Source organism: Nuphar pumila, chromosome 3 (assembly GCF_984573655.1).
Source record: "Nuphar pumila chromosome 3, dmNupPumi1.hap1.1, whole genome shotgun sequence".
Classification (NCBI taxonomy): Eukaryota; Viridiplantae; Streptophyta; class Magnoliopsida; order Nymphaeales; family Nymphaeaceae; genus Nuphar; species Nuphar pumila.
In genome coordinates this window covers 129,594,051-129,666,139 of record NC_143251.1, presented here as the reverse complement: position 1 = coordinate 129,666,139, position 72,089 = coordinate 129,594,051, and the positions used below count along the sequence as shown (strand labels likewise).

The window sequence follows — 72,089 nt, the reverse complement described above, 5'->3', positions numbered from 1 at the left end:
ATCCGTTAAGAACTTTTGGATCGGATTGTTGTTCAAACCCAGATTTGATGACCCATACTGACCCATGATGATAATCTGGGTTCGATCCGGATATAAATCTTCGGGTCTCAGGTCCCGAATCCAAATAATGTTCTCTGGATCAGATCTGGTTCTTTCATTAGCAGATCCAGAATTCGGTTAAAATTGGATTATACAGTTCTGGATCAGCTTGACAGAATCGATCCAAACGGCCTGTAATAGAGACCGAACCGGTTCAACCGGTTTGGCCTGTTTCTGAACCGATTCAGATTTCTCTGGAACCAGTTCTCAGACAACTAAGACTGGTTCACTATTACAGAGACCAGTTCAGAGTGTTACAGACCCGGTTTGGTATATTTTGAACCAATTTAGAGCTTTATATGACCGGTTCATCCAGTTTTTAGATTGGTTCGTGGGTCATATGACCGGTTCATCCAATTTTCAGACCGGTTTATGGGTCATATGACCGGTTTATTTAGTTTTCAGACCGGTTTGTGGGTCATATGACCAGTTCATTCAGTTTTCAGACCGGTTCATGGGTTATATAACCGGTTCATTCAGTTTTTAGACTGGTTCATGGGTCATATGATCGGTTCATCCAGTTTTGGACCATTTCAAGGCGTTGTTTCATATTGGCATTAAGGATAGTTAGATGACTTAGTGTATTCATGTCACCAAAGTGACTGAATACACGTATGTCATCAAAGAATTTCAATACTATCATTCAGTTTAAGTCGATATCAACATTGTACTAAGATTCGTGAAACGATTAACGACCCAAAGATAGTTTTATCGTATTTAGAATTTAAGTAGGGTGGAATAAGGTAAATGTGTCAAGATACATCACACATGTGTATCCAAAGGTACCTTGTGTCGATGGTCTAACTTTACAAAAACCTTAGTTTTACCGAATATGGTCGGTAGGCGAAGTGGTTACCAAAGTAGGACTCCGATGACCCCCTTCACTCGCCTGAAAATAAGCATATTAATGGTCTTTATTCTTTTATTTTTTTCATTAAAGTTTTAGTCTCGTATGAATGCTTCTTGATACATGTCTTTTGTCGTGCAGTTTCTAGTCCTGTGATTTTAGATGACTCTAGTTGTATACCTTTTCTAGATGGATCAAATTTTAGTGATTGAAAAGATACTGTACTTTTTACATTAGGGTATATGGATCTGGATCTGGATCTGGCCCTTAAAATAGAAGAACCTGCTGCTCTAACTGACCAAAGCACTATTGATCAAAAGACTGTTTTTGAGAAGTGAGAGTGCTCAAATAGACTTAATATGTTGCTTTTGCAATCTAATGTGGCTAAGAATATTCGTAGTGTTATACCACAATGCAGGACAATTAGAGAGTTTTTAAGTGCTATTGAAGCACAATTTGTGAGTTCAAACAAGGCTAGAGCAAAAACCCTAATGTCTAAACTCATATCTATGAAATATACTGGAGGGAGAAACATTCGTCAGCATATTTTAAAAATGAGGAACATAACATCTTAGCTAAATGACACGAAGCTCACCATCTCTGATTCTTTCCTAGTTCATTTAGTTCTAGCGTCCTTACCCTTGGAGTACGGACCTTTCAAAATCTCTTATAACACACATAATGATGAATGGATGTTCAATGAACTTATGTCCAAGTGTGTTGAAGAAGAAGAGAGGTTGGTGCAGAGTGCACATATAGTTTCTCATGCATCCAAGGTAGGACCAAAGAATAATGTATTTAAGAGAAATGTTTGGAAGAAGCCAACAGGAGATTAGACATCTCAAGGCAAGCAATCTGACTCTGATCCCATAAAGTGCTTCTTTTGTAAGAAGAAGGGACACAGGAAGATAGATTGCATAAAGTATAAAAAATGATTGAAAAAAAGAGATAATTTATCATTTGTTTCTCATGAATGTAATTTATTATAAATTCTTGAAAATAGCTAGTGGATTGATTCTGGTGCTACTGTTCATATTTTCAACTGTCTACAGTTGTTCCTGAGCATAAGGGAACCAATAATACATGAGAAGAGCATCTATTCGAAAAACAAGATGCATTCACATGTGAAGGGTATTGGAACCTGCAGGATTACTCTAGATACAAGCATAGTTTTGGATCTTTATGATGTCTTTTATATTCCATCATATAGTAGAAACTTAATTTCAATTTTGAAATTGGATAAATTTGGATATTGCTTTAAGTTTGAAAAGTCTAAATTGTTCATTTTATAGAAATTCAATTGAAATTGGTTCTGCATCAGTTTATGATAGTTTATATAGATTTAACGTGAATATTCAAACTCAGGAGTCCTTGACTTCTGAATACGCATTGGTTGAAAATAAACGTAGCTTGATAAATGATAAATCTTACATGCTTTGGCATCAAAGGTTGGGTCATATCTCTAAAAAGAGAATAAAGAGACTCGTAAATGAAGAAATCTTGAAATATCTAGATTTTACCGACAATGACCTATGTGTTGATTGCATAAAGGCTAAGCATACAAATACATATAAAGAGGGTGCCAAACGCAATAGTGAGATATTAGAGATAGTTTACATAAATGTATGTGGACCTTTTTCTTCCTGTTATATAGGCAAAAAATATTTTGTCACATTTATTGATGACTATTCTCGGTATATGTATCTCTACTTGATCTTTGAAAAATCTGATATTTTTCAGATGTTTAAAGAATTTAAGAAAGAAGTAGAGAAACAAACTGATAAAGTTATTAAAATAGTCAGGTCTGATAGAGGTGACGAATATTATGGTAGGTTTACTGAGATGGGGCAAAGAGAATGACCATTAGCATGATTTCTCAAAGAGGAAGGCATTGTGCATTAATATACCATGGCTGATAGTGCCTATCAGAATTGTGTAGTTGAAAGAAGAAATCGAACACTTAAAAAAATGGTCAGAGCTATGTTGAATTATTCAACACTTCCCATTAAGTTGTGGGGTGAAGTCTTAAGGACAACTGTGCATATTTTAAATAAGATACCTACAAAATCTGTACCTAAAACTCCTTACGAGTTCTGGATAGGTAGAAAACCATCTTTGTCTTATATGCACATATAGGGATATCCTTCAGAGGCTAAGTTGTATAACCCCCACATTAATGCCTTTGATCCAAGAACAACCAATGGATATTTCATTGGTTATCCAGAAAGATCAAAAGGGTACAGGTTTTATTACCCATCTCACTCACCATAGATTGTTGAAACGGATAAGGCAAAATTCCTAGAAGATGGTTCAGTAGGATTAAGTGCACTTCAAAACCTTGGTTTTGATGTAGTACATGATCCAATTTCGTCACCTATTAAGGAAAACACAAAAAGATATTGCAATATTATTCCTGATGATGATGTGGTTGATGATTCGATTGTTGATGCATAAATCCAAAGTGAACTTATTATGGACAATGCAGAAGAGCACGAACAAGATGATCAGGTTCAATCTGATTCTGAAAAGTGACCTGTTTGAAGATACACAAGAGTTAGAAAATTTGTCATACATCTTGATTATGTGGTATACCTTCAAGAGCCTGATGATTTTATAGATATAGACGATAACCGTCGATTTTTATGGAAGTTGTTGAAAGCAAACAATCTTCGCACTGGATAAAAGTCATGAAAGAAGAGTTAGACTCTATGACTAAGAATCAAGTGTGAAATCTTGTCAAGTTACCTAAGGGAGTAAAACCTGTAGGGTGTAAATAGGTATTTAAGACAAAAAAAGACTCCAAAGGTAGCATAGAGAGACATAAGGCAAGATTGGTTGCTAAAGGATTCACCCAGATGGAGGGCATTGACTATAATGAGACATTTTTTTCAGTCTCAACTAAGGAGTCAATGAGGATAGTTTTGGCCCTTGTAGCTCATTATGACTTAGAGCTACATCAGATGGATGTGAAAACAACATTCCTCAACAGGGATCTGAATAAAGAGGTATACATGAAACAACCTCTTGGTTTCTCTAAAGATGATTGTTTGGTTTACAAGCTTAACAAATCAATATATGGATTTAAACAGACCTCCCGACAGTGGTATATTAAAAATTTTCAAGTCATTGTGACTTTCGAGTTTACAAAAAATATTATTGATCAATGTATATACCTTAAGGAAAGTAGGAATAAGTTCATTATATTGATGTTGTATGTGGATGACATTTTGTTAACGACCAATGATATAAAGTTACTTACAAAGACAAAACTGTTTCTTGCATCACATTTTGATATGAAAGATATAGGTGAGGCTGCTTATGTACTTGGTATAGAGATCCGTCGAGACAGAGCAAAAGGCTTTCTTGGCTTCTCCCAAAGATTATACATAAATAAGGTATTAAAGCGATATGGGATAGAGAATTGTTCTCCTGGTACAATACCCATATCAAAAGGTGACAAGCTGAGCCTAAAGGATTGTCCACAGGACGATATTGACAAAGCACAGATGAATGTTTATCCATATACATCAGTTATTGGCAGCTTGCAGTACGTGCAGCTATGTCACACGGACTCGGCTCCAAGGTCGCCGCACCCGCGTCAACACGCACCGACACGGGTGCGGACAAGGGTGCGGCTCGGACTCGGTCAACCCGACCCTGGGTGTGGTCAACGCACCCAGGGTCATTTTGGTCCATTTTTTAGAAAAAAAATTTTTGAATTTTTTTTTTAAAATTTTCTGGGCTACAGCTGTAAGGAAAAAAACCCATCACAACTAAAAAACCTATACACTTTCAAGTTTTAAGTACAGAATGGGCACAACTCAAGTTTTTGTGGTTTTTTCCTGTACGAAGAAAGTGAATTATTACAGTGTATGAAGAAAGTGCCCAAAAGTGAATTATTCCTGTATGAAGAAAGTGTACAGAATGCCTTCACAACTCATCACCTGTCCCCTAATGGGCACAACTTTGACTGAGTCCTATATATATATATATATATATATATATATATATATATATATATATATATATATATATATATATATATATATATAGCCGAGTCCCCGTGTCCAAAATTTTTGAAATTGCGCCGCACCCGTGTCGCACCCGCACCCGCACCCGCACCCGCACCCATGTGACATAGACGTGCAAACATGTTCTCGACCAAATATTTCTTTTGCAGTAGGGGTGCTTGGCATATTTCAGTCTAACCCAGGTATACTTCATTGAAAGGCTGCCAAGAAAGTCTTGTGGTACTTGCAAGGGACAAAAGACTATATGTTGACATATCATAAAGTTGATCACCTCGAGGTCATTGGCTACTCAGATGCAAACTTAGGAGGATGCCTTTATAGTAGAAATTCTACTACTGGGTACATCTTCTTACTTGCTGGGGGCGCGATCTCTTGGAGGGGTGAAAAGCAGACGACCACTGCTGCTCATACTATGGAGGCAAAATTCATAGCATTGTACGAGACTACTTCGTAGGCTATATGGTTAAAGAACTTCATAACAAAATTAAAGGTGATTGATTTCATTGGGAAGTCACTGAAGGTCTACTGTGATAATGAAGTTGCTGTGTTATTTTCGAACAACAACAAAAGTACCACATCATGTAAGCATATGTAATTAAAGTATTTTGTTGTTAAAGAAAGGACGAAGAATCATTTAGTGCATATTGTTAATATTGGTTCCAAAGAGATAATCGTTGATCCTCTTATTAAAGGGCTAACACCAAGATTATATTATGAACATGTAATGAGGATGAACTTGTTAAACTCTTTTTGACATATGCATATAAATAAAGTGATCACTTTCAGTTTATGATTCTCATTATTTTTGTTGTTAATCTCATAATGATTCGAGATTCAACTAAGGACCTATAGAATAGAATAAAAATGTCATTCTATTCATCAAGTTATTCCCATAAGGTTTTCTGGTTAAAGGGTTTATCATCGAATCAAGTGGGAGAATATTGGATTAACCACCACGATTTACATGGTGGTTATCCACGATGTGGATTCATCCTCACATCTGGAATGATCGTTTCCGATAGACCAGCATAGGATAAAGGGAGAACGGTTATGCAAACCGTTTTCACCCTGTGCCCTATAAATCAAAGGGTATCATGAGCAACCCTCATCAAGTAAAAGTGTGAATAACCTGTTAAGAGAGGGAGGAGGTCTACTCATCGGCTGCATTCGGAAGCCTACGTTCGTGGTGGCTGCAGCCTGGCGGAGCAGATAAATTCTCCTTGTTGCCTGATCGATCACCACCGGACTGGCAGTGTTTCTCTTCTACTCCAGTCAACTCCACCATCTGCAGCAACAGCCTGTCAATGGCTGCCTCAGGTACACCACATCTCCCTACTGAACTGTGTTTTACATAACAGCCATTGTGCTTTTCTGTCACAGTGCAGGGTCACCGCTACAGGGAAGCTGACCTCCCACTTTGGAACCCAGCAAAATGTAGCTTGACATCTCGACCAACCTAGACATCCGTCCCAACCCACTTCAACCAGGATCCAAGCTCAGCATGATTAGATACTCAAAACTATTGATTGTTCACGTATCAGCTAGCTTGTGTACGTGTGCTTGTAATATCCATAGTTTGCAAAAAGCAGTAAAAGCCCCATTAGCTCAGCTCTTAGTTATCATGAACCTGAACACATGATGGTTGGGGTGTTGGGCCCAACGAACACCTACCGTTTTGTTCTGGTAATGTATCTCTGCACATGGCATGTGTTGATTAGTTCGTTCTGTGCATTTTTTTTATAGCGAATGTCTCATTACAGGCTGAGGTGCCACTCGATCAATATTGTAGAATAATTTTTTACAAATTATAATATTTAATACTTTTGAAAACATAATGTCTTTATAAAATGAAATTGTTGTTTTTATGAAAAAATGCTAAAAGAAACCAACTTGATACTCATTTCTGTTGTAATAAAAGCATGTTTTGTGTAAGATGGTGTGTTTCTCAAGTTTTTTAAACATTTGGTACTTTGGTTTATAGTTGTGGAGACGAGTCATCAGAATTTGGTATAATTACCAAATCAGAATTTGGTTTTAGCTTTCCAAAGCAGACTAAACTAAGTTGAATTTAGTCAGATATTAGATAAAATTCGTTCCAATGGCATCCCTATACAGCATGAAAACATGTGCGTTCTTGCATTTCTCATTATCTCTAGGAAATTGGGTTTATTACACCTTTCCTCATAAGAAAGGTGATTTTAAGCCAGCATGGGAAGATTTTGTAGAAAATCTTCCCCTTTCATGGAAATAAATATAGCAAATGAGCCCCTAACCAGTGTCGGAGCCAGAAGTTTTTCGTTGGGTGGGCAGACTTCGGGTCTCGGGGACAATGCTATGGTCTTGAAGGACGATCCATTTATTCGGACCAGTGGCGGAGCCAAAAAAATTTCACCCACCCATCGTTAGAAGAAATTTTGGTTGTGCGTGGTAGATCTGACATGCTCTTTTAGAAGCAACCTCCCTGGCCGGAGAAGGCGGTGGCCATCAAATTGATGGTACCATTTGGTTTCATCATTCTGAGGGCCTTCGTGGCATCGGCCTAACCGTGGCCAGGCTATAACAACACATTTTCAATCCCTCTTTTCCTCCATTTAGTGAAGCAAGCATAGTGTTTTGTATGGCACCCATAACCACATTTAGGTTCCATTCATCCATATTGTCATTCCTGTCATTAGGACCTCACCGATGCAAGTTGTTTTCATCAAATTGGACCCTGTGTATGTGATCTACATCATCCATTTAGTGAAGATCAGCATTTGAATAGACAGAATCTGACTTATGTGCAGGACTTTTTGCTGATTCAAAAATCAATAACCATTAATAAAAACATGTTTTTTTTTGTTAAAGAACACTGTCAAAATAAATTAAAAAACATGTTTTTTTTTTTGTTAAAGAACACTATCAAAAGATTGATTTCTATTAAATCAACTGTGTCGAACCCATCGATAGGGCTAGATTGATCAAAACAACTTAGTACCAATGAGATCCTAGAGGGAGTTATGACCACAGAGGATGATATAGGGATGAGTGAAGTCGGGTTCCTCATAATCGTAGGTTACACGGTTTCACAAAGAACAAATGACAAAAGATCTTCGTTGAATGTTCACAAGAGAGAACTCCAACTCCCACAAACTAATAACCCATCTCTTTTGCGGTTTTTACACAATTCAATAAGGTGAAAAAAATTAAGGGAAAAGATTAGCACTACCATCGTCAGAAGAAAATACACATGGACGCATATTCTTTCTTTAACATCGTCCGAAGAAAAAAAAATCCAGTTTTTAATTCTGGCGTGGGCGACTGCCCACCCCTGGCCGCCAGTGCCCCTAACGTGTTCCACATGGTGCTTGTTCTTTTGGGATCCCTAAAACTCGTCCTGGCTCCATCCTATTCTTAAGCAACATTTGCCTCGCTTTGATCACCTTCGGGCTCGCTCCAAAGTGGAGAAGAGTCATCACTCTACGGTCGTAGGCCTGGCTTGAGTCTCCTGTAAGGCAGTCAAAGAACGAAGAAGGAAGTCTCTGTTGTGAGTCACTAGTACTGCAACGATTAGTATGATAGTACTGCAACGCTTCGAAGAAGGAACTTTGATAGCTGTTATTAGTATGATAGTACTGCAACGATTAGTACGGAGCTATGTAACACGGACTCTTTTAACAGAGCACTGCACCCGCGTCACATTAAATTTGGATACAGCTTCCTTTGGATACAGCTTCCTTTGCATTAGGTGAAGTTTCTATCCAAAATTAGATTCATCTAATTTTAATCAAGTTTAATTTTATCTCTCTCTATATATATATACACATATAAAACTGTTAAAAATTATATATATATATATATATATATATATATATATATATATACCCTCCCCACACCCTCGTAAGTACCCACGTATGTGACATAGGTACCAAGTCATCCTTCAAATGATGAAAGTGATGTCAGGCAAGTGGAAGGAAGTGATTATCCCAAGAGAGGCACGAGTGGAATGACTCTAGTTTCAGTCACCACCTATAGTCGGATTAGCCTTCCAAGCCTTCACTAGATTAAGCTCCCAAGGCAGCTACTAAAGAGGTATTCGGTAGGCTAGCCTCCCTTTCTATTGAACGAATTTATTTCTCAAGAAAAAAAAAAGTTTGGCTGGATAGTGAGTGGGCCTGCATGTACTTAACTCAGAAAACAAGTTCAAGGTTGAGCCCAGACAACATAAGCCTATTTTAGAGCGGTCAATTCATTTGGTTGTAGCAAGTCTAACCTAATAAGACATGGTCGAAGAGACAAGCTAACAATAATATCAAACTCAACATTTCTTCAAAATAAATTCATAAAAAAAATCATAGAAATTTCAAATCTTACCCAAACATTCAAGTTCCTGATTCATATGCCTTCTAAATACATGTTTTACCAAACCCCTCCTTCAATCAACCAAAAAGTCCCAAAATGTGACTCAAGAGCAATACCAGCATGCTTTCGGGTAAAAAACAATCTTATTACAACTGATTTTGGGAATAAAAAACTAACAATAAGATCAAACTCAGGATTTCTTCAAAATCAAGTCACAAAAAAATTCATAGAAATTTCAAATCTTACTCAAACATGCGCCTGTAGGTCTAGTGGAGCAGGGGCTTCGGTGAGAGTTGCAGCAGAGAGAGAGAACATGAGGTGGAGAGAGGAGTGGGAGATGGTAGGTTCAATGAGGGTTCCAGCAGAGAGATAACGGGAACGGGATTAGCGTGCGGCTATGGGTGGGTTCGATTGAGGGCTTCAGCAGAGAGAGAACGAGAGGGGGATAGACGAGTGGGGTGGCCGTTCTCCGGCGTGTCACATGCGGCAGTCGAGAGAGCGTCCGGCTCCTGGCAGAGAAGAGAGAGAGCACGAATGGAGGTTAGGGTTGCGAGGAAAAGCGGGAAGAGAGGCTGAGAAGTTTCTTTTTGCGCAAGGGAAAGATAGGGAATAAAAAGGAAATAGAGAGAATCTTTTTTTTTTGTGCAAAACAAAAAAAAAATCTTTTAGTTGGCGCAACCTAAAAAGGGCTTAGCGAACGCATTTTTTACTGGCGCAGTTTTATACTGCGCCAGCAAAACGTGTCTTTCCTGAACTGCGCCGAGGAGGCCATCAGTCAAAGGCATCCGGGAGTGTTAACGGGTCGGGTTTGGTTCGGATCCAAATAAAATCAAACCCAAACCTAATTTGAGATGATGGTATATTGGTACCAGGTCTAGATGAAGGTTTAATCGGATCCATCATAAAAAAAACCATACCCGGAACCTATAAAGATTACATCAATCAGACCTCATAAAATAATAAAAAAAATTATCATTTTTACATTTAAAAATTACAGATCTTAATCAGAACTCAGGTCAGGCCTGAGTCTGGTACGAAGTTTCACAAACCGTACTCCTTATATTAATCGGATCCTTCAGGTGTGACCTGCATTCTAATCAAGCCTTCTTATTTATCACCTGACCTATAGGATTTGGCACGTGGTAGGTTGGGTCAACCCATTGATACGTATACAAAATGATTTATTGCTTGATGTACCATTTTTACTTATTAATCAAATATATAATTGCTGACCGTTTCTTAAACGCAACCACACATTGTAATAAACCAAGAAAATAATCATATTTTTATTTGTGGTTTAATATATCGTTATCGTTAGCTTGCATTTTTATTATCATTAAATTTGTGGTTTATTTGTGGTATCAATGTCCTTTATTATCATTAAATTTGCCAAGGTAATGCTGCCTGCCACACATGCAGCAGATACCCATCAAGCTGCAGTAAATGCTGATAAGGAAGGTACACAGTATTCAATGCTTTTCATGCTGTGGCATTTTGAAAAAAAATTTGAGCAATGATGATAATATAAAAAGACAATGATAAGTTTTATTCCTTGCGTTTTTTTTACTTAAATAAGTAATACAATCATGAAATATTAAATTTAAATGATATATTGAATATCTCATATTTTTATTATTAATATTTTGTTTTATGATTCTCTTATATCACAGGGATTTGTGACTATGGTTCTAAGTAAAGTTTTGCTGACCATGTTATAGAGACAGAACTTACTATTTACACTTTGAACTCAGCATCGGGTCAAACTTGAGTGTCGGTGAAAGGGTGGATCAAGTCATATTGTATATAGCTGATTTAACCGTTTTATTCAGTCCCCACTACACGTTTCACTTCATAAAGATGTACGTGATGTATGTGAGCTCTACTCTGTCAAGGTGAACAATTCTCAAGTGAGGTATGAGACAGTTTGAATATAACCGCATGCAAACAGTTATTGTACAATATGATCTGATCCATACTTGCATTTAGGGGTGGCAAACGGGTCTGGTTGGCGGGTCAGCACATACCTCAACATGAACCCGACCCGTTTATTAAACGGGTTGGCTGTGGCAAACACGAACCCGACCCATTTATTAAACGAGTAACCCGACACGACACGGTTAACCCGTTTAATAAACGGGTTGACGGGTTGGCGGGTTAGCGGGTCGGGTTCGGGTAAACAGGTAAGCAGGTTGGCGGACATGTTGGCGGGTCGGGTTTGAGTAAACGGGTCGGGTAAACGGGTTGACCCGTCCGCCTAACCCATTTATTAAACGGGTCAGCCGGGCTGGCGGGTTGGCATACCCCTAACACGAACCCGGCCCGTTTAATAAACGGGTTAGGTGGGTCAACCTGTTTATGACACAAACCTGTTTAAGCCAAACCCGAACCCGGCTAAGAAGCGGGTTGGCAGGTCATGTCAGATTTTGCCACCCCTACTTGCATTGTTATTCGATACACTTTAGTGTATAACATATCAGCATTAGATACTGGTATGAAACTCGTCTTCGAAACTACTTACAGAAGTATCAAATGTTTTAGAAACTTGTCTTAATTGTTTGGGGGGAATGCATCCCATCTTAGATCCAAACACATTTTTTATTACAGCATAAATGATTATCATGTTTATTTCCACACGTCACCTTGTGTTGGGACGTTGCAGGTTCAAAACCCAATGGCATAGGTGTATAACCGGTAAGGGTCTGCCTAACCCCAACTTGCCTTAAAAAAAATGTTATTTCCATTAGCATTTTTGCATATAAACAATAAATTTATTTTATAAATATACTATTTTTATTAAAAGTTTTTAAAATTATGATCTCAAAAAAATTATTATGCAATAATAATTGATTTACATATTATGTTTAAAGTTTTAATTTATAGCTAATTTTTTATAAAATTTATATACTTCGTATCATATTTTTAAAAACTAGTATCAATTCAATTTATTTAGAAACCATGTCAATGTTCATAAAATCCTAGTACCCATATTTTTCAAACCTTACTAATATAGTAAGATACCTCATTTCTCACCGTGCACGTCGGTGGATGAAGACGATGTGTTTGGACTGCACGTGTGGCTTGGTGCAAATGTGTGTGGGGCCCAACTCTCGCAGTTTGTTTCTCATGTGACCGGCAGGGTCCCTAGTACAGCTAAAGGCCCATAATGGAGGGTCATCAAGTATTTAATGCACAAATATTTGTGCAATCATATTGCACCTCACGCAAGGGAAGGTCCGCTGTGAGGTCGCTCACCCGTTTTTATTATTAGGCACACATCCGGAGCGTGCAAATAATTAAATAAAAGAAAAAGTCCTGGGAGTCATCGGAGAGCGGATCAGGTGATCTTCACCGTCCAGCTTCATCCCACAAGGAGACCATCGTCCTTGTGTATATTGTGGACGGTGAGGATGCCAAATCACCTTTCTAAAAGTGATTTGGCATATCACTGTATCTTCTCTCTAGCCATCGTCCGTTCGAAGTGGACGGCGATCGTCCGCTTTTGTCTTGTTCCAGAACGACCAAAGAGAGAAAAATGCAGATAAGCTACGTGTCGCTCGCCTTCTTGCGCAAGGGAGTGCGTGAGCGATGAGACGGTGGGTGGGGCCACGAGAGTCCTGCATCACGCTGCTCTCTTATTTACCGATTCGCCCAGATCGGAGACGGTGGTGCAGTAGAGCCATGGCGTGGTATTGTTCGTTTTTTATGGTTTGACCTTCGGAATCTGTACGCGAAAGTTAGGGCGATGAACGCAGGTGAGCAAGCATGTGAAGGAACGAGAGAGTCTGTTGAAGCGGTTTTTCTCTGCTTTCGTATATATATATATATATATATATATATATATATATATATATATATATATATATATATATATATATATATATATATATATATATATATATATATATATATCCGCTTTTGCTGCGAGTTTTCGTTGCTTTTAGGTGTGTTTATGAAGTTGAAGTAATGAGGACTCGTTCGTGATGGAAGATGAGAACCGGAAGAGCTGTGTTGAAGTTTTTTAGTGGTTTAGCGACAAAACCTTGTTTTTCTACGATATTTTTTTTTTTTTGCATTTCTTTGCAAGTTTTTCTCTTCGGTTGTGCATAGTTTTCGAAAATCGGGTCCATGTTTGAGTTCTCGGGGATGAACGGTTCTGGATTTGCTCAAGTGCGCTAGTTCTGGATTCTACTTCTCTTTTATTTTTATTTTTATTTTTTTTTATTTTTCTGCGAGTTCTGGTTTCCTTTTTCGCGTTCTTCTTTACTTATTTAAGTATTTTCTGGCGTTTTGCTTTTGATTTTACCAGTTTAACTTCTTTTTTTCGTCTTTTTTGGATGAGCTTTTTCATCTGTAGAGAAGGAAGTATTTCTCGTTGTTTTCAAGTTTGAACGTGAGATTTTTTTTTTCGTTAAAGATTTTCAAGTTTTCTTTTTATTTATTTTTTCTGGTATTGTTTACGAGTCCCGTCCTCGTTTGTTGATTCCTTCTGTACTCATTATTTGAGCAAATGAAGCTTAGTTTTTGGATAAAATCGCGAAACTTGTCATGATTTTGTGTTCTGCTCTAACGTGTTTACAGAAATTCAGCTTCTATTTTTCTTTGTCTCCAATTTCAAAGGAAAATCAGGATTTTTTGTGGATTTCTGCGTCTTTATTTTCATGTTTTCTCATGGTTCTATGGATGTGTTTGTGTTTAACAGGAAGTCAAACAGACACAAAGGCACACCAACTTTTGAGTGAAGGTAAAGATATCGCGACAATCTTCTCAACTCTTATGCATCTTTTTTGTTTTTCACTTTGATTTATGTCGCTCTTTTTTAGGACGCTTTATTCAATACTTATTTATTTGTTAGCCAGTTTCTCCGTGTTTTTGAAGTTGATTTATTATGGAGATTTCGGAATATCGTGCAATGTGCTTTCAACTTTTTAGTTTATCATTAGTTCGCCAAATTTGTTTTAATCGTGTAAGGCTGATTTGTATGCTCCTCAAAAGTCTACCTAGAAGATCTGTGTATAAATAAATAACCATATATAACTATTTAATTGTATATATGTGTGTTACCTCAAATGCTATTGAGGTGGAAATCGTGTTTGATCCGATAGATGCCCTCATATATAATTAACCAAAACAAATGTTAGGCAATAGATAGACAATAAAAAATTAAGTAAATTAAAAAGTACAACTTCACATGAGTGATACATTACTAGTTTAAGTGTCGTGGGACCCAGGTGCTTGTATATTTCTTTGACCAGAAGCCATCTGTTGTATATAACATAATCATAAATAATCGCAACTAACATAAAATAAATACTCATAATCAAACTGATACATGAAAATTGAATACATGATGACGTGGGATATAACGTGAAAATAATGTAGTATCTTACATTGTGTAAAACAATTAAAAAATAATGATGAAGATTTAAGTTATGACTAAATTAGACAAAATTAAGACCTCTATTATCTTTTTTTATTTATGACAACGACTAGATTAGTGCAATGGTTGCATCATGAGTAGATATTCCTTGTACATCTATCCTAACCCATAGTATATCAATATTAATAGTTTCTAAATTTTGAATGTTGTATGGCACATTTTCAATATAATTGTTACTAGTATCACCATGTAAGTTGTCATCTTCATCATCTTGTTGTCTGCCCATCTCAAAAAAATCTCTAGGCCTTGTCCTAATAACAATTTGTTAGCATGTGTTTATGTAATCTTAGACATAAAAAACATTATTTTTTAAGAGATACAAATATGAATGGTTCATCTTGAATGCATCTATATTTAGATTCTCAAGTGTGAAACCAAAATCATCATGTTTAATGCCCTTGGCACATCGACTAACAACGTCAAACCATTCACATTTGAATAAAACAAACTTTATGTCTACATGATATTCTATTTTGATGATGTTTATAATGGTTTCATAGTAAGCATCATCACCAACTACATGCCTTTTATTATCACTACAAGAAAAATGCTAATTAGCGACGAAAATTTGTGATGGATTTTTTTCGTCGCAAATTATCAACGGATTAGCTAGAGAAAATTATCCGTTGCTAACATTCAAATTATTTGCAGAATTAGCGATGAAAAAAAATTCATCGTGAATCCGTCACTAATTAGCGACAGATTCACGATGAATTTTTTTTTGTCTCAAACGCCATCACAACTTAGCGACGAAAAGAATTTTTCTGTCGCTAATTCCCAATACAAGAGAAACGTTAATTAGCGACATAAATTTGTGATGAAAAACTTCTGTCGCAACTTCGCGATGGATGAGCGACAAAAATTTTTTGTCGTGAATCCGTTGCTAATTAGGGATGGATTAGCGACAGAATTTTTCCGTCACTACTTTTTTATTTAAACTGACCCCCTCTCTCCCCCTTTCCCCCGTAAAAGCTAGAGTACATGTAAACCTCACCATCCTCTGATCCTCACCATCCATGGCATACCAGATTCTCCCTCCCTCTTCTTCGCAAACCATCATCTTTGCAAACCCAATTTTCTCCTCTCCTCCTCTCCTCTCTCACTTTCTGGTAACAACACAAACACAAGCTCAAATCCTTAAGTTAAAAGCTTAAATAATGAAGCTCGTATCTTCTTTCCCTTTTCTTTTTCTTCTTTTGTTCTCTTTCTCGTTTCTGTGGTTTTTTGGTTGGGTTTTGCTTTGTGGGTGCCTCTTAAAACCTCTTTCTAGCAAAAATGCAGGGTCGTACGGGTCACGACTTGCCTGGGATGGGGTGTACGGACGGGTGGAAAACCAGTTTCTGGCAGGATGGTCGAAGCATCAGAGGGGATGACTTCTTCGTGGAGGGCCTCCTTGACTTCTCGAACGCGGATGACTTCATGGCAGAGGAACACGAGGAAGAAGAGAAGTCAGAGTCACTGGTGCTGGAGGACCAGACCGGCCTGACCTCTCCGGTCTCGAACGACTCTTCTTTCGTCGGTTTCGCTGATGTTCTTAACGACAGTGAGCTTTTTGTCCTGATAAGTGGTTTTCTTTTTTTAGCGTGGCTTTCCGTTCCCGACCTCTGTTTTTTAGGCCTAATGATTTTGTTGGGGGTTTTGGTTTCAGGTTGACGAGTTGGCTAATTTGGAGTGGCTCTATCACTTCGTCGAGGATTCGTTCTCTTTCAAAACTGGTTCGTTGCAGTACTCATCGAAAATCGACTAGGAGACCCAGGACTCGGTGAAGAAATGTGTTTTTTCGATCGAAACCCGGGTACCCATGAGGCCCCGCAGCAAGCGGTCCTGAATCGGCCGGGTCTGGTCCTTCCGAGACGGTTTCTCCGATTCGTCGCCCCCCTCCTCGTGTATCGATTTGATTCGAGTTGTATTGGTCAGAAAGAGGGGATCGAACAAGCGAGGGAACCAGGTCGGGAGGGCATCAGAGAGCGCGTCGGTTCAGAGGTGCAGCCACTGCCTTGTGCAGAAGACCCCGCAGTGGCGGGCCGGGCCGCTTGGGTCTAAGACCCTGCGCAACGCCTGTGGGTGAGGTACAAGTCCAGCCTGTTGCTACCAGAATATCGCCCGACAGGGAGCCCGACTTTCATAAGCGATGTCCACTCCAACAACCACAGGAAGGTCTTGGAGATGAGACGCAAAAAGGAGATGATAATGCTAATGTCGTAGGTCTCGTCAGAAAGTCGTTTGTCGGCAGTCCAGAGCTGTTATCCGGAATACTTACAGTGGTGAGTGGTGTTTTTATTGTAAAAAAAATAATTTTAAAATTTAGCGACGGATAATATCCGTCGCTAATCTGTCGCAAATTAGCGGTGAAGGTAGTGACAGATCAGTTCTGTCGCTAATTAGTGATAAATTTTTTACGACGGACGCTATCCATCACTAAACAGTTTAGCGACGGATAGCGTCTATCGCTAATCCACAGTTTTCTTGTAGTGTATGGTCACTTGAATAACTAGAAGTTTGTGTAGTAACACCACCACTATTTTGACTCTTCAATTCTTCTTCTCTTTGTTTTGTATGAAACCTAAACTCATTTATCATAAAAGTATTATATCTTCTTGCATGCTTGTGAACATACTGTGAAAGCCATATAAGTTCAACGGTAATCTCTTCACTCCCATTGCCTTTACGTAGCTGACGAATCTATTAAAAAAATTATACATCTAATTAAAAATATCAATATGTTAGAATTATCCTTATCTTATCACATCCATAAGGTTTTGTATGAATATGATAAAGATCAAATAACCACAAATGTGGTAATCGTATGCCACAGTTACCATATCATGCACAGGGTAACAACAAATGGATACACGCGGGGTAACATAGGGTTTGCTAGATAAAGATCAAATAACAACAAAATGTGGTAACAATATGCCACGTTACCATATTTTACGCATTTTCTATTGTTGACTACATTATCAACTATGATAATTTAGTTACTTGTTATGGATATTGTTGTAACGTGTCCTTTTTTTGTATAAAGTGTATTGCATACCACAGATGTAAAAATCAATGATAATAACATTCCTTTTTTCTTTCTCTGAATATTCTTTTATGGTATCAGAGCATGCTTTTGCAGATAACTCTGATCGCTTGCCAGCTCCATTTAGTGCCACAGTTTATCCTCTCTAAGAGATGACCTCCCTCTTTTGCAAGACGTCTTATTCTTCTTTACTACAGATTAAACAAGAATTGTTGCTCCCTCTCTGCTGCAGATCTTCACGTCATTGACATTGCAGATTGTCGCCTCTCTTCACTGCAGTTCTTGAGAGATGACATCCTTGTTCTCTCGCTTCTGTTGATCGTTAAAAGGCATTGTGTCGTATCCGTTGGTGTCAAGCTACCATTATATTATTCATGGCTTCTAGCGATCATTTGCAGAAGGATAAAGATGTAGCAAATTCCAATCCCTTCTATATATATCATTCCGATAATCCAAGAGCATTGCTTGTATCATAAGTTCTTACAAAAGAAAATTATTCTACATGAAAGCGGGTGATGCCTATGGTGCTTAGTGCCAAGAAAAAGATGGGGTTCGTCAATGGCACCATCACGAAGCCCACAAACCTACCAAAAATGGTAGCCGCCTGGGAGAGGTGTAACGATATGGTCCTCTCTTGGATTCTCAATGCCATTCATAAAAAATTATTGAAAAGTGTTATATATGGTCAAAGCGCCACCCAAGTATGAAAGGACTTGGAAGAGCGATTCTCTCAATCAGATGCTCCAAGGATCTATCAGATCAAACATCAAATAATCAACATGAAGCAAATCCAATCTTTAGTGGTAGAGTATTTCATAAAATTGAAGGGACTATAGGACAAACTTGATTCACATGCCTCCCTTCATGAATGCATTTGCGGCGCAATGAAGACCGTGCACGACCGTCAACAATTGGATCACCTCATCCAATTCTTAATGGGTCTGAATAACAACTATGACATGATTCGTAGTCAAGTCCTTCTCATGCAACCGCCCCCAGCTGTGTCAAAGGCTTACTCCCTAGTCATGCAGGAAGAGCACCAACATGACATGCACATCGCTCCTAATGACGTAATTGAAACCCCTCTTGTTGCGATAGTTGAGACACAAGAAAAATCACGTCAAGATTGATCTCGACCGTACTATGATCACTGCGGCAAAGTTGGTCACATCAAGGCTAAATGCTTCCAATTACATGGTTTTCCTAATTGGCAAAATGAAAGGAGTATGAGTCAATCAAAAACAAGTGATTGGATGCCCAATGTAAAACAAAAATTCTTTGCCCATACAAGCATAGTTAATGAATTCATATCAAATACGTCATTCACCAAGGATCAGGTTGAACAATTTTTTAATTTTTTTAATCAAGGTAATTGAGCAAGTCCACAAATGCATTTGGCAGGTAATGTTTCGAACTTGAGTGTTGTTGTCTCTCTTTCGCAACAATGGATTCTTGACACTAGAGCAACCGACCATATGACCAGATTTTTCATAATCTTACCTCACCAATATCAGCGTGTTGTCATCCTGTTAACCTTCCAAATGGGATCCTAACCCATGTCTCTCATATTGAAAATGCCCCTATATCTTTCAAAACAAGTCTTTTAAATGTCATGCATATTCCTAAATTTAAGTTCAACCTAATTTTCATAAGCAAATTAACTCAAGATTTGGATTGCATAGCGATTTTTTACAATGACCGTTGTTTGTTGCAGGACCGTATCTCAAAACTGACGATTGAAGCCGGTAGGAGGTGGAATGGTCTCTACATTTTTTAGAATACCAGTGAGATTGCCTTGGTTGCTCTAACGCTGCCTAGATTTGGCATTCTAGACTAGGCCACATTTCTAATAAGCGTTTGCAAACTATTGTTAATTCCAATAAAACAAATGTTTGTTCATTTGATGATCATTGTGACATTTATCACTTTGCCAAACAGTTTCGTTTACCATTTCCTATGAGCTCCATTTCAACTAATGCTCATTTCTAATTAATACATTATGATTTGTGGGGAGGATACCAAACTCCCTCTACTTCGGGTGCTCATTATTTTTTAAACATCGTTGATGATTTTTTTAGAAGCACTTGGATGTACCTAATGACATATAAGCCTGAAACCTTGCAGTTTATATAAGAGTTTTTTTTATGATCAAAACCCAATTCAGTACTCAAATGCATCTTCGAAGTGACAATGGAACATAATTTTTCTCAAATAACATGCAGTCTTTCTTTCAATGGGTAGTCTATCAACATAGTTGCATCTACACACCCCAACAAAATGGAGTGGTAGAACGCAAGCATCGTGATGTCTTGAATATGGCATGTGCCCTTCGATTCTAAGGTAATCTTCCCATAAGATTCTGTAAGAATGCTTTCTTACGGCTGTATATTTACTTAACTGAGTTCCTACTAAAGTCCTACTTGGTAAAACTCTCTATGAGGTTCTTTTTGAAAAAAAATCCTAGTTACAAGCATCTACGTGTTTTTGGTTGCTTATGTTCTGCCCACAATATTCATTATTCGCATAAGTTTAACACTCATGCGAAACGATGCATGTTCATTGGATATCCTCATGGACAAAATGCTTATCGAGTATATGATCTTGACAATCAAACCATTTTCACCCATAGAGATGTCATTTTTCATAAAAATATTTTTTTCTTTCAAAAAATAGTTGATGCACCAAAAGATGATGGGAGTGTGGTTCTGCTTATACCAATTTTTTATGTATCTTAAGCACCAAATAGTGATGTCATCACATCTCATCACAATTCAACAACGTCGTACTATCTGACCAAGCTCTTGATCCAACCCAAGAGCTACATACTGATTCAGATCCGAACCCAAGGCGCTCAACCAGGCCAAGGTCTCAACCTGGGTACCTCAAAGATTATAGATGGTACACCGCCGTACAAGCCGCTTTGTCTGGAACTTACATGTCCAAAGAAACTCGGTATCCTCTCACTCATTTCTTGTCTTATGATAATTTTTTGGATTCTCACAAAGCCTTCTTAGAAGCTATCACCCAAACCATTGAGCCTAGATCTTTCCTTCAAGTTGTCTAGGATCCTAAATGGAAAGAGGCGATGATAGTTGAAATTCAGGCATTAGAAGCTAATCACACTTGAATGCTTGTTCCCTTGTTGATAAAAGGTACATCGACTATAAATGGGTTTATAAAGTCAAGTACCGTTTAGAAAAATCCATCGAGCGATATGAGGCTCGCTTAGTAGCAAAAGGTTACACTCAAATTGAAGGGCTTGATTACAATGAGACCTTTATGCCAATTGCTAAACTTGTCACTATACGATGCTTTCTTGCCTTGGTTGTATCTTTCAATGGGATATTTACCAATTTGACATCAACAATGCATTCCTACATGGTGACTTAGAGGAAGAAGTGTATATTAGTCTTCCTCTAGGATTTTTTAGTCAGGGGGAGACGAAAGTTTGTCATTTGAACAAGTTCATTTATGGACTCAAGCAATCTTTACGCAATTGGTTTGTAAAGTTTTCATCATCTCTTAAAAATCTTGGTTTTACATAGTCAAAGGCAAACTACTCATTGTTCATCAGAAACACCCATGTTAGCTGCGTGTTTATCCTTGTTTATGTCAATGATATCATTATTGTCGGGAACGATATTGCATATAATGAGAACCTCAAGGCAACTTTAAATAATTTATTCCGTATTAAGGATCTTGGGAAGGTAAAATATTTTCTAGGACATGAGGTGGCACAATCCAAATAGGGTATTTTCCTTTCTCAACGAAAATATTTTTTGGATATCTTTGCAGATAGTGGTTACCTTGGAGCAAAACCACTAGCCACACCAATGAACCCCTATACTAAACTCGATAATGAGTATAGCGACATTTTGCATGAAGCCATCGTATATCGATGGCTCATTGGGCGACTTATTTATCTTACCATCACCAGGCCCGGCATTGTTTATTTTGTGCATATTTTGAGTTAGTTCATGCATTAGCCCAGAGTTCCCAATATGCAAGCATCTCTTAGTGTATTAAAATATCTTAAAGGGACATCGGGTCATAGTATCCTTTTCTCTTCCTCTTCAAAGATTCATTTGAATGGTTACTGTGATTCAGATTGGGCCTCCTGCCCAATGACTCGACGATCCACCTCAAGCTATTTCATCCTTTTTGGCGACAATCCCATCTCATGAAAAATGAAGAAGCAGACTGCAGTCGCTTGATCCTTGACTGAAGTAGAGTACTGGGCCATGGCCTTGTGTATTGTGAATTAACTTGGCTAAAATCAATGCTCACTAATCTTGGCACACTAGAAGAAATTTATGGATTAGCGACGGTCGTAATCCATCGCAAATTCATCGTTGAACACTTTAGCGACAGATTAACGATGGATAACTTTCATCACAATTTCCTAGTCGCTAATTAATGATGAAAAATATTTGTCGCTACTTCCGTCGCTAATTTGTGATGAATTAGCGAATGCCATGATTCATCGTAAGGCTGTCATTAATCCGCAGAGATTTGCATTTGCGACAGATACACATCCATCGCTAATGTAGAGATAGAATTGCGATGGATTATAATCCGTCGCAAAACATTGGCCGATTCAATTTTATGACAGATAAATATTTGTCGCTAAATTGGAGGCTGATACTAATTAGCGACAGATATTATCCGTCGTAAAAAATAAAAAAAATGTTTGAAAAATAAATATCGAGAAAAATTTTCTCGTTATACAATTTATATATCCTATGTATAAAAAACAAAGTACACATAAAAAATACATATACAAACCAGCTGAAACAATTTATCGATCTACTATAATCCTCGCCAAGTTTTAATTATTTACAAGTGAACATTTACAAAGAGTTTCTTTTGAAACAATAAGAAGGTACAATAAATTCAACACATGAATCTAATCATCGCCAAGATTCTGAGCATCATCTTCTTCATTGTCTCGATCTGGCACTTCATCTATGCCTCCATCAGCTCCTCTACGCTGATTATCTCCAACATCTTATATGAGAAAAGAAAGGTTAGTATTGTTAAATAAAATATAATTAAATGAATTATATACAATGCACCTAATCTAAGGCAATCAAAGTAACATGAATGAATTACATATAAACTAGCTATCAATAAAGTGAAGGACATTAACAGAATTCAGATATGTGTTCTAAGGCTGACAGAAAAAAATTTATAGTGATTCAATCATGCAGATATGTGTTTTAAAGTTGTCAAAAAAATATCATAGTGATTCAAGCATGCATATATGTGTTATAAGGCTATCAAATAAATGTCTTTTGTATCACTGTCACTGGCCTATTTCCTTCAATGGGCCAGCGCGGCGCGATGGTCCTTCCTCACCGCCGCAAGCCTACTCGTCAGCTCGCTTGCCGATCGCGGAAGCTTGTAATCAGAGTGCAAGAGAGCAAGAGAGAATAGAGGGAGAGAAATTGCAATCACAAGAAGCAATCACAATGAGGGTGAACAAAAGAAAGCTCAACGCATTTACTTCATTCACAATTTTGCCCGCAGGCTATTACAGTTCAAGTATACGGGCTTCCCCTTTGGGGTATTGATTCACCTAAACCAGGCAGCTTACATCAGACTCAACAAAAGCAAAACAGACTCTAAGCGCAACTGTACACTGTAAGTCGCAAGGGAACATGCTCCCCCCTTCAAATCATGCGCCGTCCTCGGCGGCATCTGTTTCATGGTAAGCCCCGACTTCAGCCGGGTAGCGGCTGTTCATTCGAAATGTAGGCTCCCACGTTGGTTCCGTTGTTTCCTCCCACTGCACCAAGTATTTCTTCACTTGTCCCAAGTAGTTGACCTTGTGGCGAAGGATCTGACTGAGGTGCTTCTCGGCTCGTTGTGCTGTCGGGGCTCTCTGTATGATGGGAGCGCGTTGTGGCGCACTGCGTTCTGGGTCTCCATCATCTGGATGGAACTGCTTGAGGTTGCACACGTGGAACACCGGGTGCACCTTGAAGTCTGGGGGCAACTTCAGCTTGTATGCCAGCTTGCCCACCTTCTTTGTGATGGTGAAGGGCCCCTCATACTTTCTGAGTAGTCCGCGGTGTCGCCCGCGAAAGATGCCTGTGCGACCATGATATAACTTCACCAACACTTGGTCCCCAACTTGGAACCCTGCAGGCCGACGGTGTTTGTCCGCCCACTTCTTCATTCTCTTTGTCGCTTTGTGTAAGAATGCCTTCGCCAACTCATTTTGCTCGTGCCAGTCCCGAACAAACTGATAGGCGAATGATGGCCTTCCCTTTTCTTGTGTGACAAGAGTGTGCGGGGTCAGTGGATGTTGCCCCATGGCTATCTCGAATGGACTATGGCCTGAAGACTCGCTCTTCTGCAGATTATAACAAAACTGTGTCACTTCAAGGAGCTTCACCCAATTTTTCTGATTGGCACTAACAAAGTGCCTAAGGTACTGCTCCAGTATCCCGTTGATACGCTCTGTCTGCCCATCTGTCTGCGAATGGAAGCTTGTTGAAAACAACAACTCAGAGCCAAGTAGCCGAAATACTTCACGCCAGAACTTGCCCGTGAAGCGAGCATCGCGATCACTCACAATGCTCTTTGGTATGCCCCAGTGCTTCACCACATGCTTTACGAACAACTCTGCAGTCTTCTCTGCAGGGCACTCCTTGGAAGTTGGGATGAAGGTGGCATACTTTGAGAAACGATCCACCACAACCAAAATAGAACCGAGGCCCTCTACCTTCGGCAGACTAACAATAAAGTCCATGGAGATGCTATCCCAAGGATGTTATGGAATCGGTAGAGGCTCAAGGAGACCGGCAGCCTTCTGGTTTGTCCCCTTATCTTGCTGGCAGATGAGGCATGTCCGCACATACCCCTCAACGTCGTCTCTCATTTGCGGCCAATAGTAGCCGCGCTCAAGGAGTGCTAAGGTCCGCTCCTGACCAGGATGACTGGCCCATAGTGTATCATGGCACTCCTTGAGTAGCTCTCGGTGAAGGCTTCCCCATCGTGGTACAAAGATGCGTCCACCTTTTGTTACGAGGAGGCCATCATGTAGCCAAAATCGCCGAGTCTTCCCTGCTTGCGCCAGAGAAACAAGGTGTTGTGCGATCGGATCCTGCTGCGTACCCTCGCGGATGCGACTCAGCAATGCACCCTCCAAATGCACTTCAGAAGACTCCGCGCATGCAGCTGCCAGTTCAGCCCTACGGCTCAGGGCATCCGCCACAACATTGGTCTTTCCAACCTTGTATTGCAAGGCAAAGTCGAACTCAGCCAAAAACATCTGCCATCGAGCTTGTTTAGGCGTCAACTTCTTTTGTGTCTGAAAATAGCTCGTGGCCACATTGTCCGTCTTGACGACAAACTCGACACCCAAAAGGTAGTGCCGCCAGGTCCTGAGGCAATACACAATGGCGGTCATCTCACGTTCGTGCACTGTGTAATGCCTCTCTGCATCCTTCAGCTTGCGACTCTCATATGCGATCGGATGACCATCTTGCATAATAACTCCGCCAATGGAAAAGTCTGAGGCATCAGTGTAGATTTCAAAGGGTCTCGAATGATCAGGCAGTCGCAGCACTGGCTCCCTCACTAAGGCTTTCTTCAAGCCATCGAAGGCATCTTGGCACGCTCCTGTCTAGAGCCATACCCGATTCTTCTTTAACAAATCTGTGAGGGCGCAGCAATGAGGGAATAACCTTCGATGAAACGCCGATAATAGTTTGCCAAACTGAGGAATGACCGCAATTCTGGCACTTTGCTTGGCGGAACCCATTCCTGGATGACCCTTATCTTCTGCCCATCCATACGCAGCACACCACGCCCCACTACGTGGCCAAGGAAGCTGATCTCCTCCTGCCCGAAGAGACACTTCTCTCGTTTGACACAGAGGTCATTCTTCTTCAGCACCTAAAACACTGTTCGCAAGTGCTCGACATGTTCCTCCATGTTGCTGTTGTAGATCACGATATCATCCAGGTAGACTACCACAAACTTGTCTAAGTAAGGGTAGAAGATCTGGTTCATTAAAGTCGTGAACATGGTTGGAGCATTGTCAACCCGAATGGCATTACTAGAAATTCGTAAGCACCATAGCGGGTGACGCAAGTTGTTTTCGGCTCATCACCTTCGGCAATCCTCACCTGCCAGTAACCCGATCACAGATCTAGCTTAGAAAAGATACGGGCACTGCCTAACTGATCGAACAAGTCTGCTATCAATGGTAATGGGTACTTGTTATTCACCGTGACCTTGTTCAAGGCACGGTAATCCACACATAACCGTTTAGAGCCATCATGTTTCATCTGGAAAAGGACCGAGGCACCAAATGAGGCTTTTGATGGACGAACAATGCCTGTGTCCAACATCTCGTCTAGTTGCCTGCGCAGCTCCTTTAGCTCAGCTGGCCCCATACGGTATGGAACCATTGCAGGAGGCTCCGCTCCCGGGGTCAACTCAATCTTGTGGTCGACCTCGCGTCTTGGCGGAAGACGCTTTGGCAATTCCGGGGGCATCACCCCCCGAAACTCCTCCAATAGTGGGGCTAGGGTCGGCGGCACTACTGCTTCTACCTTCCTTTCATCTGCACGCACTGCAACTAAGAATGTCTGCTCCCCATGCTTGACACCCTTCTTCAGTTGCATTGCCGATAACACGGAAGACTTGCCTTTCTGCGTAAGTCACTGCACTGTGTGTGACAGGTCTGACCCCATGATCGTCAATGTGTTAAACTTTGGCAGCATCATAACATTCTGGCTTCGCAGAAACTCCATACCCAGAATCACCTTGAAATCGTCCAGGGGCACCACAAAGAAGTTGGCTTTGCCGACCCAACTCCCCACTTGAGTAGCCACATCTCTTGCTTCACCAAGGATGGGCTTGACCTCAGAGTTTACTGTTTTGATAGTCCTCTGCTTTGGCCCAGTTTTCAAGCCCAACCGCTCTGCCTTTTCCCGCGAGACAAAGTTATGTGTGGCTCCCGAGTCTACCATTGCTGAAGTAGACTTTCCATTCATAATGACTTCTACGTACATAAGTTCCTTATTGACCTGCATGTTCTTAGCTGCGCAACTTCTAGCCGCGTTAATCGATCGCATGGCCCCCATCCTTGGTTGCATGGTCTCAGTGTCACTGCATTCAGTATCACTGCATTCTTCCCGTGCAGCATTGGCTTGCCCGTCGTCCTTTACAAGGCCCTTTGGGCACTGCCTGACGATATGTCTATCGCCGCAGAACCAACATGTCACAACCGCACCCTTGTTGCTGTTGTTATGCTTTGTGAAGTTTTGTTTCTTTTCGGATTGATAGCGTGTCGACGCCTCACTTTTATCATTGCGCTGCTCATCCTTCTTGCCTCCGTGGTCAGGCCTCTTTCCAACTTTGGTTGATGGGGTGAAAGGCTTGCGCTGAGTGTCAACTAAGCGCTCAGCCGCCACATATGCATCTTCCAAAATACGGGGGTTGCTCCTTTCCACTTCAGACTGTGCCCATGGCTGAAGTCCCACAATGAACCAGTTGAGCATGTTCTCTTCTGGCATGTTAGGTATCTCCATCATAAGCTTCTGGAACGTTCTGACATAGTCTTGCAACGAACCAGTATGTTTGAGCTCACAAACCATCCGATAAGCCTGCCTCTGCATATTTCTTGGCATGAAGTAGTTGCACAACTCCATTTTGAAGTCATCAAAGGTGTCTATCACACATTGACCCCTCTTCATGTCATTGCGCTTCTGCCTCCACCAAGCGATAGCATCCCCATCAAGTAAGGCCGCTGCAGCCTTGATCCTCAGATCTTCGAGGGTCACATTCTGGATATCCAAGTAGTCTTCTACTTGGAACAAGAAGTTCTCAATAGCCTTGCTGTCGCGAGAACCATTGAATTTTGCGGGTCTTGGTACATCAATCCTTGATGGTCTCTCACCATTTCCGTCATTTAGGGTCACCGTCCGCTGCAACGTACGGTTCTTCAACTGAAGCTCCCTCTACTTCAGTCTGCAAGTCGGCCACTGTAGTCGTCAACGAAGTGACATGCCCCATTAATAAGGTTACCTGCTCTTGCAGGCTCGCCACCACATCATTCAGTCCATTGAATGATTCACATGCGCGTGAAATCACTTCATCATGCGAAGTCACCTCTTCCACCAGCTTGTTAACAGTTGCAACCAACTCTTCTTGACCCCGAGGTGAACCCATCTCCTCAGCTTCAGCAACTGCCTTGCCTTTGCTGTTGCGCAAGTTTTGATAAGGCGCCACGATGTCTTGCTCACAAATCACAGCATGTCGGCGTGTCTGTCGACACTGACTTCGAAGTCCCTTCCCCAGCACGAGAACGAGCTCTGGTACCACTTGTCACGGGCCTATTTCCTTCAATGAGCCAGCGCGGCGCGACGGTCCTTCCTCACCGCCGCAAGCCTACTCGTCAGCTCGCTTGCCGATCGCGAAAGCTTGTAATCAGAGTGCAAGAGAGCAAGAGAGAATAGAGGGAGAGAAATTGCAATCACAAGAAGCAATCACAACGAGGGTGAACAAAAGAAAGCTCAACGCATTTACTTTATTCACAATTTTGCCTGCAGGCTATTACAGTTCAAGTATACGGGCTGCTTCTTCGGGGTATTGATTCACCTGAACCGGGCAGCTTACATCAGACTCAACAAAAGCAAAACAGACTCTAAGCGCAACTGTACACTGTAAGTCGCAAGGGAACAATCACAATCATGCTTATATGTGTTCTAATGTTGTCAAAAAACTCTTATAGTGATTCAATTATGCATATATGTGTTATAAGGTTGTCAAAAAACTTTCATAGTGATTCAAGCATGCATATATGTGTTCTAAGACAGTCAAACAATTTTATAGTGATGAAATCATGCTTATATATGTGTTCTAAGGTTGTCAAAAAAACTTTCATAGTGATTCAATCATGCATATATATATATATATATATATATGTGTGTGTGTGTGTGTGTGTGTGTGTGTGTGTGTGTTATAAGGCCGTCAAAAATCTTTCATAGTGATGGAATCATATATGCTTATATGTGTTCTAATGTTGTCAAAAAACTTTTATAGTGATTCAATCATGCATATATGTGTTATAAGGCAGTCAACAACTTTCATAGTGATTCAATCATGCTTATATGTGTTCTAATGTTGTCAAAAAAACTCTCATAGTGCTTTAAGCATGTATATTTGTGTTCTAAGGTTGTCAAAAACTTTCATAGTGATGAAATAATGCTTATATGTGTTCTAATGTTGTCAAAAAAACATAGTGATTCAATCATGCATATATGTGTTCAAAGGTTGTCAAAAAACTTTCATAGTGATTCAATCATGCATATATGTGTTATAAGGCGGTCAAAAAACTTTCATAGTGATTCAATCATACTTATATGTGTTCTAATGTTGTAAAAAAACTCTCATAGTGATTCATAGCCCATGATGTTATACTATAATAATCAAGTTGCCTTATATATTGCTGTCAATCTCGTATTTCATGAGCGGACGAAACACATTGAGATTGACTGTCATGTTATTCATGACAAAATCTAGTGTGGTGAATTATGTACCCAGTTTGTTTGGTCTGTATTACAATATGCAGATATCTTCACCAAACCATTGCCGTGTGATCCTTTTCATTGACTCAAGAACAAGTTGAGGCTATTGAACCCACACGCCCCACCTTAGGGGGAGTGTTAGAATTATCCTTATCTTATCACATCCATACGGTTTCGCATGAATGTGATAAAGATCAAATAACCATAAATGTGTGGTAACCGTATGCCACGGTTACCACATCATGCGAAGGGTAACAACAAATGGATATGCGCAGAGTAACACACGGTTTGCTAAATAAAGATCAAATAGCAGCAAAATGTGATAATCGTATGCCACGTTACCACCTTTTGTGCATTTGCTATTGTTGACTGCATTATCAATCGTGGTAATCTCTTACGAATATTGTTGTAACGTGTCTCCTTTTTTATATAAAGTGTATTGTATACCACGGATGTAATAAACCAATGATGATAACATTCTTTTTTTTCATTCTCTTCATATTCTTTCACAATCTATATGAACTAAAAATTAATCAATTTATAAAAATATAAAATTACCATCTTACATGATTTCTAAACTATTACAAAAAAAAGAATATATATATATATATATATATATATATATATATATATATATATATATATATATATTAAATTCAGAGTTTGGTTACTGTAGTCAATTTAGAATCTTCTTTCTTAAATCAGCTATTTTGGATAATTTCTTTTCCATTTCACTAGTAGGTAGCTCAATCTTTAAATTTGACCTTGTGATTGGATCGTCTTTTTTAGATATTTTCAAATGCATAGTTTCTTCCTGAAGTTAAGATGGGTAATATTGATTGAGATGATTGTGTTTTATTTCTCTCAAAAAAACAAAAAGAGGGATGCCTGTGCAGACTACGTGTTCATTGTAGGAAACCATGGCAACGAGAATACAATCAGAACCCTTTTACCTTTCTATTTTTGGCAAACAACAAATGCATGTGAGATAAACGTAGCTTGACATCTTGCTTTATGGCTTTCCTGTAAGGGTCATTCTTTATACAGCGACGCTGTATGCTTAGCTTTTTTTAAAAGTATTATTGGAATCAACTTTTTAAAAAACTCGTACCAATTCTTTTAAAAACCATATATCAATGTTTAATAGAATTTTGTATCAATATGCATTTCAGATAAAAATGTACCCGAGACCCTTTAAGCCCTCATGTGCTCATACTAGTATCCGTTTTTGGCAACTATGAACCATTGATCTCATGTTTCGGAGCTTGGATCCAATTGCCAATTAGATGGTTGCATTGAGTGGACCCCACAATCGGTGAGTGCAGGTCCATTCGGAAATTAGTTTATTTACATATAGGTGCCCAACCTACTTCAAATTTATGTTTAACCGTCTCATTTGTCAAATATTTAAGACAAATGCCAACCTTTTCAACAATTTGTTCACCCTACTTTGTGTGCCACCTAACGCTGATTAAACTCTTTAAAATGATATTTTTAGGTTCTGTTTGGAATCTCGGTGTTGGGATGGGCGTTTATGCATTTGGTGGTCCCGAGGTAAAATCATGGTCGAACTACCTTGGTGGTCTTGTTTGGAATCTCGGTGCTGGGATGGGCGTTTATGCATTTGGTGTTCCCTAGGTAAAATCTTGGTCAAACTACCTTGGTGGTCCTGTTTGAAATTTCTCACTGGGATGGGCGTTTATGCATTTGAGATGAAAAGTGAGGCCCTTTCTCCTTTGTATTTACACTAAATCATGGATTTCCCAGCTGCCACTTTTTCAAATGCATAAACGCCCAATTCTAAACAGGCCCTTAACTTCTTCTTTTGTAAAAAATTACTGAATTTCATTTTTATAGCTCCTTGATGCAAGTGAATGGGATCTGGATCAACTAAATACACAGGAAAGTCGAATCTGAATCAAGTTAGAACAGCCAAACATCATGAAATGTCAATATTGGATCCAGTTCCTATGCATCCCTCAGCTTGTTTTCAGTTAAGGCACACAGTGTGCCTCGTTTATCTTAAATATCTAATGCTTGAGGCCGTTATACATAAATTTATCATACAGTGTTGGACGCCTATTTGGTCTTTTCAGTTTTCAAATACTGACTGAAAATGACCTTTTTTTAATATTATTTTAAAATTATTCTAATGGTTTTAACACATGTCACGTTATGATTGACAGGTAATAATTTTTATTATTTTAGGCCAAACAGTTTATTCAGTTGAGTATACAGCTGGATCGGTGGCCCAACGATTCAGGGCCGACACCGATACTGACAACATTGGGTGAGGACGCTCACCTGTTCTCATTAGGCACGAGGCACACTGCACACAACAATACAATCGCCGAATAAATAAAGAAAAAGGGAAGGGGCCGCCGTCGTCCGTCTCCATCTCGTGGACAGTGATTCTTTGTCTTTGTCTTGTCTCAGTCAGAACGACTAAAAGCGAGAGACAGATAGAGAGTCAACTCAAATCAGGGCAGATGCAAACAAGCGACGTGTCGCTCATTTTTTTGCGCGAGCGATGACGAAACCGTCCCGAGAGGAGGGGGGGGGGGGGGGGGGGGGGGGCACGGGAGTCCTGCGTGGCCTTGTTCTCTTTTCTGTTTTGGAAGTTCGTCTCTGGACGACGATCGCGTCTAGGCGTGGCGGTCTGATGAGATCGGAGAACGCTCTGTTCGATCGCAGAGGAGAGGACGATCGATCGCGTGGCATTCTTCGTTTCTTCTTTGTTGTTTTGAGCGTCGATCGTCGGAATCTGCGTCTTGCGAAGTTAGGGAGATGAACGCAGGGTTTTAGGAGAGAGGTGAGTAAGCACGTGAAGGAACGAGAGTTGACGCGGTTTTTTATCGTTTTGTGTGTATTTTTTCGCTTTTGCAGCTAGTTTTCGTTGTTTTTTAGAGGACTCGTTCGTGGTGGAAGATGAGTACCGGAAGAGCTCTGTCGAGATTTTTAGTAGTTTAGCGAGAAATCCTTGTTTTGCATCGCTGGTTTCAATATGATTTTGCGTTTCATTGCAAGTTTTCTCTGTGTATATTTTTTTGAAAATGGGCCTTATTTTTTAATTCTCGGGGTTGAACGGTGCAGGATTTGCCCAAGTGCGTTAGTTTTGGATTTTTTTTTCTTTATTTTTTTTTTCTTTTCTGCGAGTTCTGGTTTCCTTTTCGCGTTCTTCTTTACCTGTTTGAGTATTTTCTGGTGTTTTCCTTTTGTTTTTTGTTTTCTGCTTTTTCGCGAGTTCTGGCTTCCTTTTCGCTTTCTTGTTAACTTGTTTGAGTATTTTCTGGCGTTTTGCTTTTGTCTTTGGTAGTTTAACTGCTGGTTTTTCGTCTTTTTCTAATGAGTTTTTCATTTTGTAGATGTATTTCTCGTCGTTTTCTGGTGAATGTATGCAATTTTTGAAAAGTTCAAACAGTTGCGAGTGTGAAAAGTCCAAGCTGCAGGAAAGAAAAACTGAACTTTTATTTTCTTTTGCACCTATTTGGCACACTAACTGTAACCGTGAAGTGACGGGATTCGGCATATTAAAACAAGACGGACGCATGTAGAACATAACTTTCTAAGAAAAATTCCCTTTGAATTCTCATAATAATATGTGAAAAGGCACCAAACAAAAATAATGTCTACTGTGTGGTCTATTTACTCAATTCAACTTCTTCTTTCTCAGCTATTTCGGATAATTATTTTTCCTTTGGTCCTTCTCCATTATAAACAAAAGAATAAAATTTCAAACATGTCGCCACCCAGTAGTAGCTAGCTCAATCTTTATATTTGACCTTGTGACTAGAGCATCATGCTTTAGTTAATGTTGATTGAGATGATTGCTTTTTATGTTCACACGCTTGATCAGTTCGGTGCTTTTTACCCTGCACCCTTTGCTCAATTTTCAGGTGGAAAAATGAGAACCTTTTAAAAACTTAAAAAATTTGTAGGAAAGTGGTGTATTTTGTTGAGAAGAAAGCATATAGATTTTGACCATGGATCTATTATAATAATTGATTTCTAATATTTTTTTATGACTCCCATGTATCCTTCATTGAGTTTTCTTCTGGTGATCTTTATGCATGGAAATTTTGATGCATAACTCTGGGTTCTGTGCTTTAATTGTCAAAGAGCGGAGAATTGTGTCAACTTCTGTGCTCCTGGGTATGAAAAGTTTCCTGTGATTTCGCTCTTGCCACGGATGATGGATATACTCCACTTCTGTCATAAGTCAAAAACTTGATCTCTGATTTCTTTCAAAAATGAAAAAGGAGGCTCTGATCCTTTAAGTCAGCATGCACCTTTTTTATACATTATCATTTTCTGCACTTTGAAATCATATGGCATGTAGTTCAAGTTATCAAGCTTCCTTTCTGATGAATGCAGAATAGGAAGATAAGCAAATAAAGAGGGAATTATGGAGGTTGTCACAGGTTAGTTGAGAAGACTTTGCTACTGTCATGTGCAAGACCATCAATGCGTTCTAGCTCCAAGTTGTTCTGTGTTTAACTAAAGCTCTGAAATTGTATAGGTGTCTGGGTTGCTTTCTGTGGGAAATCCCAGTCTTCATCTAATGCTTCAGATTGCGGAAGAACTGGCATATCAGCTTATTCTGTGCTATTGGGTTCCACCCACTCTTCTCTATGTATCAAGAATGGATTTTCCCTCTGTGTGAGCATGCTGCTCCTGCTTATGTTCTTCTTCAATCTCGTCCACAAAGGATCAAGATCAGCAGGGACAGGCACTCATTCACCGCATATTTCACATGTACAAAGATCTTCTGCTGTTTATAACAGCATCTTGGGGCTGTCTTACATTGTGCTAGGATTTTGGATCTTCCAAGAGAGATGGAGAACAGGTGAAGTACCCCTACACATGTGGGTGGTGCCCTTGTTTCATGGTTTAACATGGGCACTGTTAGGATTGACAGTCAGCCTCAGGACAGAGCAGGTTGCAAAAGCTTTTTTGAGGATCTGGTCAATGATTTCATTCTTTTTTGCAGCATTCTTGTCTGTTACAGCCATTTTAGTGGCTGCAATTGACAAAGAGTTGTCAATTAAGATTGTGCTTGATCTCTTGTCACTGCCTGGAGCTCTCCTGCTCCTACTATGTATAAAAGAGTCAAGAATCAATTTCAGTCAGATTGATGATAGTGACCTTTACATGCCTTTGAATGGTGAAAGTAAGGTGAAAATTGGGTTGGATGAGTGTGTGTCTCCATTTGCCGAGGCATCTGTTTTGAGTCGATTATCATTTTGGTGGATGAATTTCATAATGAAAAAGGGTTGGGAGAGTCCTCTGGAGGAGAAAGACATGCCTAAGTTAAGCATGGAGGACAGGGCAGAAAGCCGTTATGCATTGTTCACTGAGAGATTGAACCAAGAAAAGCAAAAGAATAAGTCTGGATCACCATCCATATTCTGGACATTGGTTTTCTGTCACCGCAGGGAGATAATAGTGTCTGGATTCTTTGCCTTACTTAAAATTCTCACCATTTCTTCAGGCCCTATGCTTCTTAAAGCCTTCATTAAGGTTGCGGAAGGTAATGAATCATTTAAGTACGAGGGTTACATTCTTGCTATATCTCTGTTTTTTGCAAAAGTTCTAGAATCACTATCCCAGAGGCAGTGGTATTTTCGGACCAGAAGGATTGGTCTCCAGTTAAGATCTCTTCTGTCAGCTGCTATATATCAAAAGCAACTAAGGCTCTCTAATGGGGCTAAGATGAGGCATTCTGCTGGTGAGATAATGAACTATTTGACTGTAGATGCTTACCGCATTGGAGAGTTCCCTTTCTGGTTTCATCAGACGTGGACAACAAGCCTCCAGCTTTGTTTTGCATTGGCAATTCTCTACAATGCAGTGGGATCCGCTACGATTTCAGCATTGGTTGTCATTATACTGACTGTCATCTGTAATACTCCCCTTGCAAAACTGCAACATAAATTTCAGACCAAACTTATGCAGGCACAGGATGAAAGGCTCAAGGCAGTTTCAGAGGCTCTGGTGAACATGAAGGTGCTGAAGCTGTACGCATGGGAAATGCATTTCAAGTCAGCCATAGAAGGCTTGCGCAAAGTAGAACACAAATGGTTATCAGCTTTTCAGCTACAAAATGCTTACAACAGTTTCCTTTTCTGGACATCCCCTGTGTTGGTTTCAACTGCTACTTTTGCCACCTGCTATCTCTTAAAGGTTCCTCTTCAAGCCGGCAATGTCTTCACCTTTGTAGCAACTTTGCGACTTGTTCAAGATCCTGTAAGATCAATACCTGACGTTATTAGAGTCGTCATTCAAGCCAAGGTTGCATTTTCAAGAATAGTGAACTTTCTAAATGCTCCAGAGCTGGTGAATGGACATATCAAGAGGGATTCCAGTGAGAAAAAACCTGAACATTCGATATGTATAAAGTCCGCCAACTTAGCTTGGGAAGGGGACACCGTGAGACCCATTCTTAGGAATATAAACATTGTAGCCAAACCAGGTCAGAAGGTTGCAATTTGTGGAGAAGTTGGATCAGGAAAATCAACCCTTCTTGCTGCAATTCTTGGGGAGGTCCCCATTGTAGAAGGCACTGTAAGTCTTTACCTGTTTATCATAATTTTTGACACGTTTTCAACAGAGATCATTCCATCTTGTTTTATTAGTGTTAAACTAAATGGAAAGTCAGATCCAGTTTTGGCATCTTCTGTTGTCATTTGGACCAGCTGCAGATAAGACTGGATCATATATGATCAGATGTATCTGCATTAAAGGCTCCAGATCTTACTGAAATGAAGTGGAACCTGGTTTTATATATTTATATATTGATTGTGCCAATTGGTCTAGGTCTAGTTATGAAAGGTTCCAACCAGGAATGGCTCTAAGTAGTGCTTAATCTGAGAGCATGCTAGACATGGACAAGTTTTGGTTATGCCCGTGCATGGAGATCCTGCCCATTAATAACTTTGTGCATCTCCTCTTCAATTCATTTATGACATTTTCAAATTCATGTTCCTCAATCACAGTGTTTGGACATTTCATTCGTGACTAGAATGTCTAGTATTGAAATGGCTTGATCTAATTTGGATCCAGGTCCGGTATACTCTCTGCATTTCAGTCTCGGATTCAGATCTTGCATGATCCAGTCCAAATCCTATCCATTTGAACCCCTAGTCCCAATTCATTAACTAATTCAATTGTAGTTGCAAATCCTTGGAAGCTATAGCAGCTCTCAACGTATAAGAAGGGTTTAAAGTAGGGCTGCTGAGCTTGGGCTGTTCAAGCTCAGCTTGTTTAAAAAATGCCATGTTTGAGATTTGCTTGAGCTCAACCTGAGCTTGAACAGCCTTATTCAAGCTCGTCTCAGGTCAAGTTCGGTCAAGCTTGAGTGAGATTTATTATGCTTGGCTTGACCCAAGTTAATTAACTTTATTTTAAAAACAATTAAAAGCTTTTGAGGGGATGGGATTAGAACCTGGTACCTCTTTCAAAGATGGTAAATGGCCTACTCAATAGGGTAAGATTTATTTATTTGTCTTTTGTGCAACAAAGAAACTATATGACCTAACTGTATGAATATACGCATTAAAAAAAAATCTGAGCCTAAATGAGCTTTATCAAGCTTTATTGAGCCTAAGTTCAAGCTCAAGCTTGGTTCATTTAACTAAGTGAGCCTCAAACAGGGGCTCATTGTTATGCACCCCTACATTGAAGTGTCTTTGTAACTCAAGCTGCATTCATTGACCACAAATGATGGTCTGGTCACTGAATCAAACTCAGATGGAATTCACAAGTAATCTTCTAAATTCAGTGTCTTTAGTCATACATGCCCCATATATCAACCATTATTTTATAAGGATTCCTGTTCCCTTAGATCTATATTCCTGCCATGTTCTTTTGCAGTTGCAAGTTTTTGGCACAATTGCGTATGTTTCTCAGAGTGCTTGGATTCAGAGTGGAACAATAAGGGACAACATCCTGTTTGGGTCTTCCATGAATAAGGAAAAGTATCAGCAGACAGTTGAGAAGTGTTCACTAGCAAAAGACCTTGAGATGTTGCCCTTTGGAGATCTCACTGAAATAGGAGAAAGAGGGGTTAACCTCAGTGGTGGTCAGAAGCAACGTATCCAGCTGGCCCGTGCTGTGTATCAGGATGCAGATATTTATCTCTTGGATGATCCATTTAGTGCTGTTGATGCACACACTGCTAGCAGCTTGTTTAATGTAAAATTAGCCGTATATCCCTATTAAATTACAAATTTTATGTTTTGCTCTTATATAAGGCTAACTTGGCATTTGTCAGGAATGTATCATGGGAGCCTTGTCAGGGAAGACCGCCTTGTTAGTGACTCACCAGGTTGATTTTCTTCCAGCCTTTGATACAATACTGGTTAGTTTCATCCTTCTTCCTTTTGTCATTTTCTCCGTACTTCCTTTTGAGCATGTTCTTGTAAATAAATAAGCTCTACGACTCTCTTTTTTCTTTTTGACGTTGTGCAGCAAATATTAGTAGATCCCTTTGATTTGTTTCATTCCTGATTTCTTATGTTTATTTGTGTGGTCATTCATAAACGTAAAATTTGGGGCTTGACTAGGACTCAAGGTAAGTGCTTTGGGTACTTAGTATCAATGTTGTATCATACCGTATCGTACGATCCGGTATGATGCATATCATTACTATGAGAAATAATGATATGCTACACTCTTATTGCGATATGAGTGTGTATAGTATCTATATCGTATGATACAACCCTGTATCGTATCGTACGATACAGGGTGCACCGTACCATATCGTACGATACAAGGTATACCATACTGCATCGTACGATACAGGGTGTACCGTACTATATCGTACGATACATGGTTTATCATATGATATACTTTTAGTACACTTTAAAAAGGGCCGAATCATAATTTTTTAATTTATTTTAAAGACCTCTTGAAGGCTGACTCCCTCATTTCTGTAGAGGCCATTAGAGGGGGTATCCACGCACTCTAGGATTCGTGAAAACGATTTGGGGGCTGATCCGTACGCAAAGGGGAGGACTTTTACAGTTTGTTCGAGTTAGATCTGCGAAAATTAAACATTTATATCAAGGTAAAAATCAGGATCCACACTCCTCCAACAAAGATGGCATCGGATGATCCGACATGGCAATGGGGCACTCAAGTAATAAGTTGAATTTGAGTGCAACTATTGCCATAATATTTTTATTTATGTAATATAAAAGTATGAGTATTGTGGCAAGTTTTTAATTGCAAGATATTTAATATTTTGCATTGTTATTGTGAGATAGTTGGTTTTTGATGATGTATTATACCGTTTAGAGACATAAATGTTTCATATGTGATTTTATGGTTATATTTTGTGCAATTCATCATTGTTTCATGTGTTATGATTTTTTACAACTTTTTCCAAATTTTTTGATTTTCATGATTTTTTTGAAATTTTTAGAATTTTTTTATTAAAAGTTAGAATTTTTTATGATACAATACGTATCTTATTTTGGGCCTGAACGATACTGGTAATGATACTATACTTACAACCTTGCTCAGTATCATAGCAAGCCAATGCTAATAAACTGAAAAAGTTAGTAAAATAAATGTAGAAAGGTATGCTGAGATCTTCTTCTCTATGTTGATGCAATTAAACACTCACTTTTTGATGCAGTGATAGTTTTGATTCAGTAGGATTTGTCAGCATTCCTTGGTACCGATTTGTGCTATGGTAGTTTGCAAAACTTGCCATGAGTGTTGCCTCTTTTTTAGTTTTATGCTGATTTTGCAAAACATGAATAACTAAGCATATCTCCCATCCATTCAATTGATTTTTGCCTCTTAGCCATGTTGGCTATCTATACAGGTTATAAGTTCTCAGGAGTCTGTGTTCCCTTTTGTTTAAGCAGAACCTTTTTTCTTTTTCTTGAACTTGTCTATTTTTGCTGCCAGTTAATGTCAGAAGGAGAAATCATCCGTGCTTCTCCTTATCACGAGTTGCTGGAATCAAGTGCAGAATTTCAAGACCTTGTTAATGCACACCAAGACACAATGGGTTCAGAGAAGTTTGCCAATATTGTTTCTTCTCAGACTAGCAAAAATAGGTTCTCTTCAGCTAAGGAGATCAGTAAGGCATCTGTTGATACAAACCTAATGGGAAAAGTCTCTGTGGCTAATCAACTAATTAAGCAGGAGGAAAAAGAAAGAGGCGATACCGGTTTTAAGCCTTACATTCAGTATTTGAATCAGAACAAAGGCTTCTTTTACTTCTCCTTTGCTGCCCTTTCACATCTCACCTTTGTTGGCACTCAAATCCTACAGAATTCGTGGATGGCCGCCAATGTTTACAATCCTCATGTCAGCATGTTGCGATTAATTTCTGTCTACTCAATCATTGGGTTTGGTGGTTCTGCTTTTATATTTCTTAGGTGTCTTTTTGTGGTTATCTTGGGTTTGCAGTCATCAAGATCATTATTTGGTCAGCTATTGAACTCTCTTTTTCGTGCACCAATGACCTTCTATGATTCAATGCCTCTGGGAAGGATTTTGATCAGGGTAAGTCTGAAAATTAAAAGGTTTGTTGTGCATTATATTTTTTTTTGCTGGAAGCTATATAATACTTCCTTTCTTATTTAAGAATTGATGTGGATGTTCCTGATTATTGTGTCAGTGTCAGTGGCAGTTATTGAAGAGCTCATAATCTGTTATTGAAAATCATTTTGAACAGATCTATGACTAACTGCTATGAATAGCCTGATGTATAAAGATATAGTCACATGAATGCCATTATCCCAATAAACAGTTATATGGATGCTATTATCTCAATGAACAAGAGCTGGAAGGCTTTTTTCAAAAGATATTTGTTTATATCCCTTGTTTAACATCCATTGACAAGTGCGCAAAATATAGAGATTTGAATTTGGTTGTTTTTCTTCCTTGGAAGTGGGTAGTTTGAGAATGGTTGTGTAGCCCTATGTTTTCTAACTGTGTAGAGTTTAGCAGTGCCATCTATGTGCATGCTGAATCTAAATGTTTTAGAAGGGTGCTAGCCAAAGATCATCGTGCATTTTGTGAACTATGTTTTTTTAATGACTTTTGGTGGAAAAGAAGAGTTGCTTTGTACCTAGGACTCCTAGTCTTCTACTATTAAGAGTATATAGGTCTTGTTTTATAATCTTGTTACTTTTTTAGCATCATGTGTTTCAAGGATCATTATTTATTCGCTCATTCATCCTTTTGAACTACTTTGCAGATCTCGTCTGATTTAAGCATTGTCGACCTTGATGTTCCATTCAGCTTATCATTTGCAGTTTGGGCAACCATTAATGCATATAGTAATCTTGCGGTGTTGTCAGTTGTCACCTGGCCAGTCTTATTTGTTGTCATACCAATGGTATATATAAGCATCCAATTGCAGGTAATAATATTAGCTGTTCTTTATTCTAACGGTACTTCACTGAATATTTTGTCATTATTTGCATTGTCGAGTTGATTTTGAACCTTGCTCTGCAAATTGGATTAAAGAGTTGTGATTCCAGAAGTTTGAGTCTGATGTGAATTTAAATTGGCAGAGATATTACTTTGCAAGTGCAAAAGAACTGATGAGGATCAATGGGACAACAAAATCAGTGGTAGCAAATCACTTATCAGAGTCCGTATCAGGAGCTATGACTATTAGAGCTTTCAAGGATGAGGACCGATTCTTTGCAAAAATTTTGGAACTAATTGACAGGAATGCAAGTCCTTTCTTCCATAATTTTGCATCTAGTGAGTGGTTGATTCAACGACTGGAAACACTTAGTGCAGCTATTCTATCTTCCTCAGTACTTGCCATGGTTTTGCTTCCCTCTGGAACTTTTAGCCCTGGTGAGTACTGAGTGTAAAAATGTCTTCAAAGAGACAATATGCATACAAGCACTAATTCCTCACAAGAGATGTGCACAAAGGCACCCAAAGAACACTTGAATAATTATGGACAAAGGCATAAAAGTAGCACACACGTGCACAAAGGCATAAAAATAAATCTTTATTGAAATGCAAAGGAGCTTCAGCTCCTACACCAAAAGAAAAAGTAAAATGTACAAGGGGAGAACCCCTATTTATAAGAACCAAAGAGGGACCCTTGGAGGGGCTCCAATCTAGTCATTGGAGCCCCTCCAACGGCCACTATTGTGACAGTTGGAGGGGCCCAACGACTAGATTGGGCCCCTCCAATGCAAGCACAAGATAAAAAAGTAAAAAAGAAAAAGAAAAAGAAAGAAAAAATAAAGAAGGAAAAGAAAAAAGAAAAAAAAAGTACAAGCATATTCCTATTGAAATATGCATAAAATATGAAAAGTCCAAATTACCCTTTATCGGGTTTAGAATATATATATATATATATATATATATATAGAGAGAGAGAGAGAGAGAGAGAGAGAGATACGTATACATATATATATGATATATATGTATCTCTCTCTCTCTCTATCTATATATATATACAATAAATAGGAATACATTTTAACACCCCCCTCAAACTTACGGTGTGATGACCGCAAGTTTGCCAAGAAGAAAATTAAATCTAGGAGAGCAGAGCGCCTTAGTGAAGAAGTCAGCCAATTGATACTCGGATGTCACATATGGGAGATCGATGACCTTCTTTAAGTATTCTTCTCAGACATAGTGGCAGTCTATCTCGATATGCTTCGTGCGCTCATGAAAGGTGTGGTTCTTGGCAATATATATCGCACTCTTTTTGTCGCAACATAACTTTGTTCGTTCTTGAATGCGAACTCTCATATCCTCTAGTAAGTGGAAAATCCATACTATTTCCATGGTTGTAGATGTCATGACTCGATACTCGGTTTCGGTAGAGGATAGAGACACCTTTTGTTGTTTCTTGCATCTCCAAGAGACCAATGATTCTCCTAAAAAAATATAGAAACCAGTGGTGGAGTGACGATTATTGGGTCACCTCCCCAATCAGAGTCAGTATATGCAATTAAATTTAACTTAGAAGATAAAAAAAGAAAGACTCTCTTATTTATTGTCCCCTTTATATATCTGATGATGCGAAGGACGGCACTCATGTGTACCGATATAGGGGCATGTTGGAATTGACTGGCGATATGAACTGCGTGAGATATATCGAGCCTGGTGATGCTAAGATACATCAATGATCCAACCAGTTGTCTGTAAGGAGTTGGATTATCTAGAGGAATCCCATCATCAATTTTCATCTTTGATCCAACTACCTCTGGGGTTTCACAAACTTTGTCATCAGTAATACCTGACCTGTCAATAATCTCACAAGTAAGTTTAGTTTGGGATAGAAAATATCCTCTATGAGAAAAGGCAACTTTAATGCCTAAAAAATATGTCAGAAACCCTAAGTCTGACATTTTAATTTTTTCTGTCAATGCATGCTTAATTCTTTTTATTCCCTTGACATGTAATTAACATATCATCAACATATAATAGCAAGATTACAATTCCGGCATCAGATTTTTTTACAAATAGGGCAGTGTCAATCTAGCATGAGATAAATCTATTTTTTGTCATTAAGTTGTCAAAACGGTCATACCAAGCCTTGGGAGCTTGTTTTAAACCATAGAGAGTTTTTCGTAAGTGAAGAACTTTTTCGTTAGGACAATTCATTCCAAGAGGAGCATCCATGTAAACTTCTTTATTTAAATCCCCATTTAAAAATGCGTTTTTAACATCCATTTGGTATATGTTCCACTTTTTAATTGGCGCAATGGTAATAAGACACCTAACTATAACCATTCATGCAACAGGACCAAATGTTTTATCGTAACCTATCCCATATTCTTGACCATAATCCTTAGCAACTAGACGAACTTTATATCGCTCAAGAGTCGCATTACTCTTGGTTTTGACCTTAAAAACCCATCTACACCCTATAGTTTTCTTACATTTGAGAAGATCTTGAAATTCCTATGTCTTAGCCTTTCTAAGGGTTCTAAGTTTATTTTCCATAGCCTCTATCCATTCATCACTCTTTTTGGCTTCTTCAAAATTTTTTGGTTCTATGTATGAGTGAATGGCACTAAGACAGACTCTATGTTTGGGAGAGAAGGAGTCATAGGATATGAACCTAGAAGGGGGTTTCCTATTTCTCTCTGTTCTTTGCGAACTTTCATTACTTAATGTAGTTGTTTCATTAGGCTCACTATGTTTTTCTATAGCATTTCTAAAACTATTTTTGTCTCTATGTGTATAGGTGATCGACTCCTTGTATGTTCTATCATCAATCTCTTGATAGATAGATGGATGAGGAAAGTTGTTATTTTCTTCTATTTCATCATTGTTAAGATTATTTTGTGTGGACTCATTATCACTAATGTCATCATCTCTAGATAATAGATCGAATAGAAAAGAGTAATCTACATTTTCCTCATGAGATTCATATCTTTCAAACCCACTAACATTTTCTAGAAAACTTACATTTCTAGACACATAGAATTTATCGTTTTCAACATCATAACATCGAAACCCTTTTTGAGTTTCGAAGTATCTAAGAAAAGCACATGGAATGGCTTTTGGTGAAAGTTTATCATTCTTATCTGTAAGAACAAAACACTTGCACCCAAAAATTCTTAACCTACTATAATTAGGGTCTCTTTTATACAAAATTTCAATGGGTGAAACCTTATTTAAATTTTTTGATGAAAGACGATTGATGAGATAGACGGATGCAAGAGCTGTCTCTGACCAAAATCTTTTTGGAATGTTTTGAGAAATAAGTAAGGTCATAGATGTCTCAATGATGTGTCTATGTTTTCTTTCGGCCAAACCATTTTGTTGAGGGATTTTGGGACACGATTTTTGATGGATTATCCCATGTTTTTCAAGATAACTCTTAAATTCATTTGATTCTCCTCCGGAATCGGTTCTAAAATTTTTTAATTTTTTGTCAAACTGATTTTTAATCATCATATGATAGGTTTTAAAAGTTGAGAAAACCTCATATTTATGTTTGAGAAAGTAAATCCAAGAATATCTAGAATAATCATCCATAAAGATCACATAATATGCAAACCCTCCTTTTGAAATAATGGGTGACGGTCCCCAAAAATCCGAATGAACAAGTTCAAATGGTTTTGTAGTAAACATAGATCTTTGATAAAAAGGCAAACTTCTCATTTTTCCAAGAGTGCAATCATTACAAGTGAAATTATTCTTATATAGATGTTTGGCAAAAGGTAAATAAGAAATTTTGGTGACATTAGGATGCCCAAGTCTTTTGTACCATACATTAATGTCTTTATGTTGCACAACATTACAAAAGGGATTCTTTGGAATACGAAGAAAGTCCACATAGTATAGATCTCTCTTCCTAGAACCTTCCCCAATCAACTTTCTGGACCGACGATCATGTATTCAACATTTATTAGATGAGAATTTTATATCACATCCATGGTCCGAGAGTTGAGAGACCGAAAGCAAATTTAAATTTAATTTTGGTATAAATCTAATTTTAGGAATATGAAAACCTTGTTCTTCAAAATTTCTGATTCCTTTGATTTCAAGAGAAGTGCCATCCGCGGTTGAAACAAAAGTTGAAGAGAATTTTTTTAAATATTCGAAAAGAGAATAAATATTTAGAGACATGTGAAAAGAGGCACCCGAATCCAAAAGCCAAGAAGTCTTACCAGGAGGAGAGAAGGTGGATGTGGCCGCTCCGAAAATTGCCCCATTGAGAAGTGGTTGAAGTGCTTCTACAATTTGATGCAAAGAAAGAGCTTCATTTGAAGATGATGAACTTTCTTCCTTTGGGGGTTGAGATGTGGTAGCCATAGCTAGCAACTTCTTCCATTTTGGGCAAAACGGTTTGATGTGCCTCGGTTCCTTACAAAAGTGACACGCAATCTTGCTATAGTCTCTTTTACCTCCTTGACCACTTGATCATTGATTTTGGTTTTTGAAGTGAGGAGGTTTGTAGGTTCTCAAATTGTTCTCCGGTCTTGAAACGACATTTACACCATCATTTTCTTCTTGGTTGGAGGATGTTGCAAGGACACTTGGGTTGTTTTTGCTTATACCCATACGGGTTTCTTCCCCACTTAGTTTGGTAATAACATCCTCAAGAGAAGGGGAAGTGAAGGAGGAAAGAAAGGAGAATCGTATTTGTTCGAATTTGGGTCTAAGCCCATTTAGAAAATTGAAAAATCAATCCTCCTTCAATTGCTTATACCTAAGCTCAATGGATTCACCACTCCATTTGGGTTCAAACATGGCAAGTTCATCCCAAATGGATGACAATTCCGCAAAATATTCTCTAATAGTCATTTCATTTTGTTGGAGGGTCAAGGCCCTTTTTTGAAGATAATACTTGTGAGATAAATCTCTTGAAATATACATCTTTTCAAGATATTTCCATGCTTGAGAAGCTTTTTTAAATTTTATGATGTTGGCATTGATCTTTGTCTCAACGGATGAGAAAATCCATGATAGGATTTTAAACTTTTTCATCTCCCATTCCTCATGCTTCTTGGAATAGTCTTCAAGAGCTTTATTTCTTTCATTACCTTCAAGAATTTTTATTTTTTTTTCTCCCAAAGTAATCTTTGGTTCCGGTTCCGGTATTGAGCCTTGGACATATCCCCAAAGCCCTTTGCCCTTGATATGGGCTTCTATATTTCCGGCCCAAACATGATAATTTGAGCCATTCAATTTGAACCCAAGAGAGAAGTGTGAATCCTTTTCCTCCATTTGAGAAGAGAAGAAAAGAGGAGAGAAGAAATTCTTACTACAAAAAAAGGGTTCCTTGAAACTTACTTGATGAAGTATGCTTCTTGATGCAAAAGGCAAGAGATCTTCACGCCGAAATCCAAGAGACAATGGAGTGCACAACTTTCGAGGCACGTGATGAAATGAAGTGACACACTATTCACTTCTATAATAACCAAGCTTTATACCATGTAAAAATATCTTCAAAGAGACAATATGCATACAAGCACTAATTCCTCACAAGAGATGTGCACAAAGGCACCCAAAGAACACTTGAATAGTTATGCATAAAGGCATAAAAAATTAGCACACACATGCACAAAGGCATAAAAATAAATCTTCTTTATTAAAATGCAAAGGAGCTTAAGCTCCCACACCAAAAGAAAAAGTAAAATGTACAATGGGAGAACCCCTATTTATAAAAACCAAAGAGGGACCCTTGGAGGGGCTCCAATCTAGTTGTTGGAGCCCCTCTAGTGACCGTTGGAGGGGCCCAACGACTAGATTGGGCCCCTCCAATGCAAGTACAAGATACAAAAGTAAAAAAGAAAAAGGAAGAAAAAAATAAAGAAGGAAAAAAAAACAAAAAAAAAACGTACAAGCATATTCCTATTGGAATATGCGTAAAATATGAAAAGTCCAAATTACCCTTTATCGGGTTTAGAAAATGATATATATATATATACATAGAGATACGTATACATATATATATGATATATATGTATATGTATCTATATATATATGTATATGTATCTCTCTCTCTCTCTCTCTCTATATATATATATATATATATATACAATAGGAATACATTTTAACAGTGAGTACCCCAGCAATTTTGAGTCAAAATGTACTTGGATCATCCGGTTGTGTTGTGTGAGCATGTTGTTTAAGAGTTCAGCTAATCAATGGTGCATAACGTACCAATTTCATGATTATCATGGCTTTATGAGGAAATCAATCAATTCATAGTGAAATTCCTAATAAAGGCATCACTCTAGTCTAGATGCATCGAGTGCAGAACAGTCAAGTGGCCAATATTTTCTTTTATCTAAGCTACTATCTTTCTGTGTTTATCATTGAAATCTGCATTATTGACATCCAATTATCTGTTAAAAATAAAAATAGTCTGAATCTATCAATGTTATCTATTTCCCACTGGATGAAGAACCTAGACTTTAAAGGCGGGGAAAAGTATTCAATTTCACATATATGCTGCTCAATCTTTGTTCTTGCTTACACTGCATGGAACCTATCAATGCTTATATATTTTCCATTGACAAAGAACCTAAACAAAAATACTACATTTTATAAGCCTTGAAAGGCGTGAAAGAACTATTTTCCTTCTCAGATATGCTGCTGAATTCATAGACCTGCGAATGCTTATCAATTTTCTGCTGGATAAAGATACCTAACTAAAAGGTATTCTCTAATATTTCATCTGCACACCATATTATACCTCTATCTTGAAAGGATTAATAACTTGAAAGAAAGAGCAGAAATAAAGTATGCTGGGGAAAACCTAATGCTTTAGGCAGTCATCTTTCGATTTTTTGTGCCAATTGTCAAAATACTGTAAGTTTGGAAGCTGGCTGAAGATCATTGGTTCCAGCTCATCGAAACCAGATAACATTAGATTCTGGTGATAAAGATTCAGAATAATATAAAACACACGAATGGGAGTATCATCGATTCACAAGATGCATAATTTTTTGGTCAGGTAACTGTCTGTAGATGCTTGTATTCTGAAACTTGGAAATTGTTTGCTAGTCCCTTGAACATTTTTCTTTTTATGTTGCCTTGATTACTTACGAGGCTATCCATCATGTTTCATTCTGTTGGTTTCTACTGCATGTATGCTAATTTTTAAGTTACATTATATTCATAAGCACAATTCATTCTAGAAAATGAAGAGAAGGGACAAGCACTGGATTTTTAGTTTTGAAAGTAATAAAGGGCATATCCATTTTTATGTTAGTGTTGCATATGCTATATATCTTTTCAATATATGATATAGTACTTGGCTGATGAGGTTAGGACCCTATGCAGGATTTATTGGGATGGCTCTGTCCTATGGTCTGTCCTTGAATTTATCACTTGTTTTCTCGATTCAAAATCAATGTACTTTGGGAAATCATATTATCTCCGTGGAGCGGATAAACCAATACATGCATATACTTAGTGAAGCCCCAGAGATGATAGAAGGTAGCCAACCTGCAGTCAACTGGCCTAATGTTGGCAAGGTGGAGATTCAGGACCTGAAGGTAATTTTTCATATTTTCTTTCGAGGGAAATGATGATGCTGTTTGTGTTTTGAAGCTTCAAGCTTTCAGCCAGATTAAAAGATTGACAAATTTCTGAGCAATTGTACTTTCATTTATCTTGTGACTATACCTTTGACCTTTCCACTGACCTGGGTGTGGAAATTTAAGGCTTTTGACTGTTTTCCTCCTAGGTTTGTGCAGACCAGAAGTACCTCACAAAAAAATGATTCTTCCTTTATGCCAACAACACTCAATGTGGGTAGTGAAAGGCCCATTGTGGAAGTACATGAAACATACCAAATTTTATGTTAGACACGGTTGAAGTGGTGATAAATCCACTAAAGGTTGTGACTACTATTTGTGATAAATCTTCAAAGATGTACAAGATCATCTAGAAGCTGTGTTTATTGAACATAGATGAGCACCATGTTCTTGTGATCCTGCCTCTTAATGAAACTTATTGCTAATAAAATTGTGGCTTCACAGATCAGATATAGACCAGACACACCACTTGTGCTTAGGGGGATTAGTTGCACATTTCAAGGAGGACAAAAGATAGGGATTGTCGGTCGGACAGGCAGTGGGAAGACGACTCTGATTAGTGCATTGTTTCGTTTGGTTGAGCCTGCTGGGGGAAAAATTATCATAGATGATCTTGACATCTCTGCCATTGGTTTACATGATCTAAGGTCACAACTAGGGGTCTTTCCTCAAGACCCAACCCTTTTCCATGGAACCGTTCGGTACAATTTGGATCCCTTGCAGCAATGCTCTGATCATGAAATCTGGGAGGTATTATTCTCGTTCTTGCTCAAGTATTCATTTACTACACTTTTTTCTTAATGACATTTACTACACTTTTATTTTTCACTAATTGGATAGTGCCATTCTGAATGTTTCATCTTGCTTTAGTATTTTGTTTTCTACTTTGCCTTTTATTCTGGCTGATTGGATAGTAGCAGTCTGGATATTTCCACACTTTTATTTCAGTTTAACCCTTCTGAATTGATTTTTAAAATTCACATTTCTGTGAACCGTGTAGTACCGAATTTTATCAACTACTATGTTTCCCCTTTTAAAAACTCACTCACTGTGCAAACCATTGCGATTGAGAAAGATATGCGATCACATAGGTGCGGATGTGGATACAGGTGCAGGTGCAGAGGGTGTCAGATGGCTATTTCAAAGAACTTGGGTGAGAGAGTGAGGATATATATATATATATATATATATATATATATATACACTCATGTTTGTGTCTGCATTTATGTATTTATGTATATAATATAGACAAAACTGGACTTCTTTATGGTTAACTGGATCCACTTTTGGATAGATATGGACCTCGGTGTGGTTGACTTCGATCACACCAGCACAGGTGTGTTATCCTTTTAGAAACGTCCATGTAACATAGCTTATGCCTTTGCTTCTAAGGTATGATCTTCATAGGACGTGCCAAAAGTTTTATGTTGGTTGCCACTGATGTCAATCCTCTTTTTTTTTTACCAGCCCCATGTAGTTGAGATAAGCGTCCGTTTTTTTCTCTTATCATTGGCCCCGACGGCGGTCTGCCGGGGGGGGGGGGGTGTCGACTCACTTGCCTTCCTCTCAGCTCCATCTGCATCCCAGTTCGCACCTCCTGGGTATTGAGATCGGCGACGCTGCTCGGTTGCTGGATATCTCTCTCTCTGCATCTCAGTTGCTAGCTCTATCAGCTGTCATGGATTCAACTATTTCTGGTCTCCATTCTGTTTTCGGGGATATACTTTGTCCCCCCCCCCTCTGTTTCGTTCGGTTCTTCGCCGGATGACTCTCTCGTCGGGAATGTTTAGCGTTCCTCCATTGGTAACCGTAGACAGAGGAGGGTTGTCTTTCTAGATTCGGTTTCTCCTGATTGGTCTCCTCGTAGATCGCCCAGGTTGCGGCAACCACAGGTCTTTTCAGGTTTTGTGCCATGAAGCTTGTTTGTTGGAGAAGGCATACGATAGAGTATCTAGGGATGTTCTCTGGTGGACAATGAAAAAGGTGAAAAGGATCCGAGACCCGGGACCCGACCCGAGTCAACCCGATCCATGTAATGTAAAGATCGTGTACAGAGTATACGTTTACTCTTAATCGGGTCTGGATACACCAGACCTGGATCCATATCCATGTAAAATAAAGTTATAAATGTATTCCTTTAGGTCACGATTTCATACAGAAATCGTGACAGCCACAGTTCTTGCATTTCGTCTCTCCCTCTCTCTCTCTCCCTCTCTCTCTCTCTCTCCCTTTCTCAATGCAGGTACGGGTGGTGGATTTCTAACATGGTATCAAAGCCAGGTTGAAGCCTGGCCTGAGATCGCCTTCTCGTCTGCGTGCATTTTCTTCCCCCTTTCCTTCGTGTTCTTCAGTTCCGGTAAGATCGATAACGTCTCCTTCTTCTCTTCCGTCAACATCTCCTCTTTTCTTCCTTGTTCTTTAAGATCTGATTCTCTTTGGAATCAAAGTGGACTTTCAGTTGGATTTGCCGTCGTGAAAAGACGCAGACCAGTTTTCTCTTCCTCGATCTGAATATTTTATTTGCTGAAGTTAATGCTTGTGCTATTTTTGTCTGCATAAAATTCTTCTCTCGTTCTTCCCTCCTCTGAATTTTTTCTGTGTATCCTGTTCATGTGAACCCAGACCGTGAAAAACGAGGGGCTGTATTTCACATGAATCGCTGAAATCGATTCACGTGAAACATCAGACCAATCGTGTGCCCTATTTCGTTTTCTGTTTGACATTGCCTGCTTGTCTTCCTTTACTGTTGTCGTCCGCTCGATCTCCCTTTGTCTAATCCCTTTCACGCATTCATTTCTACATATTCAAATATATATTTGCCGTGTAGTTTTTTTTATTGCTACTCGTTTAAAAATATATCTAACGTGGAAAAGTTCTTTTAATATCAGTTTTCTGGAGAGCATAGAAAAAGGTTAAGTCTCTCTATTCTTATTCTCTGAATCTGACAGCCACAAAAAAAAAAAACTGAGCATTTCGTGAACACTTTTGCTGAAATCCACTCTCTATGGATCCCTATTCCCTTCAATCAAATATTTCTTCAAGTTTTCTCAACCAACTCATTTCTGAAAAGTTGAATACCTCAAACTTCTTGATTTAGAAGAGACAAATCATTCCCTTTATAAGGAGCCAAGGTCTCTTAGGTCACTTGGATGGAACCATCCCTGTTCCACCATAATTTGTTCAGAGAGAAGAGAAAGATGATCAAGGTGCGAGTTTGATCATATATGTCAAAAATATAGAATTTCTCAATTAGGAAAGGAAAGATCAATCTGTTGTTGCATACATCACCTCAACCCTGTCCCAAGAGGTCCTTGTTGCCATTCCCGACAATTGTATAGCATTGCAACTCTGGGAGCGACTGGTCCAGACGTATTCACAGGTTTCACAAGCCAGGATGGTTTTTCTAAAAAGAGAATTTCAGTTGCTAAGAAAACATTCCATGACCATCATGGAATATTTGAACAAGATGAAGACCATCACAGATCAACTTACAGTTATAGGATGTGTCGTTAGTGACAATGACATGGTGCAACAAACTCTGAGCGGATTGGGATCTGACTACAATATGATAGTCACTTCACTATTGTGCCTTCTTGTTCTTCCTACCTTTGATGAGCTACGAGCCAAATTGATCCAGTACGAAATGACTCTGAAGGGATTCTCTGAAGAAACTCACATTCACCCAAATTCTCAAGAAGTTTTTGCCACAGGAGTGTCTTATGGTAGAGGACGGGGACGAGGAGGACAAGGGCGAAGTGGACAAGGGCGAAGTGGACAAGGAGGACGTGGTCTGCTTCCCACTCCAAATATGTTAGCTCATGCGCAGGGATCAAGATCCATTCCTACTTGCTTCCTTTATAACAAAAGGGGGCATATCAAGGCAAATTGCTGGCATAATCCAGAAAATAAAGGAAAGGGTCCACAAACGGAAACCAAAAGAAAGTTCACAAATACCAGAGACAGTGGAGAGATTAAAGATCTGCTGATATCTGCCTTATCAGAGTTGAAATTAAGGCAGAGCAATGAAGGCACTTGGTTTGTTGACTCAGGGGCAGCAACTCATGTGACAGGCGATGCAGGTAAAATTTCTAACCCTATTCCTTATTTTGGAAAAAGTAAGATTGTCATTGGAGATGGATCCCACCATCATGTTTCTCATGTTGGAAAAACTGTCATCCCCATGCCATATTCCACTCTTACTCTTTCTGACGTTCTTCATGCTCCTGACATCAAGAAAAATAGTGTCTCTGTTTCCAAACTTATTGATGATAATAATGCTTCAGTTGAATTCAATCCCTTGTCTGTGCAGGTCAAGGACCTACGCACGAGGGAAACATTCGTTGAAGGAAAAAGACGAGGCAATATGTATGTCTTTGAAGAAGCTCTATGTCATGTTGTTCGCCCTGTTCATCTGAATTCGAAGCCTTCATTAGAGTCATGTTCATCCGCTTATGCTAATGTTTTTAGTATTTCTGAATGTAATAAGCCATTTTTGTGGCATAGTCGATTAGGACATTGTGGGAGTCATTTTATTGAAAAACTTGTCTCTAATAATCTCATTCCAAATGAAAGTCTCAATGGGAATGAGAGCAGTCATAAGTGTTTCAGTTGTTTTTCATGCAAGAGTCATGTATTGCCTTTCCATTCCATTAATAAGAGAGCTTTAAAACCTTTTAAGATAATTTGTTTTGATGTATGGGGACCCGCCCCGATTGCCTCTGGATCCGGGAGCAGATACTATCTAATCTTTGTCGATAACTATTCCAGATACACTTGGATATATTTCATAAAAAATAAGTCAGAAGTCTTCTCTTTGTTTCAAAGTTTTCTTTCCTTGGTCAAAAATCAATTTTCTGAGTCCATTCAATTTTTTCAATGTGATGGAGGTGGGGAATTCTCATCCCGTGATTTTATTTCCTTTCTCCGAAATAACGGAATAGGAAGAAGGGTGTCCTTCCCTCACACCCCTCAACAAAATGGGATTGCTGAACGAAAACATAGGCATATCGTTGAAAGTGCCATGAGCATGCTTCATGACAGTAATCTTCCCATCAACCTATGGACAAAAGCTTTTCATTCTGCCGTACATGTGATAAATAGACTACCTATGGTTGTTTTGGAAAATAAGTCTCCTTATCACTGTCTTTTTGGAGCTCATCCTAGTTATCACGATCTGCGTGTTTTTGGATGTGTTTGTTATGTGCATATTGATCAGTCCCTGAGAAACAAGTTTCAGGACAAGGCCAAAAAGTGTAAGTTTGTGGGATATGCAGATGACTGTAAAGGATATAGGTGTTATGATCCCATCAACAAACACATCAGAACCTCAAGAAATGTTGTCTTTGATGAACAAAATTTTGATCGTGAAGCTGACGCAACGAACATATCAACTGAAGTTTACTATCCTTGGCTGAGTTCAAAACTTTTTGCTGGCCCCAATGAAGCGTGTTCCTCAGATTGCGTGCAACAAGAAGAAGAGATGTTTGAGAACACTGGGACGTTGGGATCACAGAATGCAGAGGAAGTACCAGGTAGATATAAATGCATTGTCTATTCCAGACAGAGACCGATAGCATCAAGTCATTCAGATCATGTCTCAGTCACCAATCCAACTCCTCATACTCTTGAGATCAGAAAATCAAACCGCATACGACATCCTATTGATAGGTGGGTCAGCTATAACAACTTTTCCTTGGATCTTCAACTCTTTTTAACTTCCCTCAATAAGGAAGATGAGCCCAATATGTACTATCAGGCAGTCACTTCTACCAAATTGGTAGAAGCCATGAATGATGAAATGCAAGCATTGCATGAATGTGGAACCTGGGAAGTTGTTCCCAGACCACCTGACAAAAATGTTGTCGGATGTAAATGGGTCTATAAAATAAAGTACAAGCCAGATGGAACCATTGAACGATATAAGGCAAGGCTTGTGGCAAAAGGATTCACTCAAGAAGCAGGGCAAGACTATGATGAGACCTTTAGTCCAGTTGTAAGAATGTGAACAATTCGAATTATTATTTCTCTGGCTGTTGAACATGGGTGGAAGTTGAGTCAGCTTGATGTGAAAAATGCATTCTTGCATGGAGATTTGAAGGAGGAAGTATACATGGAGCAACCTCCTGGATATCAAGAACAAAACTGTAAAACCCATGTGTGCAGGTTAAACAGAGCTATCTATGGTCTGAAGTAAGCATCTTGCTCTTGGTTTGATAGTTTCTCGCTAGAGATTCAGAAACATGGATTTTCACGTTCCATGCTGGACCACTCATTATTTATTTTTAAAAATCAGATTGTGACCACTCTATTATTAATTTATGTCGATGATATTATCATCACAGGAAACTCTGCAGCCCACATTCAAGAAGTCAAAGACTTACTAGGTCAAAGGTTCAAAATGAAAGATCTTGGAGTTCTACGTTATTTTCTTGGCGTAGAAGTTGATAACCAGGCTCATGGCTTGACACTCACTCAGCATAAGTATACCGTAGACGTTCTCAGCAAAGCAGGCATGAAAGACTGCAAACCTCTAGGAACTCCGAGTGTGCTTCATCAGAAACTTAGCGTTGATGATGAAAATTTGTGTGATGACCCCACCAGGTACGAAGCATAATAGGAATGTTACAGTACCTCACATTCACTAGACCTGACATCGTTTATTCAGTCAATCAAGTATCTCAATTTATGCATACGCCACGTACTGGACATATGGAAGCCGTCAAGAGAATCCTTAGATATCTGAAAGGGACTATTGGGGATGGATTGATATATTCACCACAGTCATATGACAAAGATGAGCACGAGCTTATTGTATATTGTGGTGCTGACTGGGTAGGAGATCCTGACGAATGAAGATCTACATCAGGATATTGTGCCTTTATTGGAAGAAATTTAGTCTCTTGGAGCAGTAGAAAACAAAAGGCTATCGCTAGATCGAGCACTGAGGCTGAATATAGATCCATGGTTGCTGCTACTGCCGAAGTCACATGGATGAGGCATCTACTAACTGAAGTAGGAGAAAAGATCTCCCACACTACCTTGTTATGTGACAACCAAAGTGCTATCAACATGTCATTCAATCCCGTACATCACAGTCGTGCTAAGCACATTGAGATTGACCAACACTTTGTGAGACAGAAGGTTGAAGAAAAAGAGATTGAGCCTGAATTCATCAGTACTGAAAGGCAAGTTGCAGACATATTTACCAAAGGGTTAACCAAGGATCGTTTTTGGATGCTTAAAGGCAAGTTGTTCATGGTCCAAAACCATGATCAACTTGAGGGGGGGTGAAAAAGGTGAAAAGGATCCGAGACCCAGGACCCGACCTGAGTCGACCCGATCCATGTAATGTAAAAATCGTGTACAGAGTATACGTTTACTCTTAATCGGGTCTGGATACACCAGACCCGGATCCATATCCATGTAAAATAAAGTTATAAATGTATTCCTTTAGGTCACGATTTCATACAAAAATCGTGACAGCCGCAGTTCTTGTATTTCGTCTCTCCCTCTCTCTCTCCCTTTCTCAATACAGGTACGGGTGGTGGATTTCTAACAGACAATGATGAAGAAAGGTGTTTCTCTCAAGTACATTAGTATAATTAAAGATATGTACGAAGGAGTAGTAACCAATGTCCGCACTTATGGAGGGGTGACAACCAATTTTCCTATAATGGTTGGGTTACATCAAGGATCTGCATTAAGCCCTTTTCTATTTGCTATAGTGATGGATGAGCTTACGAGATCAATTCAAGAAAATGTGTAGTGGTGTATATTGTTTGCTGATGATATTGTTTTGATTGATGAGTCTAGAGCTGGGGTTAATGCTAAGTTAGAATTATGGAGACAAACATTGGAAGCAAGAGATTTTAAGTTGAGTAAGACAAAATATATGGAATGTCGGTTTAGTAAGCAACGAAGTAGTGATGGGAGTGTAGTGAAGCTTGGTGAGCAAGAAATACCGGTGGATGACTGTTTCAAATATTTGGGATCTATCATTCAAAAGTATGGAGAAATTGATGGAGATGTAAATCATAGGATAAAGGTTGGGTGAATGAAATGAAAAAGTGCAACTGGAGTGTTGTGCGATCGTAGAATGCCATTGCGGTTAAAGGAAAAGTTTTATAGGACGACAATTAGGCCCACTTTACTATATGGTACGGAATGTTGGGCTGCCAAGAGACATCATATTCAAAAAATGAGTGTAGCTAAGATGCGTATGCTTAGATGGATGTGTGGAAATACAATAAAAGATAAGATTCGAAATGAGGAGATACGTAAGAAGGTAGGCGTTGCATCAATTGAAAATAAGATGAGAAAGAATCGTTTACGGTGGTTTGGACATATTCGGCGAAGGCCTAATGATGCTCCAGTTAGAAGGATGGAGAAATGAGAAAATATATTAGTTAAAAGAGGTCGGGGTAGGCCTAAGAAGACTTGGATGAAGATGATAGGAAAGGATATGAATGCTTTGAACCTCACCGAGGACATGGCATTGGATAGAAATGATTGGAGGAGAAGGATTCATGTGGAAGACTCAGAATGATTTTCTTTTTTGGTTCATATCGCCGATCCTAATTGTTTTGGGATGAAGGCGTAGTTGTTGTTGTTGTAAGCTTGTTTGTTGGAATATTAGGGCCCCCAATTCTGCCTCCAAGCGCTTGTTTTTGGTGAGTTGGATTAGACAGGCTAATCCTGACCTGTTTGTCATTTGTGAAACTAAAATGGATGACATCCCGCTTGCGGTCGCTTCTTCCATTTGGCGGGGTGCGGATTTTTTCTTTAAGCCAGCGGTCAACCATGTCTGTGGTATCCTCCTCTTCGGTAAGAAGTCTTTAAATTTATCGCAGTTGGACATGGGTCTTTACTCTTTGTCTGTTGCCTTCAACTTATAGTCGGTTGGTCGGAGAGCTGTGGTGTCTGTGGTTTATGGACCCAACCTCTCTAACAGGAGGCCCACGTTTTGGGATGACCTTGATAGGTTGGTTACTTCTAATTATCAGTGCCACCTTATTATGGGCGATTTCAATTGTTTACTTTCTCCTCATGATTCTAATTCTATCGCCCTTCCTAATCCCTTTATCTGAGGCTTCCAAGACTTTGTTCACCGGCATCTCCTTTATCCTCTTCTTCTTACCGGCGAGCGCTTCTCTTGGTCGAATAGGCGGTCGCGCTCGTGCTGTCAGGTTCTAGACAGGGTATTTGTCACCTCTTCTTTGTTGGACCTCATCCCTGACATTAAATGTGTCTTGCTTGCTCCCTCTATCTCTGACCATGGTCAACTCATCACTCTTTGGGGGGATGGCTTCTCCTTCACAAGGCACTTTGTTTTTTAGCAATGGTGGCTTCAGGAGCCGGATTTCAATTCGGTTATTTCGGCCTTTTGGTCTAAACCTTCTGTCGAGCATTGGGCTGCTCTTTGGCTTATCAGCAAGCTTTCACATCTTGCTAAGGATATCAGGGTCTGGATCCATAATTGCAACGTTGTGAAATTTCAGCATTTGGATGCCTGGGAGCGTGAGCTTTCTGAATTGTACCAGTATATGTCTTCCCCTGACCCTTTTTTCGAACCTCAACTTTTGAGTCTCCAGGCCAGGTCCATTGAGCTATCTATGTTGTTGAATAACTAGAGAGTCAGGGATGAAATATGTTAGAAGCAACGATCAAGGGTGAATTGACTCAAAGTCGGTGATGGTAACACTAAATTTTTTCACTCCTATGCGTCCCATCGCCATCGAAGGAAGGCCATCCCTTCTATCTCCATTGAGGGTGTCTCTTTCTCTGATCAGCTTGTCAACTAGGCCGTCACATGCTATTTCAAGTCTATTTATGCCTCTTCAGTGATTGCGGAGGGGAATGTTGGGTTTGTCATGCTACGGGCGATCTCTCATAACCAAGCCTGTGCTTTACAAAGAAGATTCTCGGATGTTGAGATCCTTCGTGCTATCAAGGATCTGTCTGGTTGGAAAGCGCCCGACTTTGATGGGTTCAATGTTGACTTTTTCAGGATTTTTTGAGATTCTGTCAAACCGGACGTGGTTAGCCTCTTCGATAAGTTTTATCGCAACTCCAGGCTGCCCTACCCTTTTCATTTAACCATTATTTGCTTATTTCTAAAGACGTCGATGAAATGAAATGGGGATCTTCGAAACACGAGCTTAGATTAACAAGAGCAAGTGTCAAGAATGACACTAAAGCATAACCCTTAAAAAGGGTATAACTGGAAACAAAATAAAAAATAAAAATGTATTCTTTATTGATATGAAAAACCAATTGCTTAAGAAGCATTGGAGTAAAATACAAGAGGGGCTGCACCCCTTTATATACACAGCTGAAAGAGGACTCAATAGAGCTGTTGGGCACAGTCCAACAACTCTGAATGTGTCAGTCCAACAGCTCTATTGCTAGTCAAGTCGGGACAGGACTTGACTAGCAACAGTCATTCTAGTTCAAACTGAACTAGATGACATAAAGACAAAATAAAAATAAAGGAAAAAAATTACAAAAAAGAAAGAAATGAAAAATGTATTTATATATATATAATAATATAATATTATTATATATACATATATGTACAGTTTTACATTTTAACACTCTCCCTCAAACTTACGGTACAATGAGCGAAAGTTTGTCTAAGAGAAAGTGAAATCGGGGAGCAGCGAAAGGCTTTGTAAAGAAGTCTGCTAACTGATATTCTGAAGTGACATATGGCAGATCAATTATCCTGTGTAGATATTCCTCTCTGACGTAGTGACAATCCATTTCGATGTGTTTGGTGCGTTCGTGGAATGTTCTGTTACTGGCAATGTAGATCGCACTTTTGTTGTCACAACACATTTGTGAAGCCTTTGTTGCTTCAACTCCCATGTCAGCAAGCAGTCGTCGGAGCCAAACTACTTCCATGGTCGTGGTTGCCATGGCTCTGTATTCAGCTTCGGTGGATGAGAGAGATACCTTCTGCTGCTTTTTACACCTCCACGAGATTAATGATTCCCCTAAAAAGACACAAAAGCCAGTGGTTGAGTGTCTGTTATTGGGATCACCTCCCCAATCAGCATCAGTATATGCAATTAAATCAAGAGAAGAGGCGGAAGATAAGAAAAGTCCTCGTGAAAGAGAGGACTTGATGTATCTGATAATACGCATGACTGCTCCCATATGAACAGAAGTAGGAGCATGTTGAAATTGACTTGCTGTATGAACAACATGTGCTATATCTGGTCTGGTAATGGATAGATAGGAAAGTGCCCCGACAAGCTGTCTGTAAGGAGTAGGGTCTGCAAGAAGTTCTCCATCACCAATCTTCATTTTAACATTAACAACTTCTGGAGTGTCGACTTTCTTATCATCAGTAATACCAGACCTGAAAACAATATCAAAAGCAAATTTAGTCTGAGATAATAAATATCCTTTAGGAGAATAAGCAACTTCAATGCCTAAAAAATATCTCAACAAGCCCAAATCAGTCATTTCAAAATGAGATTTAAGAAGTGTTTTGATTGTTTCAACTTCCTGTTTATCGCTTCCGGTGATGATCATATCATCCACATAGTAGAAGTACAATGATCCCTGCATCAGAATTCTTAATAAACAAAGCAGTGTCAGTTAAACAGAATTGAAAACCAATATCAATCATAACACGACTAAACCTATCATACCAAGCTTTTGGTACTTGTTTAAGTCCATAAAGAGCTTTTTCTAAGCGAAGGACTTTACCCTTAGGAATACTTAGACCAGGAGGGGGTTCCATATATACTTCTTCAACTAGCTTTTCATTTAAAAAAACATTTTTGACATCCATTTGAAAAATAGACCACTTTTTGATAAAAGCTAAGGCAATTAAGGTTCGGACAGTAGTCATACGAGCCACCGGAGCAAAGGTTTCTTCATAATCAATCCCATATTTTTGGGCATAACCTTTGGCTACTAAACGGGCTTTATATCTTTCAAGAGTACCATCACTCTTGGTTTTAATTTTATAAACCCATCGACATCCTATAGTTTTCTTCCCTGGAGGAAGATCTTGAATATTCCATGTAGAAGCCTTTTCAAGTGCATCTAATTCAGCTTTCATGGCTTCTATCCATTTGATATCATTTTTTGCTTGAAAATATGTGGATGGTTCTTCATATGAGTGAATTAATGCAATAACTGCCCTATATGTGGGTGAGAAAGACTCGTATGATACAAACTTTCCTGGAGGCCTCGAGATTCGGGTTGATTGTCTAGTTGGAATGTTAGAATATTTCTCAAGTGCACATGGAGGATTAGACTCTTGTCGCCTGGAATATTGAATACTAGTATCTCTATGAACTTCTTCATTTTCAACATTAAGATCAATAATTCTTTTATCATCATCAAAGTTACAGTCAAGGTCATATTCATCAGATGTTGATGTTAGATCTAGCAAAAAGGAGTACTCAGTGACGTCTTTTAATTTTCTAAAATCAAAGAAGCTCTCCTTTTCAAGAAAGGAAACATTTCTAGACACATATAGTTTATTATTTTTGAAGTCAAAACATCTATAACCTTTCTGGTTTTCAGCATATCCTAAAAAGGCACAGAGAATCGCACGAGGGGAAAGTTTATCATTTTTGTCAGTAAATATGAAACATTTGCACCCAAATATTCTTAGTCTAGAGTAGTCTGGAGAAATGTTCATAAGTTTTTCAATGGGAGTGATATTTTGTAACGAAGAAGATGGCATCCTATTAATGAGATAGGTGGCAGTTAAGGCAGCTTCTGCCCAAAAGTCTTTCGGGACTTGATTTGCTATTAATAAAGTCCTAGTGGTTTCTATAATATGGCGATGTTTTCGTTCTGCCAGTCCATTTTGTTGAGGTGTATAAGGACAAGATCTTTGATGTGTGATGCCATGCAATTTAAGATAATTTTGAAAATCTGTGGATAAAAACTCTCCCCCTGAATCTGTGCGAAAAATAGTAATATCATTTTGAAACTTGTTTTTAACCATATTATGAAAAGTTTGAAAGTATGAAAATACTTCAGACTTATGTTTGAGAAAGTACATCCACGTATGTCAGGAGAAATCATCGACAAAAATAACATAGTAAACAAATCCTCCTTTAGAAATTACTGGTGCAGGACCCCAAACATCCGAGTGTATTAATTTAAGTGGTCTTGAAGAGAAAAAGGTTCTGTTCTGAAATGGTAATCTTTTCATTTTGCCGAGAATACAATCTTTACAATCAAATGATTAAGAGTTACAAAATTTCCTAGATTTGGAAAATGTTGGATTTTGGCTATATGTGGGTGACCAAGTCTCTTATGCCACAGTTCCAACTCTATTTTTTGAATATTATAACAAAAAGCTTTCTTCGGCATTTCCAAAAAATTCATGTAATAGAGTCCTCCTTCTCTATGGCCTTCCCCAATCAGCTTGCCTGACTGGCGATCCTGTACCCAACAACCATGAGAAGAAAAAGAAATATTACACCCATAGTCAGAAATTTGAGATACAGATAAAAGATTTAAATTTAATTTAGGAACATGTCTAATTTCTGGAATAAAAAAAATGTTTTATAAATTTTTTCAAAATTTCCTATTCCTTCTATTTCAAGAGAAGTCTCATCAGCAGTAAAGACCTTTGACACACTTGTTTTATTTTTAACATATTTGGATAGACTTTGATTATTTGGGGTCATATGAAAAGATGCACCAGAGTCAAGAAGCCAAGAAATTTTACCTAGATCAGAAAAAGATGAGGCTGCTGCGCCGGTTGAAGCTTCAGATGAGGAAGAGGCACCTTTGATGAGAGGCTGAAGAATCTCCATTAGTTGGGCCAGGGAAACTGGTGCATCCTGATCTTTAGGCTCCGATCCAGCAATTGCAGCTCTTTTTTCTCTCAGCTCCTTTGGGACATTGTGGCCTGTAGTGTCCCGGTTCATGACAGTGATGACAAATAACTTTCTTCTTATCATAGTCACCATTTTGTCGGTTAAAGTGAGGAGGCCTATATGATCGAACATGATTCCCTGGTCTAGACACGGCTAAAACGGAATCATCTTCAATTTTTAAAGAACCTTTCCGGAGACGATTTTCTTCCATCGTTAACTCTTCAATAGTTTCAACAATAGAAGGAATTTTTCCCCGGTGAAGTAGGGCCGATTTAGTGGTTTCAAATTCCGGCCTTAATCCAGTGATAAACTGGTAAAAATGTTCAGCATCGAGTTGTTTCTGACGAAGCTCGATGTCTTCGGCACAATGCCACTTTGGTTCTAAAAGGGAAAGTTCTTCCTAAAGTTCGGACAACCCATTGTAATATTCACGAATAGTTTTGTCTCCTTGTGTCATCATTCAAACTTTTTCTTGTAGGTTGCACACGTGTGCAATATCTTTAAGGGAATACATATTCTTAAGGTATTCCCATGCCTTATCGGCATGATCAAATTTGGCAAGACTTGAGCATTTTTTAATGTCAACGCTATTGATAAGCCATGACATTATCTTCGCATGAGATATTCTCCATTCTTTCCATTTCTTCTCGTATGAGGCAATAGCCTTGATTTTCTCTTCTTCCGATAGAGGGACCTCTTTATCTCCCTCCTTTTTAGTAAGAGATAGCTTAGGTTCCGAATCGGAACCATCCACAATCCCCCATAAGCCTTTTCCCCATATATGGTGCTTCATGATTGAAGCCCATGTTACATAGTTCGTATCGCTTAGTTTCATAGGCATGATGGTGACTTTATCATTGTCATCCATCGATTACAAGGAGAGAAAGAATAAGGATAGAAGAGAAACAAGAAGGAAAATGAAAAAGAAAGAAAAAAAAACAATACAACAAGATGTGAAATCTTCTCCAATGAAGTGATAAAACACTTCTCTTCAAGTGGCGAACACTTTTGCAAACGGGCACGGAAACCGAGGCAGCTTTTCCTCAAGATTTAGTACTTCCGCGGCTCTGATACCATGAAATAAAATGGGGATCTTCGAAACACGAGCTTAGATTAACAAGAGCAAGTGTCAACAATGACACTAAAGCATAACCCTTAAAAAGGGTATAACTGGAAACAAAATAAAAAATAAAAATGTATTCTTTATTGATATGAAAAACCAATTGCTTAAGAAGCATTGGAGTAAAATACAAGAGGGGTTGCACCCCTTTATATACACAGCTGAAAGAGGACTCAATAGAGTTGTTGGGCACAGTCCAACAGCTCTAGAGCTGTTGGAATGTGTCAGTCCAACAGCTCTATTGCTAGTCAAGTCTGGACAGGACTTGACTAGCAACAGTCATTCTAGTTCAAACTGAACTAGATGACATAAAGACAAAATAAAAATAAAGGAAAAAAATTACAGAAAAGAAAGAACTGAAAAATGTATTTATATATATATAATAATATAATATTATTATATATACATATATGTACAATTTTACATTTTAACAGTCGACACTTCGGATATCTCTCGGTTCCGCCCGATCTCGATGACGAGTGCTCTTTACCGTATGATTGCCAAGGTTTTGGCAAACAGGCTGAAATCGGTAGCTCAACAGATCTTCTCGGACTCTCAGTTCACCTTCATCCATAATAAGAGGGTTCATCATTCTTTTATCATGGCAACCGAGGTTATGCACTCTTTGCATCTTTGCGGTCAACCTTCTTTCGTTCTTAAATTAGATTTTCATAAGGCTTTTGATTATGTTCAATGGCCCTTCTTATTTCAAATGTTATCGAACTTCGGATTTGGTCGTCGGTTCTCTGGTTGGGTTAGAGAACTAGTCTCGAATGCCTAGGCTATGTTGAATATCAATGGCACTTTTGGGGAACGGTTCAAGCTGAAGCGGGGTCTGCGTCAAGGTTGCCCTCTTTCGCCTTTATTGTTCAATGCGATCGTCGAGGGTCTTGTTGTGCTGCTTAAGCAGGCCACTGCCTGCAGTTTCATTGATCCCTTACCGGTCCAGGACTTCCATGCTCATGCTCTTATTTATGCTGATGATATGATCATTTTCGGTCGCGCTAGTGTTCAGCAGATGCTTTGGTTCAAGCTCATTCTTCACTTTTTTTTCTCTCTTTCTGGCCTTTCTCTCAATGAGCAAAAGTGTTCTCTTTCTATGTTCCACGTTCAACCCTCTATGTTAGCTACTGGGATGAAGATTTTTAATTGTGTTATATTTGAGCTGCCTATGTTGTACTTGGGTTTGCCGTTACAAGTTAAGCGTCTTTTCTCTGTGGCCTGGGCTCCGACGCTTCTTAAAGTTAAGCGTAAATTACTCTCGTGGCAAGCTTCTTATCTCTCGTATGTTGGCCGCCTAACTTTAGTGAAGCACGTTCTCTCGACCATTCCAGAATTCTTCATGTCTATGTTTCTGATGCCTGTGGGTGTGGAGAAGCAGCTGACGCGTCTGTTGGCAGGCTTCCTTTGGTCTGGGTGTCATCTCAAGGGTAAGCGCCACCTGGTTGGCTGGTGTTCGGTGGTCTTGCCGCGTTCTATGGACGGTTTAGGTGTTCCTGCACCCAGACTTAGGGGTATTGCCCTGGTCTCTAAGCAATGTTGGCTTGCTCATCAACCGGATAATCATTGCGCTACTTTTCTTCTCTCTAAGTATGGGCCTCCTTCTCTCCTTTTGGTCTTCCTACGCTTGCGGTGTGGAGCGTTTTCTCATCTGCATAAATCATGGTTGTTGGCTTTAGCTTTCTTCAGCGACAATTTTGATGATCCCGTCGATATTGGTAACTGGGTGCATTGGGCTATTGCTCATAGCGGGAAGTTCCTGACCAGCAAAGTCTATAGATCGTTGTTTTCCCCGGGGCGGCCTGGTTGCCCGAATCTGTGCTCTAGACGAAGGGCCCTTTACCCCGTTCTCGGGTCCTGGCTTGGTTAATCTTATACGATAAGGTCCAAACTCACTCTACCTTAAAGAGGTGGGGCTTCTAGCTTCCGAGCTAGTGTGTACTTTGTCATGCTGCTGAAGAATCCTCGTTTCACCTCTTATGGTCTTGCCCTACCTTTGTGGAGATCTTTCGTAGGACTTGGAGGCACCTGGAGGTCCTGGTTATGGAGGAGTCATTTGCGCTAGACCTCATCTTGGGTCCGGTCTGCCTTCGGCGTAGTAAGCGGTGGCGGTTACTTTGGAGGTCGTGGTTGTTTACCACTTGGTGGTTCCTTTGGATGACGCGCAATGATGCCGTTTTTCGGGAATCTCCGGTCAACATTAATCATCTTGCTCAAAAAATCTTAGTGGACGTTTACGCGATTCTGCGTATTCATCTTCCTGATCTAACGTTTCCTCCTGCTGTTGCTCCGCTCCCTCCGGATTTTATTGGTTTTGCGGCTCTTGCGTGAGCTGCTTTTTTTCGTTTGTTTGGCTCCTGCTTGTTTCTGTTTTGTTTTTGTTTTTGTTTTTTTGCTTTTGTTCTCTTTGGGTTAAACTTTGTTGACCCTTTCTGTGGCTATGTTGAAATCCTGTTTTGGCTCTCTCTCTCTCTCCATTTTCCTGTCTTCTTTCCTCTATTGCCTGTTTTTTTTTGAAAGGTAACTACAGAATCTAATAGACAGATGCTGGTTTCTTTTTCCTTTTGTTTTTCCACACCAGGAAATTGCAATATAGTCCTTTTTCAATGGTTTTGGTGGCATCTCTGCTTTCTGTACTTACAACTTAATTTCATTTTTGTCTTCACAGGTACTTGGTAAATGTCAGCTGAGAGAAACTGTGCAAGAGAAGAAAGATGGGCTTGATGCACTAGGTATGGTAGTTGGATTTAAATTTTGTGAAGCATAAGAGCTTTCACTAAACATTCTGATTTTGCAGTGGTGGAAGATGGATCAAATTGGAGCATGGGGCAAAGGCAGCTGTTTTGCTTGGGGAGAGCTTTACTGAGGAGAAGCAAGATACTGGTGCTAGATGAGGCAACTGCATCCATTGATAATGCAACCGATTCAATCCTTCAGAAGACGATAAGGACCGAGTTTGCTGATTGCACCGTCATCACTGTTGCACACAGGATACCAACAGTGATGGATTGTACAATGGTGCTTGGGATAAGTGACGGTAAGTCTTTATGCATTACGTTAAATTCATTGGTCTGAAAAAGGAAACCTTTGCAATCGGTTTGACAATGTAAGGCTAAAGTAGCTCCAACATTAGGTCGGAAAAAGTGATATCTTGCAAATATTTCTTCTTGAATGATTTTTTCAAGAAAACCCCAAAAGGGGACAAATATTGATAATCTTATTGTTATAAATACCAAGACACTGTCATAATAATTTTTCAACATCTTTGTAGAAGTTGTGGTCTTCTGAAATATTTTATTTTCAGTTTAATATTGTAACACTGTTTATTTAGGAAATTCAATTTTTTTTTCTGAAAAAAACACTTGTTTTAAAGTTCTCTTGAGAAAACCCCTCGAAAATATTTGGCCAAGTGCCAAGACCGACATTGGTGACCATGACATGACCCAATCTGTAGAAGAGCTTCTTATGATCAGGCTTCTTTTCAGTGGAGCAATTGGAGCCCCATCCATAACTGCCCTTGGCTCTATGTATCTGCATCAATAAGGATGCCTTTGGTTCTATGTATCTTCATCAATAACTGCCCTTGTTAGGTTCTTTATGTGAGTGAGTTTTCATATTTGTTTTCAGGGCAACTTGTGGAATTCGATGAGCCATTGAATCTGATGAAAAGAGAAGGATCTCTTTTCGGGGAGCTCGTCAAAGAGTACTGGTCTCATACGTCCAGTTCTGCTATTAACTAAAGGAATTTACAGTGAAGCCATCACGACTTTCATCATTGGAGGTGAACTCGTTTTATGAAGCCCTCTGATCTTCATGCTTTGTCACAGAGAGCGTAGACAGATCCTGCATTGTCAAAATTATGGAGCTGGCCTGCAGCCGACATCACATCTTGTGTACCAGATCCTGAGCTTAGATTTTGTGTTCTCATTGTACCAAAACATTCTCAATGAGAATAAATACATGTGAGATAAATATAGCTTGACATCTTGACCAACCTAGACATCCGTCCCAACTCGATATTCATTTCTGTTGCAATAAAAGCATGTTTTGTGTAAGATGGTGTGTTTTTCAAGTAAGTTTTTTAAACATTTGGTACTTCCGTTTATAGTTGTGGAGACAAGTTTTCATACCCGACTAACACCCGATGCACTATGGTGTATTGAGTACCAATGCAACTATGGTCACAGTGGCCATGGCTCTATTTTGATCTCTTGATCTCTGTAAACTCTCTCCACGATTACAAATAGGCTCCTCTATTTCATCACAATGAGAACCATCTTTTCCAAATACATCATGTATTAATTCATCCATATCATTTATGTTATCTTCACATGCATCATGTTGTCTTGTATGTGGGATCACAAATTCATCATGATATTTTGAACAAAACCAAAACATACCCTGTGATCAACAAGCAATAAGCAATTGTTGCCTCTTATACCTTATATTTTCATCATTAATTGCATTGTTTTCATCAACAAAGGTGATAAAGCTGTGGACTCTGCTCAAATAGGCAACACTATGTCTATCAAATGCAAAACATAATCGCCATTATATGCATTATATATCATTTTTTTTATTTCTAAACAATAAAATCTTATTTCTTGGCATAAATACCTATCCTTTTAAATCCAACTTCTATCGGCCATGGAGACTAACTGCTTCTGCTTTCGATCACTAGTTTAAAAATTACACATAAAAAATTTATACATGAGAGAGAGAGAGAGAGTATGACAAGGATTCCACCTTTTGAAATTATAATGATAAAAGCAAACTTTTATTTCATTTATTTGAGCATGAATGGTCCACATGAAACTCTTTTTCTAATAGGGTTAAGTATTTCACCTTTTCTAATTACGAATGATTACAACTATTTTGGACACTTGGTATTGTTTTCACATTGTAAATATAGATTGTTTTATTGACATAAAAAATTTCACAACTAAGCTCCCATTCATGATTTTTTTTTGTGAAATCATTCAAACATTTTATGCACAGCAGTTATCAGCTGACCACGATGCCTGACATATTAGTATAGTCTCAAAAATATGATAACCTCCATTCAAAAATTTACATGTTTTGACATTTGGTTAGCAGTTACATCACTAAATTGCAGTTACATGTCAACTTATTAATGTTAGGTATATTTCTACTAGCATTTTTAAAATCTTCATTTACACTATTTTTACAACCCGACACCAAACCCAGGCCAATTCATTCTGACAGGTGTTTCCCACCATTAGGGATGTAAATGCTTAGAATTTAGCTCAAATGGGGCCAATACTAAATCTGACTAATGGGATTTTGGCTAAAAAGATTCGAGTTCAAATTCAGATTCAAATGATGAAAAGCTCGTACCAAAACCAATTTATTTACATATAATCAGATTTGGATATCCATCAAATCTAGATACCCGTCAAATCCATAGCAAAAAAAATCAAAACCATATTTGCATCTAATTATAATCGAATTTGGTTTTGGCTTACCAAATCAGAATTTGCTTTTAGCTTTCCAAACCAGACTAAACTAAGTTGGATTTAGTCAGATATCAGATAAAATTCGTTCCAATGGCATCCCTATACAGCATGAAAACATGTGCGTTCTCGCATTTCTCATGATCTCTACGAAATTTGGGTTTATTACACCTTTCCTCATAAGAAAAGTGATTTTATGGGGAAGCCATCCTGGGAAGATTTTGTAGTTTCATGGGAATATGGCAAATGAGCCCCTAGCCCCACTAGCTCTTCATGGACGTGTTACACATGGTGCTTGTGCTTTTGGGAACCCCAAAACCCGTCTTGGCTCCACCCCATTTTCAGGCAACATTTGCCTGTCTTTGATCACCTTCCGGCTCGCTACAAAGTGGGTCGCACCCGCACCTGGACGGGTGCGACATTTGGACACAGCTTCCTTTGTGTTAGGTGAAGTCAACTACATCGATGTTCATTTCTATCCAAAAGTAGATTCACTTAACCCTAATCAAGTTCATTTTTTATCTATATTATATATATAAATACATAAATTTATACACATACTCATAATGTTAACTTAAAATTGTTAAAAATTATATGTATATATATACCCTCTTTGCACCCCCTCGCACTCAAGTTTTTTTTAAAGTACCGCATCGGCACCTGCACCTATGAGACATAGGTACGGAGTCATCCTTCGAATGATGAAAGTGATGTCAGGCTAGTGGAAAGAAGCACCAGTGGAATGGCTCCCTTTCTATTGAATGAATTTAGTTCTCAAACAAAAAAAAAAAAGTTTGGCTGGATACTGAATGGGCTTGCATGTACTTAACTCAGCAGGAGAGTCGTCGAGGAAAACAAGTTCACGGTTGAGCCCAGACAACATAAGCCTATTTTAGAGCGGTCAATTCATTTGGTTGCAGCATAGTCTAACCTAGTGTTGTGAGAGGCGTACGCCTCAGAGGTGAGGCGCACGCTCAAGGTACTGAGGTGTTGCTGTGATGCGCAAATTGCCTCTCATCACAGTTCCCCGGTTACAAATTCCCCGGTGGCGAACTTCGCCGTTGGCTGCTCAGTCTTCTCCGACCACCGGACGCGGGCCCCCCTCGCTTCCGTACCAGCTGGGCGCGTGGTCCTTCTCCTACTGCCTCCCCTCCCACCGCTTCACTTCCAGTCCAGTTGTGAGGCTCAACGCCGCGCTTCGCTTCATCGCATTTAACAACCTTGGTCTAACCTAATAAGACATGGTCGAAGAGACAATAGCCCAAAGTTGACCTAACATTTCTTCAAAATAAAATCACAAAAAAAATTCATAGAAATTTCATTTCTTACCCAAACATTAAGTTATTGATTCATATGCCTTCTAAATACATGCTTTACCAAATCTCTCCTTCAATCAACCAAAAAGTGCCAAAATGTGACCCAACAGCAATACCAGCATGCTTTCCGGTAAAAACAACAACCCTATTACAACCGATTTTGGGAATGAAAAACTAACAATAAGACCAAACTCAAAAATTTCTTCAAAATAAAGTCACAAAAAAAAATCATAAAAAATTCAAATCTTACTCAAACATGCGCCTGTAGGTCTAGTGGAGGGGTGGAGCAGGGGCTTCGGTGAGAGTTGCAGCAGAGAGAACATGAGGTGGATAGAGGAGTGGGAGATGGTGGGTTCAATGAGGGTTCCAGCAGAGAGAGAACGGGAAGGGGATTAGCGTGCGGCTATGGGTGGGTTCGATTGAGGGCTTCAGCAGAGGGGGAGAGACGAGTGAGGTGGCCGTACTTCGGCGTGTCACTTGCGTCAGTCCAGAGCGTCCAGCTCCTTGCAGAGAAGAGAGAGCGCGGATGGAGGTTAGGGTTGCGAGGAAAAGCGGGAAGAGAGGCTGAGAAGTTTCTTTTCGTGCAAGGGAAAGATAGGGAACAAAAAGGGAAAATAGAGAGGAATTTTTTTCTGTGTAAAAAAAAAAGAAAAAGGTTTCTTTTTAGTTGGCGCAACCGAAAAAGGGCTTAGCGAACGCATTTTTTGCTGGCGCAGTTTTATTCTGCGCCAGCAAACCCTTACGGAGGCCACCCGGGAGTGTTAATGGGTCGGGTTTGGTTCGGATCCAAATAAAATCAAAACCAAACCTAATTTGAGATTATGGTACCGGGTCAAGGTTTAATCGGACCCATCATAAGAAAAACCATTTATCATTTTTACATTTAAAAATTACAGATCTTAATTAATCGGAACTCAGGTCAGGCCTGAGTGTGGTATAAAGTTTCACAAACCATACTTGGCTCCTTATATTAATCGGATCCTTCAGGTCTAACCTGGATTCTAATCAAGCCTTATTATTTATCACCAAACCCTGACTTATAGGATTTGGCAAGTGGTAGGTTGGGTCAACTCAACCCACTGATACTTATACAAAATGATTTACTGCTTGATGTACCATTTTTACTTATTAATCAAATATATAATTGCTGAACTTTTCTTAAACGCAACCACACACTGTGCTAAACCAAGAAAATAATCATATTTTTATTTGTGGTCGTTATCGTTAGCTTGCATTTTTATTGTACTTTATGTCTACACAAACAGATTTGTCAATTAAAATAATAATAATAATAATTAATTACTTTTCATCCAATCGTATCAATGGACTTTCTTATATTCACTTTGTCAACTTCCTCTTCCTCACATAAAATATGTGAACTTCCTCATCCTTATAAATATTAGTTATTTTTTTTAACAAAGGTATAATTCGACACCAAGTCTTTTACTTTGGGGGTGGTTTCTCCGTTCATCATAGAAAAAATACTAGCCTAATGAAGGAGCATGGCTATCATAGACGCGAATATATGCATACCTTGGTGTTTAGATTGCATTAAGATATCAATTAATTCAAATCTAAGATATGATGACACTGATCCTTGTTTGAGTTCTTTCAAAAAGTTTTCTTTCTTTCTTTTTAAAACACACATATGTATGTTTTACACGTTTCCTTCAAAAGCACAAGTTTTTTGATCCATGTTTTAAAAAAACGATAGTTCATTTATTAATTTGTTTGGTATTCAAAGACTTAATGAAAAGAACGTGATCTAATCATAAATCTTGTTCTCAGGATATTCTGCGTAAAGAAATATCTTGAGAGATTTTCAAAAAAATGAACTTTCTTGAAAAAATCTTGGTAACATTTATAATAAAAATATAAATATTATATATATTTATTTCAAAGAGAGAGATAGAGAAATATGGTGGTTTGGGCTGGTGTAAAAACCTGAAGTGAATGAAGAGGGTCATTTAACCTAATATATATTAGATTGCAC

At 39.0% G+C, this 72,089-nt stretch overlaps 1 protein-coding gene across 1 annotated transcript; it reads left to right on the top strand.

Moving 5' to 3' along the window:
- The first annotated feature begins 33,731 nt into the window (after positions 1 to 33,731).
- LOC149843787 (ABC transporter C family member 10-like) lies at positions 33,732 to 67,046 on the top strand. The gene is made up of 12 exons (XM_090000968.1): positions 33,732 to 33,747; positions 33,846 to 35,890; positions 37,199 to 37,519; positions 37,599 to 37,685; positions 39,245 to 39,847; positions 40,545 to 40,709; positions 40,864 to 41,158; positions 48,074 to 48,288; positions 48,775 to 49,080; positions 65,975 to 66,038; positions 66,104 to 66,343; positions 66,934 to 67,046. The coding sequence occupies exons 1-12, from the start codon at positions 33,732 to 33,734 to the stop codon at positions 67,044 to 67,046; spliced, it is 4,470 nt and encodes a 1,489-aa protein (XP_089857094.1).
- Positions 67,047 to 72,089: the final 5,043 nt, after the last annotated feature.

Coding starts and splice junctions, on each gene's coding strand:
- LOC149843787 (XM_090000968.1), top strand. Junction 37,520..37,598: donor CTGCTAGCAGCTTGTTTAAT/GTAAAATTAGCC, acceptor GGCATTTGTCAG/GAATGTATCATGGGAGCCTT. Junction 66,344..66,933: donor GGTGCTTGGGATAAGTGACG/GTAAGTCTTTAT, acceptor ATTTGTTTTCAG/GGCAACTTGTGGAATTCGAT.